At 28.1% G+C, this 72,089-nt stretch overlaps 2 protein-coding genes and 2 pseudogenes across 2 annotated transcripts; 3 read left to right on the forward strand and 1 right to left on the reverse strand.

The window, feature by feature from the left end:
• Positions 1-16,777: 16,777 nt before the first annotated feature.
• Positions 16,778-18,774, forward strand: LOC111311208 (uncharacterized). Its single transcript, XM_022910584.2, has 2 exons — positions 16,778-17,187; positions 17,850-18,774. Exons 1-2 carry the CDS (start codon positions 17,034-17,036, stop codon positions 18,704-18,706), a joined length of 1,011 nt encoding a protein of 336 aa, XP_022766319.2. The 5' UTR covers positions 16,778-17,033; the 3' UTR covers positions 18,707-18,774.
• A 7,290-nt stretch (positions 18,775-26,064) lies between these two features.
• Positions 26,065-27,347, reverse strand: LOC111310740 (peptidyl-prolyl cis-trans isomerase CYP40-like; annotated as a pseudogene).
• Positions 27,348-38,038: 10,691 nt separating this feature from the next.
• Positions 38,039-56,792, forward strand: LOC111310741 (receptor-like protein EIX1). Its single transcript, XM_089745503.1, has 6 exons — positions 38,039-38,109; positions 39,445-39,519; positions 39,769-39,830; positions 55,539-55,821; positions 56,125-56,672; positions 56,770-56,792. The coding sequence occupies exons 1-6, from the start codon at positions 38,039-38,041 to the stop codon at positions 56,790-56,792; spliced, it is 1,062 nt and encodes a 353-aa protein (XP_089601629.1).
• Positions 56,793-56,866: 74 nt separating this feature from the next.
• Positions 56,867-59,734, forward strand: LOC149520518 (uncharacterized; annotated as a pseudogene).
• The last annotated feature ends 12,355 nt before the right edge of the window (positions 59,735-72,089 follow it).

A 72,089-nucleotide genomic window follows, 5' to 3' on the forward strand; every position in this document is an offset into this window, starting at 1 on the left:
AAAGAGAAAAATATAGAGAGAAAATCACCAAAATACCCCTTCATCCCACTACCATCTCCGTCGGAGCTCCACCTTATTATCTCATTACCATTTCTTCATCTATACCAAAACACCATCAATACCAACCATGAATTTTAGCCTCAGATAGTGATCGAAAACCACTAAGCTACTCACATACTGCCATTGCCATAATCATCAACATGAGCTAACAAAATTAATCCCATCAAAAAACAGAAACGATCAAGGTTACAACAATTTCAAAAAAAAAAAAAACAACCAACGATCAATTCCAAAATCACCAACTTTCTGATACCACTAAGAGCTTGCCTCTATTCCTATTCAATGCAAATTGACAAAAGCGATCGTGTAAAGCTTGATAACAGAAGAACCACCATTAGTAGCCAGTAAACAAACCAAACCCACAACCACCCAACCATCGACACTCTCCCCAGCCAAAATTCATAGCCAATTGAATTATAACCTCCCCATTTGTCACCTTCTTAAACAATTAACAACAACTCATCTACAAGCAACATACAAACTAAACCCAAAAAGCTAATAAATCAACAGCCAACCCAATAACCTAAAAAAAGAACCCAGCTTTATCATCCTAACAAAAAAGCCCACATTAATAAATAGAGAACAAGGATAAGCCAATTATCAACCACACGTTGATAGTGGAAGCACCAATCCTCACCGATAGTTGATCATGTCATTATCATTATCGACCTCTCACCAAATAGCCATCTCCTATCAATAAAAATTTAGAAACAAAAGCCAACACAAAGAAATCAAAGCAAATCAAAAATAGAAAAGAAGAATACAACTAAAAATGGAAATGAGATTTTTCTTGATTTTCATTTAAAGCTTTTCTAAGGATTTTAGGTTATAAAGTATAGTGAAAATATAGCTAATAGCAAGGTGAAGAACATACCTGGGGATGGTAGCAATAGGAACGATAGAATAGAATAACTTAAGGTTTTGAATTCACGATTATCAAGACCCAATCTATAGAGTTGGAGGCATTTTCATGAAAAGCTAACAGCATCATAAAAAAGAGGAAACCAAGAGGAAGCAACTAGTGTAATTTGAGCCTCAACGACGATTGGTCAACAGAGAAAGACGACGACATGTGATGATGTTGCCATCAGAATCTAAAAACCAATTGGTGTTCTTGATTTTTTAGTTTCTGGGTAAAATCATTTAAAGAGAAAGAGCTAGAAAAGAAATGTGAGAGAGAGTGTGAAGAACTTGAAAAGTAGAGAGAAAGGCTCGAAATGAGGCTTTTGTAGTCTTCCAAAATAGCGCTGGTTTGGCATTAAAAGAAACCTTTTCCTCTAACCCACCAAGTAGATCCGTGCGTCAACCAACGGGCAAGCCAACTCGATCACAACCCACTCTACAAATCTACATCCTTTGAGTTGCCAAGCCAAGCGAAGTTCATTCTTATAGCCAAGCTCCTCCTTGAGTAGAGTTGAGCTAGATTTTTTTGGGTAATATTTTGTTTTATTTTTTTGGTGAAATTTTTTAAAAAATAAAAATAAAAATATTTTCAAAGAATGATGACAATTTTAGAATACCAATAAAATAATATTTCAAAAAAGAGTTTTAAGGAAAAGTGAAAAGTATCAATTTTTTTTAGAAAATAAAAATTTTTTAAAAATATATTCCAAAAGAAATGTTTTTAGGAAAAAGTTGAAAGTATCAATTTTTTCTTAAATAAAAGCATTAAATTTAAAAAAAAAATAAAAAATAAGAAAGGAAATCTTAGAAAAAAGTTAAAATATTAACTTTTCCTTAAAAATTTTTTAAATGTTAAATAATCCAATGAAGAAACCTCTATAAGATAAATAGTAGTTTTTTGTATACTCTTGAGGTGAGAAAAGTTTTTTAATTTTTTGCCAAAAGTATTGGAGTCAATTAAAAATAATTTTCAATAATAAATTATCTGGTAAGATTTTTAAAGTTCAATGGATAACACAAAATCAAGCTATTATAATCATTTGATAGGCATTATAGGGGCACTATAACCTTCTTCACATGTAATCGTACTCCCAGACCTTGTTTTGATTTTATAGATATTGAACCTGCCATTTAAAGGTACTTGAGTCAAACTTAGAATTTATCTTTAAAACGAGATATATTCAGTTAGGTGGTCAATCGCACCTAAAAAAAAGATTAATGGTGACTCATTAAGCAATATCTAGCTATAGGTTCATAGACCTATACACTGTGACATATAATAATATATATATATATATAGTGTTCTAACTTTTAGTAATTTTTTAAAAAAGTGGCATGGCTCTATCCTAGGTAAGCTTCCTATAGCTCTCAATATGTCAGGTTGTGATTTATTGATCTAAAGATTCTCAAATTAATCTTACATCATCGTCTATTATAGACTAATAAGGCACACCAATCCTTATCCATTATAGGCCATAAATAGAAAGGGTTTGATCTCAATAGAGGTGTTTTGCTAGCAAATACGAAGGTTATCACTTCATGAAAGTAGAGTTACTTCACTTTCTTTTAAAAAGGATAAAGCTCAAGTTTAGAGCTCATGCATGTAAATGCATATTAAAAAGTGTGCAAAGTAACATATGAATCAAAATAACATAAACAAATCATAAGTACAAAATAAAAACAAAGTAATAATTAACATGCAATTTATTTTATTTATTAACTTATATATTTTTTGAAAAACTAAAATAAAGGGAATTAAATTAAATATAAAATAGAACCAATTAAATCCAACAATTGTTAATAAAAAATGATTAAAATTTTTGGTCTGACTCTTAAAATGTCTCTGGTAGAGTCGCTAAGTTGTTATAATAGTTTTGAGACCACTAGACATAAAATTTTTAGGAATCGAGAAAAATAAAAGGAGTCACCACTTATCATTTTTTAGGGTGTGATGGGCCACCCAAAAGTTTATCTTTTTAATAATCTATAAAAATGAGTTTAAAGTTTATCAAAAATATAAATTTTGGTCTATAGAAAGCTAGGTTGGATTCAAGAGTCTGTTACTTGTGGGGAAAGATTAACAACCCTACAATGCCCATAAATTGGTACCATTTAATCATGCAATATTTTTGGTGTTGGATGAAAGGGTTTTGTTTTGAAATTTAATAAGAATTCCCTTTTTAAAAAATTAATTTTATTAAAATTTTTTATTTAGAAATATCGAGGAAATCTTTAAGTTAAAGAATTATATTAAAATTCTCCAACATCTAGACAGAACTTTAAAGATAACTCTTTTGACTAATATTTACCATGACATTCCTTGAAAATGAAAATAACATTCTTTGTAGAAGATAATTATTGGTAACTCTCCAACATCTAGGCAAAGTACCAAGAATTATTCCCTTTAGGATGTTATTTTTGTTTTATTCCATATTTTTTAATTAAGCACTTTTTTTATGTGAAGATGCCAATGATGGTTTTATCAAACAACAAACGATAACTAAAGGCATAAACATGTGAATTGAGTGCAATCAATAACAAATAGATGCATTAATAGATGTTATGCATGATGATGAAATGCAATTTTAAAATTGGGTTCTTAAATATACTAAGACCACCTGACTCCCTAACATTTAGGCAGAGTTTGGGTGTGACTATTTATATTTAAGATCCCATTTTATATATTTTTATTTGTTTAATCTTGATATTATTATGAGTTAAGGATTCATGCAAATAACTTAGTGAAATAAAATTTCTTAAATACATCATCTTCTAGGTGATATTTGGGAACAAATTACTTCACGAGAAGTTTTTATATAAATCTTTAAATTTTAAGATGGTTTTGGATGTGAACTTAAGTCGAGGTTTTTAGGGTTGGAATGACCTTTGGGTGATGATTTGGGGTTGCAAGTCAAATTTAGGTTTTGGGTTAAATTTAAGGTCTTGGTGGATATTTTTAAAGATTTAAGGTCTCATTTGAGGGTTTCGAGGTTTTAAGGTTTAGAGTTTTCAATTTTAAGGTTTCGAGGGTTTAGGATTTAGAAGTTTAAGGTTTTGATTTTAAGGTTTACGGTTTCGAAGTTTAGGACTTTGAATTTTAAGATTTTGAGTTTTGAAATTTTAGATTTTTAAGGCTTCGAGATTTAGGGTTTAGGGTTTTTGATTTTAAGGTTTTCAAATTTCAAGGTTTCAGGTTTTGAGGGTGTAAGTTTTGGGTTTTTTTTAGTTTAGGTTTTGAGGTTTTAAAATTTTGAGGTTTAAAGTTTGGATTTGTTATTTATAGGGTTTAGAGTCTCGAGGTTTAAGGTTTTGAATTTTGGGGTTTAGATTTTCGGGTCCGAAGGGTTTAGATTTTAGGCTCTTTGATTTCAAGATTTTGATTTCAGCTTTTAAGGTTTAAAAGTTTAGGGTTTTGGATTTTGGATTTAAGGTTTTGATTTTAGGGTTTCAAATTTATGGTTTTAAGGCTTTCAATTAAACAAAAAAAAAAACACGAACATCTTTACAAATCTCCAACATTTAGCTAGATTTCGAAGCAAGTTTGATTTTTATGATTCTCGAAAATTAGTTAAAATTTTTTCATATATTTTATTTTTTTTATGAAAATTTAGTATTATTATTATTTTTTATTTTTATTTTTATTTTTATAATTTCCCAACATATACGCAGAATTATTTTTAAAAGATGATTTTTATTCCCTCTATCAATTAGGCAGGAAAAATCATTTTTTATTATTATTCTATTTTCATTATATATTTTTTTAATAAGTACATTTTTTAGCATTATTTATTTTGGTTGTTATTCTTCTATATTTTCAATTTTAAAATTTTCAAAAGTTTTGAAATCATAATTATCAATATTTTATAAGGTTTATCATAAATTTTAATAAAATTATCAAAAAATTTAACCATATTTTTCATTGTTTATTTTTATTTATTTGTTATTATAAAATTTATATTTATTATTTTATTTTATTTTTTGTCATTATTATATTTGTTTTACATGTCTTGAATTAAAATATCATAACAACACACTAAAAAATAAAAAAATAAAAAAAAATATTGGAAAAAATAAAAATAACAAAAAGTACCAATTTTGCATCGATCAATGATGAGTTAACATTGTTTAATGGTGATCAGCATCGGTTAACAGTGGTTAATGCCCGATGATTCAGCAATATTTCAAAATTGATTCAGTTGGACTTGTTAACGGGGGATCGGGTCAACAAGTCGAATGCACGGACCTAATGTCGGATTCGGATCCATGTACGAATCCTCTTTGACTTGAAATGATGTCATTTTGATTTTTTTTGAAACTGTTATAAATATCAAACTTTTTTTTCTTATTTCATTTCAAACCCTTTATTTTACAAAAAAAAAAAACTTTTCTTCTTCAAAAAACCCAAAAACTCTCATAACCACCCAGTTTTTAACGAGAAAGCCACTGCCTTATCGCCAGTACCGTCACCAGCTGGCTTCCTTTCTCTACCAAAATTTCACCAATTGTTCTCTTCTCCTTCCTCTTTTTATTTTTGGCTTTTATTTTTCATGAATCTTGTCAAATCTCCCTATATTTGAGCTCAAAGGTCACGGCTTCTTATCTTTTTTTCACTGTATTCCATCATTTGATTTGACCAAGATTTCAATATGTTGTTCTCCTCTCCTTCCTCTCATTTTCCACTGTCATCGATCACCTAAAGGAAGTCGCAATGGTTGCCACCTTTTTTTTTTCTTTTCTTTTTCTCCCTCATTTTTTTTGGTACCACTGAATCTAACCCTCTATTTTCTTTTTAAAGTGTTACGCGGCATTGGGTTCTTGGGTAATGGGTCTTGGCTTAGGCTAGGTACTGAGGTAATGGCTGGTTTGTTATAAGGTGTTTTTTAGGAGCTTCAAGAGGCAAGTGGTTAGGTAGGATATTTGGGTCTCAAGGTAGATTGTTTGGGGTAGGTGGTTTAGTCTATTTTTTTTTAAAATTAATTAATATTTAATATTTTATTTAATATTTAATTATAAAAATAAATAATAAAATAACAATAATAATAAGGTAATAACTAAAAATAAAAATAAAAGTAAAAATAAAACAGTGGGCCTAGGCTAAAAAATAATGAACTTTGACTTTGAGCCTAAAAAATCAAAATCAAGCTTCAGCCCATAAAACTAGAGCCCGTAAATTTAAACCATTAAACTGAAAGCCCAATTCATCAAATCCTAGACAATTTTGGTGTCTACAATGATGATATTTTTAAATATTTAATCTAATCATATAATATTTAAATGGATATTTTTATGTAATAATATATTAACATAAAAAAGGAGATGAAAAATAAAATAACATATAAAGAACAAAGAGATGAAAAAGAAAATAACTTTGGCTTTAGGATTCTTAAATCTTAAAGAAGAACTATAGTTACTTTTTTTTTTTTTTTTGGAAAAGAATGAAATATTTATTATACATAAACTTTTGGTTTGAAAAACAAAGAGTACAAAAATTGTTCTAAAAAAATATGAAGATGCAACTCAAGTTTCAATTTTTAAGGATTTTATTTTGTTCTTTAATTTTTATTAGGTTAAAAATAGTAAAAAAAATTTAAGTCACAAAATTGCAAATCATGGGTCATGGCTACACATTGGCTGAAAATAGTTAATTTACCAAAATTCATTAAAACAAGCTAAAATCAACAAAAACAATTAGAATTATTCAATATCAAGTTCGATATAAAAAATAACCTCTAAATATACCATGATTTGATATAATTAAAATGTATCGATCAGTATGGTAAGTACTAAAACAATATTAAAGAATCACATTTTTTTTATGAAACTAATTCTATAATAGATAAAATGTACACAATGTTGGTGGCATGTTTTTAGGATCATAAGAACTAGGTTGCTTTGAATGTTGCATATGATTATAATTTAATGAAGCATTAATAAGGTGCATTGAATCTCCTACATAATTTATTATTATTATTAAAAAAAAAAAACAAAATTTAAGAAGAATTAAAAAAAATACTAAGTGTCAAGATCAAACTTTACTTTAGTATTACAGGTATTGATCTTTTAAGAAAGATGAAACCATTTGAACTAAATTTCAATTTTACATAACTTATTATTTGTTTTTTTTTATTTTTTTTATTATCGATTGTTGATTAGGCACATTTTTCGGACAAAAAAATAGAGAAAAGAATAAGCACAATTTGGTGCATTGGATCAGCTTAGGTAAGTGGGCCGTGGTCCATTTCACAATCAATTTAGGTGAAGCACATTTTTAACCACCAACTGCCGATTGACTACTTGATACACATGAAATTTCAAACTTTTGCTTGGCATTGAGAGGAAGAAAATAGAGAAAAAATTAATTTAATAATCAATTAATTTCATATATACATATATATACATTTATATATTTATGCCCTCTATTATCGAAGGGTCAGGTTTAGGTATAGGTATTAATAGATGTTTTCAATTAGGGTGAATGGAAGATATAAAGTAAAAGGATATTTATATATATTACAATAATAAATTCAAAGAGGTACTTTTTAAAAATTTTATTATTTAAATCATTAATATAAATCTTCTTAAAAAGAGTAACAACGGTTAAGTCAAGTTTAAATTATTATTATACAAATAAAGTATTTTATTTCTCTAATAATGGTGGTAAGGAATTGTAAATGGGCGAGTCTTTTTTTCTTTCTTTGATCATTAATGCAATTAAATAACTATAATAATTAATTTTGACGATCCAAGTAATTAAACTGAACTTGGTTTTGATAATGAAGTAAGCCCAGTTTACTATCATGTCTGAGCCCAAAGCTTTTTTACTGAGTGCCTCAAAAATAAAGAAAGAAAAATACGTATGAACTCAACCCATTTCTAAAACAATATTCTTAGCCACCATTTTCTTTTTAATCTGGTAATAACTAATTATAAATCGAGGCAAACAATTAAATCATAATAAAATGGCCAAAGAGAAAGCATAACAATTAATGTACTTATACTATTCCTCTATATTTATCCAAAAAGAAAAAAAAATGTTATTCTTCCATAAACTAATTTGGTGGAAGAAAAATCAAGTGACGTTTAATATTTATTACTTGTAAAAAAAAATATAGTTAAAACTAAAACAGAAGAATAAATAACGGGATGCAATCGTTTTGGTTTCAAAGTTTCAAAAACAATTTATTGGTCTCTATACTTCCAACATTGTAACGATATGATTTTTCTGTTCATTTTTTCGTTAATTTTTAGGTTAAGAATTAATTAGAATTTTATTAATTGTATATCTTACTCATAATTAGGGGTGTAAATGATATATTAGTACTTGCAAGTTACTTGGGTTTGATTTGAATAAAACTCAAATTCAATTCGATTATTATCGAGTCGAGTTCGAGCTCGAGTAGCTCGACTTATCGATTGAGTTGAATTCGAGTATTTTTATACTCGATTTGAGTAACTTGCAAGCTTAATTGAGTTTTTATATTTAATTTTTTTTATTATTTTAATTAATAAAATATCTTGAATTCGAGTTCGAGCTCGAGAACAAATAATCTAACTCTTATCAAATATAAAAATCGAGCTTATTTTAACATATTAATCGAGTTTAATTGAGTGAGTTTGAGTAACTTGATTTCGATCACGAATCGAGTTCGAGCTAAAAAAATAAAATTCAATCAAGTTTGAATCGAGTATCGAGCCTCGAGTTGAGAGCCAAGCTCGAGCTCGAAATTCTCACTGTATCACTCGATTCGATTCCATTACACTCCTACTCATGATTGACATGTTTCAATTGACTTGTAAAAAGGTTTTTTTTTTTTTTATTTCTTTTAACTTTCTCTCCACTTTATCAATATTTTTCTTTTATATTTTTATTTAATTATTTTCTTTCCCTTTTTTTATCCTTTCTCCACCAGTTAATCAAAGTTAACTAGCATAGGTCAACATTCTGGTCTTGCCAATTTTAAGCGTGTCGACTGGAGCCGAATTGGCCCTCTCTGCAACTATTTCATCCCAGGGAAAGAAATTGGCTAAGTGAAACTCAATCTCTCCCCCTTTTGTCTGGTCACTTTGGAAGGGGTCGATCTGCTTTAACTGGTCGCCATGGCATTGGTTGGACTGGATCCAGCCAATAGTGGTGCTGTCTGGCTCTTGGTTGATGGGGGAAAGGGTGAGAAGAGAAGAAGGAAGAAAAAAAAATTAAATATAAAAATAAAATATTTAAGAAAAAAATAAATTTTTTATCTTTCCAATATATTTATAAAATATAATAATTTAAAATAACTTAATTTTTTCTATAAAAATTATTTTTAGAAATAAATAAGTTTTTACATTTACATTTTTTATTTTACATAAAAAATTAACTAATTTAATCTATAATTTTAAAAATAATTAGTATTTATTTTATTCTAATATGATTTATTATTGAAATATATATTTCTTTTTTAAATAAAAAACATATTTTTAAAAAATTAAGATTAAATTAAAAATTCCTAAAAAAGTAATTGGTTTAATTTATAATATTGAAACCCATTAATATTTATTTTTTTATTATAGTATGATACATTAGTAAAATAGATTTTTTTCTTTCTTAAATAGAAAAAAAAATTTTAAGCAATTAAATTAAATAAAAGTTTTTAGCATAGCAATTATGTGTACATCATCAAACAAGTGTGTGACAAATGTGTAACATATTAGCTTAATTTATCATTACATTTAGTGTTCTTTAATAGTAGTTTTATCCAAAACACTTTTTGTTAAAATGCTTTTTCTTGTCTTCTATTCAATAAATTTTTTTAATTTTTTTATATTAAGTATTTATAAAAATTTTTTTTAGGAATTTTATAATATATGAATAACATAAGAACTATATATATATTTTTTCAAAACTTTAATCTCATTGCCCTAGTTTTTTTGTTTTATAATTTCAAAAAAATAATTATTAAGCTGATATATATATGGATATTAATTTATATTCTAAACATATGATTATTTAGCATATAAACATGGTAATGATTACAAAAAATTTTCATATGACAAAACTAGAAGGCCTAAGTCAAAAGAAAACGTGTAGGCTAGGAGGCATACCAAAGTGTTGTTGCTATTTGTTTAATCAAAGTAATAATAGTTTTTTTTATTCCTTTCCTTTTTATCTATTTTTCTTTTTTTATGTAATTAATTAAAATTAAATTTTTTATATTTGAAATTACCAAAAATTAAATGATTATCATTAAAATTTAAAATTTTACGAACAAATCATATACTATTGTTAATTATTTTATATATAATGATGATTTAATCTCAATGTGGGATAACTGTAGCATAATTTGGCTCCATATGAATTTGGTTGGTAGGCTGTCAAATAACAGTACATCTCTAACCGTTCCAACTTCCCACTATAGACAAATTGAAAAAAACAACATACACAAACAATTCCCTCAAAACCCTGAAGCCGAAGGTTGTTCCATCTGCCAAGCAACTAAGACCCTTTGTTTATTTATTTATTTTTCTTTTCGTTTTTCAGCACACCATTTGCTCAGCCGAAGCTGAAAGGCGGCATGGCATGATAATACAATATTCACCTACTTTGATTTGGATTAATGCTATTAGCAATATTCATTTATATATATATATATATATATAAGAAATTATCAAATATATTGATAGTAAAATTTTTAAATTCTTTAAATCAAATTAAGAGAGTGATACACATTTTTTAAAGTATATTTTTAAAAAATTTAATTAAAATAAAAATAAAAAATATATATAAATCTCTTAACACCACTTATGAAAATAATAATTTACACTAACAATGCATCAAATATTAATTTTATATATATTACATTTGATCATTAATTAAATTTTCTTTTATTTTAATTTTAAATTACATAATGAAAAGTAATTAATTTTTTACCCTTATATATAATCCAATTAAGATTTGCCCACTCAAACTTTTAATTTATGATTCTACTTTAATTGGACTATATCAAATGATTAATTATTTTTTTACAAAAAAAAAAAAAATCACCATAAGAATAAAAAAAATTATATATGTTGAAATTTAAATTTTAAACATGCTAAATATTAACTGAATTAAGTTAAATATTCAAGAATCAATTACTTTGCAAGTAGTTTTGGATTGCCACTTTGATTAAGCAACGAAATATAAATTATATTTTTGGAATTAGCTTAACAATTCAAACTTGTCTAAATGGTTGCTATTTTTCTAACAAAAGGGATTAAATTAAATGTATGATGTATGACTCCATTATCCCCTATTCCTTTTATTTGTCCATATACACGAAAAAAGAAACAAAAAAAAAAAAAAAAGAACCCACAGTCGATAGCTTTCTTTCTTGTCAAGAAATCGGTTTTGAGGTTTCCTGGTTACAACAATATTGGCATGATTTTATGTCAAATGAGAAGGATGGCTAAATGGGCCAAGGTAGTTTTTTCTAGACAAATAATAAACTCAATTCACTCTATGATGAGAATGGAGATAAGGCAAATTTGACAAAGTTCTAAAAATGATGATGACCCTTTCAAAACAGAACCATAAAGGTAGCTGAAGTGTCATTTTCACCCACCACTAGTTGATACTTAGGCGCTCAAAATTGGAGAATCAAGATTTCATTATTTTCCTTTTAAAATTGCGACTTTCAATTGTACCAAAGAAAAACCAACTAATTCGTACTTGACCATATTAAAAATGCAATTTTTTAGTCATAATATAATGGAGTTAGTTTTAATGAGCATGGAAAACAAGAAATTTATTTCAACAAAAGACATCCTTTTGGGTTACTTCACTTCACCATTGTGTTGGGTAACACGTCATGGGTATTCTAGTCTTAGAACCGCTGGATTGATTGCCTGTTTTTGTTTCTCATCTACGGCTGCTGCTGCAAGTATATGAAAAAAAAATAAAAATGAGGATTATATATTATATAATTATCGGCTGCATCCTTTCTTTACTAGAATTAATATAATTTTTTATGATAACAACCGACAACAAGTTGATTTGATTAGTAAAACCATTCGTATCATCTCCACAATAAGTAATTTTAGGTTTCGATTCTGACTGATATTTATTTAATTAGTATTATTTAATGAGGTTACAATGAACATTTGTATTATAATTTGAAATTGAAACTATCAATTTGATAGAATATTAAAATTTTAATTATAGTATCTAAGAATTAAATATTTAAAAGCATTAAAGTGTAACAACAATCTATTCATCATTGAATTTGATTTTATATAAAATACCACGTTGTGATGAGATGAACCCAGACAAATTATATAAGTTCCGAGTATAATTCTCTAGGGGCTGTGATTAACTTGTTCCTGATTTCAATTTTTCAATATGCACGAGATTTATTTATTTTCCAAGGTAGGTGGGCTAGGTTCTAGCAATTTTCCCCTCATTTTTTTTCCCTTTTATCCCATGGGCAAATATTTCATCCCCTTATATTTCAAAGTAGTGTTTGAAGGAAAAAAAAATTAAATGATGACCAACTACCATAGTAACAGAAAGAATTAACTGAGAATGACACGAAAGGCAAAGATGGGAAAAGCTATAGGAATTTACTTTTTGAGTGCAAACCAAAGGTTAAATAGAAAGGTATAGGGGATAGTACATATATTGTAGGAGTCAAAGTAGTTTGTTGAGGAATTTCAATTGGCTTAATTCCTCATTTCTCTTTAAATGCTAAAATGTGATGTGGTTGGGAAGATGATAGAGGGTTTGCTTGTATGGCTTTCGAGGAAAGGTGAGGGGAAAAGGTATATAATGGTTTTCAATACAAGGACGTTTGAAGAAAATGGATGTTTGGCTGTGCAAGTAACTGAAACGCTTTGCATTTACTGTTTGAAAGCTATTTCAAACCCTACTATTTATGCAGAAGCATACACACAAACACACATGGGAAACAAAGAAAAACGTATCATTATTCTTTAACAGTTTAATTTCTATAAAAACTGAAATGGTTGTTTTACTACCACGTCTCCTTCAATCAAGCGGATGTAATTTAATAGAAGTTATCACGAAATTTTGAAGTAACTCAATCACAACTATAAAATCTTACCATAAATAAATAAATTTTGTTTAAAATATTTAAAATTCTTAGACATCAAAACTCTTCTAATCAAGGGGTTTAATTGAATTGATGGATGGGTTGGCAAGGGGGAGAGTTTAGTATTTTATGCATAGCATTAAGCAATGATCTTTCTAATTAGGTGGCTTTAAATGTCATTAACATGGAGAGACTTCATGTATCATTTTGCAATCATTACTATTAGAAGTCATTCCTTCTTAAAGTTGCGTTTAGATTCACCGGTCAGTTAGCTTCATTAAATCAAGTCCATCAAGCTCTAGAGGCAGAAAAAAGATCACTGAAATGGTGATTTGTGCTCTGTCATATTTTATTTTATCATGCAATGCGGAATATAATTCATGTTTCAAGGTGCAAATGAACAAATAAATTCTGTCAGATTCTGGGAAAATTTTCAAAAATGTTATCTGAAATCAGATCCTTAATTATTGTGACATTTATTCCCTTTTCAATTTTTTTTTTCTGTTTTGAGAGGTATATTTGACTGTATTCACGATTCATTTCTGTTTCTCTAACTCTTTCTCTGGTGGGTATTTTGTACAATGTTTCAACTACCAAAGAGGATGAATTTCTCATTCTGTTCTGGTCACTTTCAAAATTTAGATATTAACACAACTTGGCCACTTTCTCATCACAAGTTTACTTGAAAAAGTTATCCTCCTCACATCCTTTAATTTGGACAGTTCATCTTAAACAATATTTGCAGTACTGGGACTAATATATAATTTGATGAACTTGGGTGGCAAGCTTCAAAATTTTTCTTGTTTATAATCTGCTCGGAAATGACAAAATTCAAGTAGCTAGGCAAGTGGTCCTGAATTAAATTCTCAGGAGTGGCGGTAATCGTGATTTGATTTATGACCTTTTTACATCTATATTGACAGCTGACACCACCATCGCTAGCTTCTTTCTGATCAAATTTTGAAGTAAAAGACTCAATCAACTCCTGGGAGAATGGGATATGTATTTTGAAGTAAAAGACTCGAATTATTTTGTAGAATATTTTCGAAATAACATCTTAGGGCAGCATATATTTAATTAAGGAGTGCATACTTGAAGTCAACCATAAGACCTGTTTTGAGGTTGTTTTTGATTAGCAAAAAATTGCAATCCACTCCAAACTTTTGTTCTCTGATTATTATACTGATTTGTACATGTAACCTGATCGACCGACCTGGCCTACCAACCCAAAAACTAATTCACAATAAAGCAGTCAAGAGATGATCCTGATAGTCATCAAATAAGGATCAAGAAAATCAAAGCTGACATGCGCGATAAGCCAATTTCTGGGATGAAACAGTTTGGATGGATCAATCAAGTGAACAATAATCCACACACCAATATTTTTTTTCTTCAGATTATAGGTATCATATAGCATGGACTAGATAAATTGGCACATCGACGTATTAGAATTAGACACCGAGTTTATACCTTCCAAGTTGATGATACATAGTTTACTTGATTCTGTACATGATGATGGTAACGGATAGGTTAGTTTAAGCACATTTAGATGAGATTTCAGATGTTTGATTTCGTGGGGTATAAAATCTCAATCAGTTAAGAAAACCATTTATATAATAGTTAATTTTCAGCATAATGTTTCAACGTTTGTATTTGACTTGCCATCTGCATGGAAGTATGGAAAAAGGCAGACGGTTTACCCATACTTTTCTTGATGCTGTCCTCGCACGGCATTTGCATTAGCCCTTAAGATTACATTTGCTGATCACAAAAAATTTTTCAGTTAAAGGTCTCCTTTCTTTCTCACAAAACAAAAACATTTATAGCCCAAAGTAAAAAATTTATCTGCTTTCTAATCTTCGCAAACATTATTAAGCTCAACTGTCATTCATGTCAATATTTTGCAACTACCATATTGTTGGCTACCACTGCTCTCCATCCATTGCTTTCAAACCGTGCACCATTGGAGAGACTGAACAAGCTTATTTCAGATGCTTGGTTTACTCTGTCATTGCTATAACAAGAAAGAAAAGCGTGCAATGGCAGGCATCTCATTATTTATCCAACGAAGCCCTTTCTTGAAGAAATTACTGCTTTTTACAATTGGGGAAAAAATATTGAAAACAAACCAAGAAGTTAGCTTCTCTTGTCTTATTATCATTCTTGTTTTTCTTTTATGACTTTGTTTGATTATCATTAAAATATTAAAGAATGTTGAACAAATCCAATAGTCTAATTCTAGACACAAGATACAATTAATTTGACAGCTAGCTTGACATGTTTAATAAAGTACTTGATGAAAATGGGATGGTTTTTCTCAGAAAAAGGCTGATTTAAAGTTGGCTAGCAGAGAGCATAGCATCTCCATTTAACCCTTTCTGGAAATCAGAATTAATCATGTCAAAACAAACAAATTAAATCGCTAAATTAGGAATCATCTGATTTAGACAGTGCATGTGCATGCTTTAAAATGCTAGCTAATCATAACATTATCTTGTTCCCAATTCTGGTATGACAACTTCGAATTTTACCAATTTTTTTGCCACTGATTCCAAGTTAATTATGAGTTTCCAAATGCAATGCAAATAAAAAAAAATGCTTCAAATAGGAAGCATGATGTGCCTAAAAGAGCAAAGATCAATAAATGGAACATTAATGTACACTATCACCTATATAGTAATTGATCTCTCCATTCTATAGGTCTACACATTGTTTGTTCTTGATAGTTGATACAGCTTATGTGGTCATTAAGGTCTTTCTTTGTGGCAATATCATCATTCGTTAGCATGCATGGAAAAAGCTTCTAATTATATATATATATATATATATATATGTGTATATATATATATATATTATTTTGTTTTTCTAAAATTTTGTATAATTTATATAATATGCACTTTTAACATGAGTTTAGAAACTAAGTTTGAAATCGATGTAATTCACACCTCGAGGTGTTCATAGAAGTGAAATTGTTTGTATAAAAGGAAACAGAAAAGGCTATACTTTTATGCTATAGGCTCATTAAAATTAAAATTGTCAGTGTTAATAATGTCAAGGGGCATCCATGCATTATTAGCATGACAAAGCAACCTTAGAAAACGAAATAAAAGCAGATTAAAGGTGATAATTCATGATCCCTTGTCAATGAATGCAACTAGGAAAGTGAGAAGTGTTTTGCACCAGGAGAGCTGTCCCTTTAATAAAAACTACTAGGTGCCCTAATCACCAGGCTTGATTTAACGTAATACCATGGCTTAAAATGGTAAGAGAGAGAGAAAAAAAAAAGAGGGGAAGAATTATTTGAAGAGATCAAGTAGTGGAAAAACTTACATGAAGTTATATAGATGAAGTTTGTAAAATTTTTTATTAGAAATTAATAAATAAAAACTTTAATAAAAAATTAAAACTGATATATTAATAGAGTTCAATATGAAGATCAATAATATATAAAAAAAAATTTATTAAAATAATATTTATAATTCAAATTTGATCGATATTTATTCAACGGTAAAAATTCTATTAATATTTTTACATAAAATGTCTACTTAATAAATATATCAAAACCTATTAAAATTTTTTCAAAATTTTCATTGTTGATTTATATGGTTAGATCTTTCAATCTATCAATTTTTATTTTTAATTTTAAATTTTTTTACTCATTTTTAATAAAAAGTTTCACAAGTCTTTTCCTCAACTAGCAATGCAATGAAGAAAATATAGTTGGGAAAATTTTGATAGAGTGGTTCATGGGCCAATAGCATCACAAGAAAGGGTCAGTGGTTCTACAGATACATAGGCTTAATGTGTCGTGTAAAACCAACAAAAGTGACTTCCCATCCACAACCCTAAACCAACCGCACTTTCTTATGCTCTCTTCATTTTCCTTTCTTCTCTAGCTCCTTATATATCTTCTCTCGCACTTCTTTTTGGCGTGCTTGAAGACAAACAATTTGCCGCCTTCATATATAGCTAGCTAGTAATTAACATAACTTCCACCGATTATCCATGGACGATTCAGGAGCTGCTTCTGTTGATGATGTAAAGACTTGTCCTAGAGGACACTGGAGGCCTGCTGAGGATGAAAAACTCAGGCAACTTGTTGAACAGTATGGTGCACAAAACTGGAACTCTATTGCAGAAAAGCTCCAAGGAAGATCAGGTATTATTATAAGACTTGCCAAATTAGCTCTATCCTCGTTCTCTCCTCTACTCTGATTAACTTTGATAATCTTCTGGGATCTAAAAGTATGATGTTCAAGAAAAGTGCTAAGCTCATAAATAATTCAGCTAATTCAAAACTTGATCTAAATCAGCAAAGATGTTTAGGCTTCCTCCATGAGTGAGTTGGTGTGGTCATATGGATTTTTTTTATTTTTTATTTTATTATTATTATTATTATTATTTATTTATTTATTTTTTTTTTGGCAAAGCAAGCTTTTATAAATCGTCATACAGAGAAGGGCTGTCAAGAACCCTTTTAACACCCTAGTTTTTAACACAGACATGGGTCATATGGGTTATTGATTATTATTTTAGATTTTATTTTTCTACACACATGACGATCAGATATTTCCCTTCTACCGACTTGATCAACTTTTTAATATTAATAGTATCTTAAGTTTTAATAAATATATTACAGGAGAAGATAATACATGATTAATTAATTTGCTTCATCATCTGCCATGAACTGGTGGTGATGATAAACAAAAGCACGATCGATCTCTTTCTCACTCCCTATAAATTTTCTCTTATGCTAATATACACATCCATGACCCAATTATATGAAGCATTTCCTAATTTTCTAAGTATCTGTTTTTACAGGGAAGAGCTGCAGATTGAGGTGGTTTAATCAACTTGACCCTAGAATCAACAGAAGGCCATTTACAGAAGAAGAAGAAGAAAGGCTCCTTGCTGCTCACCGTATTCATGGAAACAAATGGGCACTAATAGCTAGACTATTTCCCGGTAGAACCGATAATGCAGTGAAGAATCATTGGCATGTTATAATGGCTAGAAAACAAAGAGAACAATCCAAGCTATGTGGGAAGAGAAGTTTTCAAGACGGTTTTAGCGACTCTAAACTAAGTTCTACTGATTTTACTCCAAGGAAATTAGCAAGATGTCAAGAGGCTTTTAGCTCAAGAATTGGGTTTGGAGAAAGTAGGTTTTTTGAATTTCAAGACCCCTGTAAAGATAGGATTTTCCCAGTCTCATCCTCATCAACTACTTCTTCACCATCTTGGACTTTTGCTTCTTCAACAATCATGGCTTCAAACTATTCATCTTTAGCCGAATTATCAAGAAGATCATATGGAAAAGATTATTTATTGGCTTCTGGTTCCAGTTATTACTCCATGGACAGCTCAAAATTTTTAGATCAATCTCTCTATAAACATCATTCAAATGCTTCAGCATATTGTAGCGGCTTCAGAAATTCCAGTACATTTGGTATCCCAAACTACAGGAGGGTTGTTCCGAGTCCTTTTGGCTACCTTAAACTTGGTGATAGTTATGAAAGTAATAATGGTGTGATGAAAGAGTTGATGAGCTTTACTGATAATGCACCCAAGTTTGCAAATATTAGAGTGAGTAATTCCCAGCAGGGGCAAGAGGATGAATCCATCAAAGGGAAGGATGTTCCTTTCATAGATTTTCTTGGTGTTGGTATTTCTTCTTGATCATAAAAAACCATCTTATTTAACTATTTTTCCTACTATACATAACAGTTTTAGCTTTGGTTTTCCAATGCATCATTAATTTTTAGAATACATGTTGATAACATGCAAAAATTAAGCAGAAAAATATGCTTAATTGATTAGCCTTTTAGCAGTTAGAAAAAAAAAAAATCTTTCAATACACAATATTGTTTAGTAAGGAATGGGCAAGTTTTCAGATAATTCAGTGAGTTTATGAGTTTTTAATTTGTAGGACATGATTTTTGTTCTCCAGCAAGAATCCATTTTTTTGTCCTTTTGAATCCTTCGCAGATCTCTTGTTGTCGCATTAATTCTATTTTAATGCATCACAGTGCTGAAAAAACAATTATCATCATTAGAATTCTTTTCTTTCAGTATTCTTCATGAAGTATTTCAGGAAAAAAGGACTTGCAGTATCATAAGTTTTCCTTAAAGTGGAAAAGTGGTGGTGGGAATATGTCAATATATATGCAGCTCCAGCTGTATATATATATATATATATATATATATATATATATATATATATATATATATATATATATATATATATATATCTTTTATGTTTAATGGAATTCTCTATATTCTCCCCTAAACAGCTGGTTGCACCTGCTCTTTACGTCAATGAAAACAAAAAGAGAAAATCAGCTTCTCAATGTTGTCAGAGCTAAAGCTTTCTCGGGGAATTATGGGGAGGTGATTTAGAAGTTATTGACATGGGTAAAAAATCATTATTGTTGGAAGTTCATTTCAATATATACATACACTGCTGTCACTTGGAGTTGGAAGCACATGGGTTAATGATAATAGCTAAGAAAATGAAAAAAAAAAAAAAAAGCCAAAGGGAGAGGCAAATAGCACAAGCTTTTATATTGTAGCTTCATTATTATTATTATTATTATTATTATTATTATTGATCATTTGCATCTAGCGGGGGCAGATTGAAGGAGACATGCATCAGCATCAACATCAACTAGCCAGACACTATATATAAGAAACTATTGATCATTGCTAAGCAAAAAATGAAAAAGAAACTATTGATCAAAATTTTAGTAATTAGTAGTATTTACTCTAGAAAGATACCCATAGACAGAGATCTGAAGAATGTTTACATATGTAGAAGGGTTTTACTGCAGAATTAGATATATTAGATAATGTTTGTGGGTTGTAAAATTTCTAGATTTTTACCTGAATTACATACCCTATACATATTCCTGCATGATATGGGAGTTTAATCATATAGAGGACATTTTTGGCTATTAGCATTTCCCCATATTAATCAAGCTGGAAAAGCGTATGTTAATTGTTGGTAATTGTCTAAATATGATTTTATATTGCTTGTCAAAAGTTATTCAATGATTAAACTATTTTCGAGCAAGGGTTATTAAATTGGTTGCCATGCATAAATGCATTGCATGGTGTGTCTAATTTTTTGCCTTGCAATGGTTAATTTTCTCTTGTTCCAACTAGGATTAGTTCTATCATTAATTTGGATTTTTTTTTTTGTTTCTGTTGTCTCTTGTCTTTCAAAGAAAAAAAAATTGTATTTTGCTGGTGTTGACAAATCTTTTATTCTTTACCTGAAAAAGGAAAAAAAAAAAAACTCTTCTTTACCAAAATAAAAAAACTCTATAAGACTAACAATTAAAGAGCAAACATTTACCACAGATCCCTTTTCTGTACCAAAAGAATTTAATTTTGAGAGGGAAATTCTCCTAATTTAATTATAAAATAGCTAGGTAAAACCAATATATATTACTGACTCAGTAAATATAAATTTATCTTTTCATATATAAAACTTTGTTCAGCTTAATTCCATGACAAAACACTAAGATGAGCAAGTTTCTTAAACCGCCTCCTGGGAGGATGTAAAGGAGAAACCAAAGATTTATTTCTTTGGGAAAGCTAAATGCCTTTGTTCATTGATGGGATTGTGCAAAAGGAAATTTCTAAACTTCATAATATAAAGGTTAAAGTCTATTCATAAAAATTAAAAAAAAAAAGGGTCAAAGTCTAAATATTATTCCTCTACTATCTCAATCCTATTGTTTTAGTTCTTCTATTTCAATTTTAATGAATTTAGTCCATGCATGTATTTTTATTAAAAGTAATAAATTCAAGGACAATTTATAACAATATTAAGATTTTACCTTTAATGAATGTCATGAAAGTTTAGCGATTATCTGACATATTAAGGTGGATATATCTTTTTACTACCGGACACATTACTTTAAAAAATCTCATTTTTTAATTAAATAATAATTATTATTTTTGCATTCTTAAAAATTAATTTTTTAGTAAATTTTTATTGAAAACATATGGATTTTTTATACTAATATTCCCCGTGATAAAAAAAAGTTTGTTCGCATGCTAGGATAAGACTTTTAGTAGAGTTATTTGTATGAAATTCATAAAGTTTCCTGTTAAAAACAATAATATAAAAATTTAGTTTGATAATCAAATTATAAATTGATAAAATTTAATGAAAAATTAATAATATGTAAAAATATATATAAATATTGTTTATACTTAAAATTTGTCAATTATTTATTTAATAGTGAAAATTTTATCAAAATTTTTAGTAAAAATATCTATTTAAAATTTTATCAAAATTTTTTGAAATTTTGTTTAATTTTATACACTTAATCTATATAATATGTAATAAGATCTTTTAATTTATTGATTTAAATTTTTTTCAATGTTTTTAATAAAGAATTTCAGAAATTTCATATAAAACAATCTGCCCAAGTCTCGCCGAATTGTTAGGTCATCAACAAAAAGCCACTCAATAATTCATTTGAAAAGGTTTAACAATGTTGTCAATTATCCTTTAAACATTGAGTACAAAGGACCAAATTAATATAATTGAGACAGTAGAAGGATCAAGTTTATATTTTATGACCTAATTAAATTTTAATATGACAAAGCACATGATTAAGGATTAAATAAATTCGAGAATTTAGAAGTTAATTATTTAACAAGCACCTATAAATCATACTATTTAACATTTCCTTTAATTAACTAAGGCCCAGATTGTTAAAAATTTTTACTTTTTTGCTATTTGTTTTTATTTTCTATTAATTTTTTTATTTTTTAATCTTTTGTTAAAAAATTAAAAAGAACAAAAATACAAATCAAAAGAACCTAACTAAGAAAAATATTAATTAGTTGGGTATTGATTAGGGTATATAGTATTTAATGCATCTTGAATTTGATGAAATTAAAGTATTAAAAGAATTTTTTTTCTTTTGATATTGTCTTAACATATAAATCTCTAAATCCATAGCTAGACATGACAAGAAGAGTTATCATCAATCTTTTTATCTAGATGTGGTTGGTCACTTAATGAATCTATTTTTTAAAAAAACTTTTAAGTTTAACTAAGAGTTCCTAAAGAATAGGTTCTAGTTTATTAATTAAAAAAAGGTTCGGGAGTTTAGTAACATATGTGAAAAGTTATAGCACCCCTACATGCCCATCCAAAAGATGGTACAATTTTATTTTAAATTATCCTAAAGCTTATAGTTCTAATGGTCTTAATTTTGATATTTAAATATTGAAGATAATTCTTAAGATTTTTCTCTCAATCTGATAAAATTTTTAAAAGTACTTCCTCACTTCAAGAGTATTCAAGAATCCTATTTGTTTTTCTTGAAAATGCTCTGTCATTGGAAAAACTTAATCATTTATTTTTTTTTAAATTTTATTTTATTGAAAGTATATTTAATCCTTTCACCATTTGGACCAAAATTAGAAATATTTTTTTTACCTAAAAATATCTTAGATAATTATCCGTTTGTAATTATTAAGAATTTCATTCTCAAAATTTATTTTATATTTTACAAGTTTTGTTTCTAAATTTTCCACTATTTAAGTCTATTTAGAAAATTTTCTTTATATATTTCTAAATTTTCCACCATTAAGGCTAAATTTAGAATAAACTATTGTTAGTTTCTTAATCCTTAGAAAAAAAAAATAGTATGACAATTATTTTTGAAATATCCTCTAAATTCTTCTATCATTTGGGTTAAATTTAGAAAAAAAAAATTTTCACGTAAAAATCTTATGAAAATTCAACAATTTGTGATTTTTCTTAAGATTTCATTCTTGGATAATTGTCAAATATTTTTACCTAAATTTTTAATTTATATATATATTTTTTAAAAAAGAATACAATTACTTTTATTAAAATTTCATCTAAATTATTCTATCATTGGGTCAAATCTAAAGAAATTCTTCACCTAGAGATTTCTTAAAAAATTTATCATTTGAAAATTTTAAGATTCTTATCCTTGAATAATTGTTAATTCATTCCCAAAATATATTAAATTTATTTAAAATTTTTTATTTTTTAAAAAATAAATACTAATTATTGTTATTGAAATTTTATCTAAATTTTCTTTCATTTAAATCAAATTTAGAAAAAACTACTCTCCTAAAAATTTTCTAAAGTGGTCACCTTCGTATTCTCTCTAAATTTCATCACAGGGAGAATTTTATTAAATTACACAATGTAAATAAAATCTTAATTATATAAAATAAATTAAAATTACAAATTATTATTATTATTTTACCCACAAATCTTTAATTTTTAACACATTATAAATTTAAACATGCCATAAAGGAAAAATAAAATAAAAAAATAGCAATAACAACAAATTACCTAAATAACTTCAGTTAAATCCAAGATGGAGAAGAAATCCAGCACAGGGCCAACTTATCCAACAAAAGTTTAGGTGGTCAATGGGTCACGTGTCATGGTGGGGGCCTTGCCAATAGTTTTGCTTTTATTTTATCTTATACTTGGCTTTATGAAATCTAATGCTTCCTCGCGCCAAAGCCTATCTCATCTTTTATTCTTCCAACTATACTGTAACCTTCCAACAATGTCATAATGTTCCTCTGAAAATATCTAGGCCATTGCTTGCTTTTGATTCTTTCTATGGCTTCCCTCATATGTTCTTGATTCCAAGCCAAACAATGCCTTAAAACCTGCTTTCTCTCTTGATTATTTTTGCCTTCCTTTTTTCTCTTTAATTTGTGTGTCTCTTTTTTTTCCCCCTTATTATGCTCCATTTTTATGATTTTCTCTATTGATTGTTTTCTCTGTGTTTTTTTTTTTTTTTATATTGGAACTAATTTATAGATGAGAATCCAAATCCAAACAATATTTCAACTAGGATTAAATTCTTCAATGGGTCTATTTGATAGTTTATTAAGATTGAATTTTATTTTTTTAAAAAAATATTTTATCCAATGGAACAATCCTTCTTCAACCAAGTTTCTGCCTTTTTTTCACTAAAAAGATAAATAAACAATAAAATAAAATTTAAACTCTAAATAAAATGAGGTGTTTATAATTATCCCTTTTTGTATATTTTTTGTGAAACAAAAATTGTGTAAAAATATAGATATTCATTACGTCCAGGTGTAGCTTAGCAACCATTACTAAAATCTCAAAACTCCAAAGATTCACAACTTAAAGAATTCAAGAACTTTGTAATCCAATAATTAATAATGTAAGTTAAAACTTAAAAATTCACAATTTGAGTTTAAATAATCACCATTTTGAAATTCAAAGGTTCGTAATTCAAAGATTTACAAATTTCAAAGGTTCGCAAGGCTTTCAGATTCACAAAAATTTTCAATTTCGCAAGAATTTCATATTCACAACCAATTTTTAGATTCTCAAAGATTTCAAATTTGCAAAAAATTTCAAAATTTCAATTTTGCAAGAATTTTATATTTGCAAAAATTTTTAGATTCACAAAAATTTTCAAAATTTCAATTTTGCAAAAATTTCATATTTGTAAAAATTTTCAAGTTCGCAAGGATTTGAGATTCATAAGGATTTTCAGATTTGCAAGGATTTCAAATTTGCAAGAATTTTCAAATTCACAAAAAATTTCATATTGGCAAAAATTTTCAAAATTTAAAAGATTTCAAATTCATAAGAATTTTCAAAATTTCAATTTCACAAGAATTTTCAAATTTTTAATTTCACAAGAATTTGATTCTTAATATTTCAGTTTCGCAAGAGTTTGATTCTCAAAATTTTAGTTTCACAAGAATTTTGGTTATCAAGAACTCAGATTCTCATTTGAAAGATTCACCTCAAAGTTTTATTTAGAGATTTGCATTAAAATTACAAGGGTCACATCCAACATTTAAAGATTTTACATTCTAAAATTTTAGAGATTCATATCCAAAAGTTAAAGTTTTTTTTTTTAAAAAAAAACTTTAGGGATTCACTTCCAAGATTTTAAAGATTCTTATTCAAAAACTTTAATGTTTCATATCCAAAATTCCAAAGATTTACATTTACGTAATTTTAAAGTTTCACATCTAAAAATTCAAATATTCATATTCAAGTTCAAAGATTCACATTCAAGAAATTTTAGAATTTCACATCTAAATTCAAAGGTTCACATTCAAGAAATTTTAAAGTTTCATATCTAAAAATTCAAATATTCACATTTAAGTTCAAAGATTCACATTAAAGAAATTTTAGAGTTTCACATCTAAATTCAAATATTCATATTCAAATTCAAAGATTGACATTCAAGAAATTTTAGAGTTTCACATCTAAATTCAAATATTACATTAAAAAAATTTAGGGGTTCACATCCAACATTTAAAGATTCATATAAAAAAACTTTAAAATTCTCACTTAAAACTCAAAGATTCTCATTTGAAAATTCTTAGGGATTATGTCTGAAGGTTTTACAAATCCCTTTTAACATTGAAAGCACTCTTTTAAAAGGCTCCATAACTTTAAAATTCTAAATGTTTTTCTCATAAAATATTTTCCTCATTCAAGGATTCACAATCTTATCTTAAAGGACTTTCCTCAAAAAGTTTAAAATTTCTTCTCATGAAAATTTTCAATCTTTCATCAAACTCAAAATTTTGTATATAAAGAATGTCATGATAATGACACAAATGTTTTCTTAATGATACAAATACAACAATCTAGATTCTTACAATAATGTAGATGCCATACTCTAAACCATGATTCAAATGTTCATTGCATGATGCAAATGCATAGCCAAACCAAAGTTTTAAATATTCACCAAATTATGTACATATATTATTCAAATAACAATGCAAATGCAATGCATATAATATTGTTATATTATATTGGAGGTCCAACTTTGCTTGGTTTGTTATAACAATATTTAATATTTTATTGAATTGCTATATGTTTGAATTAAAAATTAAAGTCATATGTACAATTAATATAAAGTAATAATTTAAGAGAAAGTTGACTTTGTTAATTGTTAATTTTAAAAGAGTTGGGCAGTAATACGAACCTATTAGAAAGCTAAACTCTTATAGCTACTTTAGTTAACACAAACCTATTACAATTAAAAAGCATGTTACCATAAAACAATAATATTCAATGTTTAATCACCTCTAGATACGAAGAATAAAAGTAATTTCCTAACCTGACATGGTATTTAGGTAGCAAATTAGTGCTACCTAGGTTCCAAAATGTGCTAAAAAATTGATAGTCAATCAAACAAGGAAAAATGACACTTACAAAGCTATTTGTGTATATATGGGATTTTCTCTTTCTTAAACTTGAACTCTTCTCTACAAAGCCAAACATAATATACGCAAACCAACCATAGTGAATTGAGAATCATACCACTTTATTTATAAGTGAAAGATGATACCATGTACAGAAAAAAAATGTTGTCATCTTCATCAATCCTTTTTTTCTCTCAGCAAATATTTAAATAGCATAGAGCTTTCTTGTACTTTTTGAAAACCATCTTATAGTCTTATTTCTATTAAGAAAATTCATTAGCACAAATGAAACCTCAAATGAGAAACTAAAAAGAAATAAGAAAAAAAGAATACAAAGAATAAGCAAAAAATCCATGAAGTACCATCTTGAAATATCAAATGTAGCAAGAAGATTGTATAAGTACAATCCATTTGGCAATGAACCCATTACAGCATTAATAAACATGCATAAGTTTATTATCTTATAATGTTCATTTCTAAAAACTTTAATAAAAGCCACAATAGTCATCCAACAAGAGAGTTCATTAGGACTCTCATTAACATTAGCTGGCCAACCAACACAAATATCACCATCATTGAAAAAATTGGATATTTCATCATCTACCCCTTCTAGAATTTCTCCACAATTAGCAATTATAACATCAATAGTGGGACAATTAGCTTCGCTAGTTTTTACATGTTCGATTGAATGAACAACTCTTATTCCTTTGACAATCTTGCCAAATGCAATATGCTTCCCATCTAAATGAAAAGTGCAAGTTACAGTGATGAAAAATATAAACCCATTTATGTTAGGACCAGCATTTGCCATAGATAACATTCTTTTCCTTTCATGTCTCAATTGAAAATTTTCATCTTCAAATTTCAAACCATAAATTGACTCTTCTCCAATACCATCTTAGCATACTATCTCCACCATTGTACCATAAATTCTTTGATAACATTATATAACAATTTTACAATAGTTAGGTTAAGTTTATTCATAGTCATGGTAGATGATAACTTTGAAAGTGTTATGTATGATCATTGTAAAGAAACAATAGTCACCCTTTTTCAAGTGATTATCGACAACAAATTTGTTCCAAGAGGCCATCTAGTATAAAGTTAACTTTCTTTTTGCAAAGAAAAACATAAAAGACATCTAATTTAATAACCACTATAATTATGGTCAAGAGTTGACCCTTAATCAATTATTTGATACATTTATATTTGATTAAATATGATATCCAATTGAATAATGGATGTTATTCATGTATAAATATATATAAAAATAATATAATAATTTTATATATTTATATAAGATTAATGACATATAATTTTAGATTTTTGTTTTTGTTATGAACTCAATCATACATTAAAATATTAAATTACATATATGTTGTGATTAATAAGCCATGCATCTTATATACATTAATTGCTCAAATTAATTCAATCAATAATATGAATTTCAATTAAATCAATGATACAATATAATCAAATATAAAAATAAATGAATAAAACTAATTAATTCTCCATTATTAACATTTCAATCTCAACCAATTGCTCAAATTAAAATCCCTTTTTTTTTTAATTTGAAAAATTATATCAATCAATATCATAGCTAAATTAAATTTTTACTTAATATTATAAATAATTCAAATAATTAATAAACACTATAATTATGGTCATAAAAGATTTTGTTTAATGATTTAAGAATTTCTAAAGGAATTTGATATGTGGACAATCTCAAACCATTGCCACATGTCGTACATTTAATAAATATACATTCTTAATTTAATAAATATTTTTTTTTGAAAAAATTAATTACAACTATTCACTTTTAAATAACTAATATTCTTGCTTTCAATAAATAAATTACTATTAAATACATGAAATTACTATCAATCAAATTAAATTAACTTAATTAGACAAGAAAAAATTTTCTTTTCTTTTATACTATAAGTTTTTAATCGGTTACAAATAAAGACAATGTAAAATACACCATATACATATATATATATATGGTAATATGTAAATTTTTTGTGAAAGAATTCCAACAATGAAGGCTAGCATTTATTTGCTTTTGTTGGTATAGAAATAATTAAGTTTCAATTTTTCACCCAAAATCCTAGGGATTTTTTCTTTGCCATAAATAGTTTATGTTGCCTATAAATACCATCCTATGAAGGTGAATGTAGATATGAGTTTTAAACTTTACCAACTAACCTTTCATTTTTTATTTTCTATCAAATAATCAATAGGTGTTGAAACATTTTTCTTTTATTTTTTTAGCATAATTTAATCTTTGTTTTACTTTAATTTATCAGTTTATAGTATATTTTATAGTATACTTCCTTGGTTTTGCATATTTTACATTTTATTGATTTTTTATTATTAGTTTGTACATTCTTTTGATTTATTAAGTTATTAGATTATTTGTATTACTTTGGAGACTATAAATTTTTTTTTTTGCAGGTCCATTAGTATATCTTTTTTTGCATTAACTTATTTTAATACTTAGTAAGTTTGTTTTGTTATTAATATCTTTATATTAGTCGTATAGTAAATGATTTTATTTTTTAACTTTATTATCTCCTTTTCTTAATTTTTTTATGAATAAACGTTTATAAATAATATCTATGATGTCCCATATATAAGTAAAGTTGTATTTTGGAAGAAAATAATACTTAAAAGAATGTGCATTTTTTTAAATTTGGTATTTTTTTTTTCAAATTGAAAGTATATATGCATGATATTTAATTGTATATTTTTATATTTTATTTTATTTTTGTAATTTCTTTAATTAAGTCAAAGAGCATTACTATAGATGAAATACTATTTCAAGGTGGAATACTTTTTATATAATGTTCTTTAATTCAATAAGACTATATTTTAATTCATAAACTTTTTTATTAAAAATCTTACATAATCTGTGTCGGATTTTTTCTTCCTTTATTTTTATTTGTCATTTTTTAAGTACACATTGTTTACATATAAATATCTTCTATCCATTTTTGTGTAACCAAAAAAAAAAAAGGAAGAAAGGGAAAATTTTATATTTATCTTTTTATTTATTATTGTATTTAAAACATTATGTGAGAAAGTTTTTTATTATCTAAATTGACATTATTCATTAGAATTCAAAAGAGGTATTGAAAACCAAAACCAACCATTCATAATATAAACTGTCTTTAACATTATTTTTGTAGCCAAAAAAAAAAAAGAAGAGAGTAGTGAGGAACGGCAAAAGAAAGAAGAAAAAGAAAAGAAAAGTAAGTGAGACGAGAATGAGGAAGGAAACAGTCGGCAATAACAAGTTTAGCTACTTGACGAGAGATAGATGCGGTGAGAGGAAAAAAGAAAAAGACAAAGACAACGAAAGAAGGTAGGAGCCAAAATAAGGAGAGAATAAAGAGAGAAGGCATCAATGACAGAAGTAAAGAAATGGTGAAAAATTGCTTCATAGTTAGCGTTGTTTTGCCAATATAGCTACTGTTTAGGATTAGGCTTTTTCATTAGTTGGTCAAAACGATATAGTTTCGACAATTAAAAAGCACAAAAAGGTATAATTGCATTGTTAGCTCCTATCCAGGGGTTTTTTTTGCCAATATAGCTAGAGTTTAAGATTAGGCTTTTTTGTTAGTTGGTCCAAACGATGTACTTTTGAAAATAAGAAAAACAAAAAAAAGGTATAGTTGTATCCTTAATTCATATCCAACTCAGGTGCACCCTTCTTAACCCATCATATTTTGGATAAATCAAATAGTTTGTAAGGTGTAATTTTTCTGTTTATTTTTTATCTAAAATTTTATTTATGAGCATGATTTAATTTTATGAGATTATTTCAAAATATATATATACAAAAATAAAAAAAAAGTGTTTTATTCTATTTTCTTGAAGGAAATGTTTAAAAATTAGTAATATTATGTATTTTAATTATATGAAATCAAATTGTTATATAATTCTTATTTGTACATGTAAGAATATTATTATTCCCCAGCTTGGGTATTTAACCATCTAACATCTTGCATCTATCTAACATTCTTTGAATAAAACTTAACTACTGGGTTTATCTAATTAACTAGTGCACTTGAAATAATTTTTATGTGAGTGGATATTTTTATATTCTATAGTTAAATGGATTTGAGACTTTTGGGTTTTTGATAATAAATATTTATTTTTTGGGTCAATATAATTTTTAATATTTTGTATATATACAATTATTTTAAATTTTTTATATGGCTTTAATGTGTTTTTAAAAATTTTTTTACATATTTTTAAATATTTTTATGAAAAATTAAAATGTTATCAAGTATTCATATTAATTCTATCAATTTATATCTTTAAAATGAGGTAACATAAATTGAATCTTTCGACAAAAGAAAAAGGCAACCTATAAAAAAGATAAAGAGAAAGAAACTTTAAAAATAAATATTCTATTTGTAAAAATTTTGTAATTTAAAATAATTATTTTTAAGCTTTAGTAAATATAAAATTTATTAATTTATAATTTTAAAAATAAAAAAATATTATTGTTTCCTGTAAGCAAGGAAGATTTTACTAATTAAATCGGGAACCAATTGAATTATCAGGTACTTTATGGATTGATGCTTAAGAAAGAAAGGTGGTCTGGGACCTATTTATACAAAGAGAAAAAATCTACCTTTTTTCTCTATTGGTAATGAAAGATATAGGCAACAAGCGAAGACAAATGGTAGTGTGAAGTAAAAAAAAAAAAAAAGAACTGTGAAGTGACATCCTTCTCTTTCCATGGATTAAATTGATCTGTTCTTTGAACAATGAAACTCAAACCAGCCGCAGAATAACAACTGGCCTCTATTATTCAACTAATGAGAACATAATTAATTGCTAATTTCTCAATAAAATAATTAATTGCTGCTCTTTCATTGTTCAACTATTAAACTTCCACCAAACTCCACTAAAATGCTAGTATTCACATTCTACCTATCTGTTCTTTCAATTCAGTCACAATCGTTTTGATTTTATTTTATTATTTTTTTGGGAATTGTGCAGAAGAAGTTAGCCTGACAAGGAATATACATTTTTGAGCCACTAAACTGTATTTCAGATAGAACATAGGTGTCAATCCGAAGAAGTTATCCAAAAATAATAATAATAAAAAAAAATTAAAGATGTGAACGCAAAGAAACTCAGACATCCAAAAAAAACAAACGTGCACCTTTTGGCACCCGAATGGCCTGGTTTTGCTTTTGTTATTCGTCATCCCCTTTGACATTTTCAGGCTTCCAACATTAATCTTTGAATAATGAGTCACTGATTTCTTCAAACCACCTGAAATCATGGCTCACGTAAACCAATTTTACCTTAGGGCTTGAATCTGCCGTGTAAATTCAAACATAAGCACTTTTCTCACCAGGAAAACACCAGCGAGAAAAAGAGATAAACATCCTCTGGTCGGATAAAGCAGCTTCTCTAACATCATAAATGCAGAACAGTTTTTACACCCTAAAATAAAAATAGTTATACTACATTAATCACATAACCCATATGTAAGTTATGGTCCTCTTTCCATTCCGATTGTTCTTTTTTTCCAAATCTTTTGTAATTAGTGCTTCCATGGTTTTAAAAGAAAAGATACTGTTAAACTTTAAATCTCATCAAACATACCCTTGAAACCGATTGTCTTCATGGAAAGTCCTAAACTGGTGCTGCTAGCATGGAATCTATTGTTCAGATTCACTTCATGTCAAGCCATTGATTTCCCGGATCTCACTTCTGAGTGCTGACAATTGTTGCCTTGTTAGAACATTTTCAAAATATATATTGAAAGAATAAATGATAATTGATTAAGCATAATTATTTAATCAATGCAAGGAGAAATTAATGATTAAGAAATTATAAAATAGTTTTGGAATGAATCAAAATGAAAAACAAATTTTGATTTACGACACAAAAAGAAATGGATTGAAGAGACTTTCAATATGGGTAGTCAAATGTTCATGTATGGGATTCGAATGCCGCAAATTTTAAAAGAAATTTTCTTATTTTGTTTCAATTTTACATTATCACAATCGACTTTCCATCCAATGACAAAATGACTATCATGTTTAGAAATGAGGCAGTGGAATGTCAGACTAATATCAGTCGACTACCAAAGCTTTTAAATTAAGACAGCGAAATGCCTTTGATAGGAAAATCAACCACCCTAAACCTAAAATTTATCATCTAAAATTTAAAATTATTAATAGCAAATGATCTAAATAATTTTATAAATTTTTAAATTAATAAATTCATCCTTAAACATATGATTTTTATTAATTTATTTAAATTTAATTTAAATCAAATATAATTAAAAATAAAGTTTATGAGAAATTAAACTACTTAATATTTTAATTTTAAGTGTTAACAATAATTGACTAAAATATTTTTAGTAATTTTTTTTTATAAAATTTAATTTAAATGAATTTTTTATTATTAGATTTTTTATAATTAAACAAAAAAAGTACTAAAAGTGATTGACTAAACTTTTAATAAAATTTTAATTTAAATGGTTTTTTTATTCTCATTAAACTCTTTTTCATAAGTAAATGATTTTTTACATCAAATGAAAATACAAATAAAACGATATAAAAGCTTAATGTGCATAAGAATAAAACAATTATATAAAGTTTGTTTATTTAGTTGTTGTAAAAATAATTGTATATGTAATTTATGTTGATAAATAAATTTATTAAAAATTATCATAATTAAGTCATTTAAGCATAGTTGTCTTTTTTTTCTATTTTTTGCCTTTCAATTTTTTGTTTCAATATATTAGTTATATATGTATGATAATGATTATTTATATGTTTTATGAATTGATCATTTGATCATTTGATCATTTAATCATTGATAACATAATTTTTTGTTTTAATATAATAATTATTTATATGTTTTATAAGTTGATCATTTGATCATTGATAACATAATTAAATCTTTTTAGTCCATGAAATAAATTTTTTAATATATCATTCTTACACTTTAGTATTACCTTTATAATTATTTTTTTTGTATTTTTTTCTTTAAAATTTCATAATTGTTATTCCTATGAACGAAGCTAATATCAAATCAAATGCAAATCAATTGTACCCCTTAATAAAAAATTAGCATTATGTGACTTATTGAACACTTTAATTGGACTTTTCACATGTAAAAAATAGATAATTCAAGAGATGATAAAGCTGCAAGTAACTTAAGATTAGATCCCATCAAATTGTAACAAAAATTTTTCATCTTGATTGAAACTATAATTAATTTAATTTTCTCTAAATTTTTATCTTAATATGCTTATATATGATTAATTTATATCTCAATATTATTTAATCTTTCTAAGTTATATTAAATTGATTACTTTTTTGGTCATCTAAGTGGTTGAACGACCTAAAGTGAATTATTTAAAGTAAAAAAATTATCAAATGAAATAAACTTAATTGTTTTTGATGAATTCTTTTAAGGTGTGACAAAATTTAATGGAGTTATCTTTTGAATAATTTAATGCCAAAATTATATTCATTCATGAAAATTTATTTGTTAATACTGAAAATGAAACCATTATAAATTGTATAGGTTTTACATAACAAGTTTGTTATTCATAAAATTGAAATTTTCTTAATAAAACGTGACAAATACAAAGATTAATAATAAATTTTCTTCATAAAATGTAAAAATTTATTTGTTAATGCTGAAAATGAAACTATTATAAATTGTATAGGTATTACATAACAAGTTTGTTATTCATAAAATTGAAATTTTCTTAATAAAACATAACAAATACCAAGATTAAGAATTTATTTTATTTTTTAAAATTATGTATTTTAATATTTATATATATATAATAAAAATTTATGTATAATAAAATTTTTCAAATAAAAAAATTAAGTTTTCAATTGATAAAATGTACAATTATGTTCAATTGATGAAAGTATCAATGAAAATTTATCTTAAGTAGAAAAATGAGATGAAAGATTGATTAGTCATGTATAACTTTATTCTTTTCATATGATAAAGAAGGTTAATGTTATATTATGTTCAGTGACAAATATACAAATATATTGGTCTCAAATTTCTTTAGGATTAATATGGAACTTTTTTGTTTGGAAAAAAACATTGTATCCTTCATTTTCTCCTTTATGTCAATTGATAAATATTCATTGTTGTATTAAAATTTTTAAAGTTGTCATATTAGGCAATATTTTATCAAAAGAATTTAAATTCATTGAATTAATTATTGCTATTACATTTAATATAAAAATATTATTATAAATTATAATTTAACTAAACTTAAAAGTGATTTAAAGATATTCATCAGCAAAATTCCTTTGATAAATCTTTATTTAATTGTATATTTAGTATTTCAATCATTTTAAATTTTAAGTTTTCATAATTTCGAGTTGAATTTTAAATTTAGAATCAATGACCAATTAAGTTGAGTCAATTTTTATCATTTACTTTTTTCATAATGTATTCAATTATTCACTTATGTAACTGTGTAAATTTAACTTAATAATTGGTACATGATTTTTTATTTAAAAAGCTAAATTCAAATTGTTTAAAATCCAAGTAAAAAAATATATTCAATTACTTATAATTGCAATTTTATTTTAGAAATACTTTTAAAATTAATTAACTAATTCAACCACAAAGATAATAAAAATAAGATATTGAAAATTAAGAAAAAAAACTAAATAAGGAACTTTTAAATTATTACATAAAATGAATAAGAAATATTAGATTTTGATTAGGTTACAATTTCAATTCGAATTTTGATTATGTTCAATCATTTTGAGTTTTAAATAACTACTAAGTTGTTGATTTTTAAAATCAATTGAAATTGAGTTAAATTAGTTCATTTTTATAATTATGTATATTATATTATTTTTAATTAAATTAAAATGTAAAATGAGTAAAAATTTATTTATACTTAATTTAAGTTTTGAATTATTTCAAGTTTGAGTTAATTAATTTATGCTACTTTAGCCATACTTTTATGACATCAACATAAAATTTCAAAATAGAATGAGAACACAATGGAAATTTAAGTGCAAAAATCCTTATAGATACTAATAATAATTAAAAAAAAATCCTTATATTTAAGTTTTGCAGAGATTAAAGGATAAATCTTCTTTTGAAGATTTTAAAATTTGTATTAAGAAATATTAATCTAGATAAACAAGTTTATAATTATTTCTTTGTTGATTAAGTTACTATATGGGTTGAGGAAAACAATTTAAATATTTCATTTGAAAGAGATATTATAATTCATATTCATTCACAAAGACAACATGACGTTAAACATTATTTGAGTTGTTATAATCTCTTACAATATTCTTTATTCTTTTCAAATATAAAAGTTGATTGGTATCTAAATATAAAGAAAAAGGTCATTTTGAATAATGGTAACAACAAAAAAGCAATAATTAAAAATATATCACCTTTTTATTTAGTAGAAGAAAATTTGTATATAGAATATAAAGGTAATTATTATGAATTTAATATATTTTTAAAAAAATTATGGTTTGTTTAATTTTTATAAATTTTATTTAGTAAATTTGTTCTCATTACTTTGATCATATATATAACAAAATTTTTATCTAAAATTATATACTTAAAAGAAAGAAACATTATACAATTGTACTTTGCTAACAGGTATGAAAAATATATATACTAATAATTAAGTCAAATTATCAATAAAACTTATCTTAATATGTATTATTTGTCATGAACTAAAAAATTTGAAGAACATCTTAGAAATGTTGATTTAATGTACATTGTATATATTTATTTAATTTAGTTTTAATACTTGCATTACTATAAAAAGTTATTTTTTAATTTATTATTATGTGTTAAAGTACTGATAATAAATTAAAAGCATTTACTCATGTTTTTCAAATAATTTACGCTTAAACTTTTTCTTCTTTATTTCTTTATCTTATGAATTACATTCTCTAGCATATATTAGATATATATATATATATAAATCAATGATAACATAATAGTGTTTAATTAATAACTTAGTAATTAATTATTGAAAACTTAAATGTAATTAGTATAACTTAATATTAATCATCAATAACTTACTAATAAATTAATAACAATTAATAGTAAATGAATGATAATTTAGTAGAGTATAGTACTAAATCAAGAATAACTTAACAAAAAATAAGTGACAACTTAATAGTTAATTATTGATAATTTAGTAATAAATCAATGATAATTTAATAGTAAATTAGTGATAATTTAATATTAAATCAGTTGTAGTTTAATAGTAATTAAATATAGTAGTTATTCATTAAAAACTTAAAAATAAATCAATATAACTTAGTAGAAAATCATCGATAACATAATAGTTAATCAATGACAACTTAATAGTAAATCATGTATAATTTAATATAAAACAATAATAATTTTGTAGTAAATCATATATACTTTAGTGATAATTCAATAATAATTTTGAGATAAATAATTAAAAATTAAATAGTAAATCAATGATGACATAATAATAAATATATAAAATATAATAGTAAATCATTGATAATTTAATAATAAATTGATAATATACTAGTAAATAACTAATAATGTAATAGTAAATTACTGATAACTTAGTTTTAAACAAGTGATAATTTAGTAATAAATTGATAACTTAATAATAAATCAGTAATAACATAATAATACATTATTAATAATTTAATTATAAATCGGTGATAATTGAGTAATAAATTAGTTAATCATTGATTATATTTTAGTAAATCATTAGTAAATTAGTAGTAAATCAGTTATAACTTTATAATAACTCATCAATAACTTAATAGTAAATCACTAATAATAAGTGGCAAATCCCTCATAACTTAATAGCAAATCCTTCATAAAAAATTAATAGCAAATCATTCATAAATTGGTAGTATATCATTGATAGCTTAATAGTAAACAACTGATAATTTAATTGTTAATTATTGATAACTTTTATTATATTTAATTGTTAATTATTGATAACTTTTATTATATTTAAAGTTATCAGAGATTGAACCCTAGGTATTAGCAGAAATGAAGTCAAAACTTTCATTGTAGGGATTAAGATAAATCTACCATAAACATATTCTATAAAGAATTAGTGAAAAAAAATTATATAAATTTGAATAAAATAATAATTTTATTGTTTAAAAAGAAAATTATCTTATATTAGAACTGAACCCATGCTTTCCTATAGGAATCTATCGTTAAATATATGATAACACAGATTTTATCAATAGTTACAAAAAATATATTTTAAGTTATCAAACAATTACTTAAATTATGTCGAGAAATTACAAAAATTTTATGAAAGATTATCAAAATTGTATCAATAGTTACCAAAATTATATCATAAGTTACCAATAATGCATCGAAGATTATCAAAATTTTATCAAAAGTTATCAAATTTTACTTATATTATATCAAGATCAAAATTAATTATTAGTATTTAACATTATTATTATAATATAAAAAATTATTTTTTACAATAAATTTTTAGAGATAAGAATTACATATGCGTCATAAATTTGCAAAAACTAGTTATGGAATGAAAATACAAAGGAAAGTCATGTCTTCTAAAAAAATTTCAAAAGTAATAAAGATAATATGGTATAACGACCACCAGCAGAGTTGTCAGCTTAATCTCTAGCTCCCTTGTTCTTCCCTTGTGCCAATTTAAGGAGCTGGAGCATTCATTGTATTTGCCTCTCAAGCTTAATGATGAGTTAAGAGAACAACTAAGTAGGAAGATGAAGAGCAGAAGAGGTATTAAGGATAATGTTTCTTAGACATTTGCGTCAGCAAGCTGAGCGGATGTATCCTCTTAAAGTTCACCCTGAGGCAAATCGGTAGATATAAGCAACAGAACTAGTCAGGACGCAAGACCTAGCTAGGACCTACAACAAGCATGTACTATTAACACACACACGTTACAGAGCAGAATAGCAGATATAAATGATGGTCAGACAGATGCAAGCCCAGAGAGAATAAAATTAAAGGTAACTAAGCCTTGCAAATACCTTTTGTTTTGAGCTTTGATTTTCACTGCCAAGTTCACAACAGCGTCAAAGTATTCTGCTACCTTAACAAATTCTTCTTTGGATTCTGTTACCTTACAGCAGAGGAAAGTACCATCCCCTACTCCCTGCAGTTTCTTTGCAACTGGAAACTTATCTGATTGCATTGGCCAACTTCCCAATCTTCGCTATCTCTTTTTTGCCGGTCTCAATGTGATCAATGAATCAGTCCTTTCTCTATCATCTTTGTTCCAAAACTCCACCCAGACATGGTTTTAGGTCTTGGATCTAGTGATCAGATTGTAAAAGTGGACCAACATATATATATATATATATATATATATATCCCCACCCATGTCCACCCCACAAATCTTTGGAGACATGTAATTTGGGAGGTAATTAAAATCCCAACCTAACATATTTAACTTTGTGAAATAACAACTTATCATATCAGGAACCATTCAAACCTCACCCTGGCCTTTTAATTTTCCAAATCGAAGTTAGATATCCCTTCACTGCTTTAAGAATATTTATGCCTTGGATTTGTGAGGTAGTAAATGACCTTATCATTGGAGAGCCAAGGAAAATACATGAGTTTTGAAATGGTTTATGTTCTTCATCCAACCATCAGCTCTTAACATAGTGTAGACACCCATTTGTGTCTGGACCTAATCAAGACTAATTTTCTTTGGCGTATTATTATTAATATTAGCATTATTATATTATATCATAGTATAATATATTATATTATATTAATACTATTGTATTTTTATCATTATTAGTATATTATATCATATTATTATTATTATTATTATTTACGTTTTTTCTTTTCTTTCTTTTTTGTTTGAATCTGCCAAGGTATAAGAAAATCTGAATTTGACCAGAATCATAGGTCTTTAATGCAAAGTCAACTGGTGTAAGTACTAGAAATGATTGGGATCAAATCAGAGACCTTGAATCACACTCAGACATAATCAATCTCCAGGATTTAAGCTTGGATTGATTCTGCTCATTTCCTAAAAATTCTCCTAAGATTGCCTATAAATTATATGAAAAATCAAAGAATAGGAAACATAAATTTTGAGAGAAAAAGGGTCTAGAAAAGTTTTGGCAATAGGAATTCTTGCAATTCTGGTATTAGGATTTGGGGTTTGATTGCAATTTCAGGCGGGAATTTAGGCTTCTAGAGTTAGGTTTAAGGTTTCAAAAGGTTTCAGGGAAGATTTGGAGTTTGCTGGAAAGGTTTGAAGATTTTCTGGATTTTTTTAGATATTTTTGGGTTTTTCTAGGTTTTTTTTTTGGGTTTGGGAAGACTATTTGAAATTTTTGATGGAATTTTTTGTCAAGGTTGAATTTTTTGGCAAGATTCTGGTGATTTTTTCAAAAATCGATAGATTTTTCAGTTTTTGGTTAAACTTTTCGATGACTTTTCTAGAAACTGATAGGTTACCTAATTTTTGGTTAAAGTTTTTAATGGTGTTCTTGACTAAGTTTTAGAGAGAAGGCAAAGAGAAATCGACTAGAGAGAGGGCAAGAGGCTTCTGAGCGTAAAGGTACTGAATCTGACTTATATATTGTCTCTACACAATGTTGTTTTGGGTGACTTAGGATCCGCGTGAACTCGAGTTAGGATTCACGTGCCGACTCACTTTAACCCAACCCAAATCGCAAGGTTTTCTTTTTCTTTTTTTATTTTATTTTTAGATTTAATTTAATTTAATTTTTTTTTTGTTTTATAATTTTGTTGATTTTAATATTTTTTTAATATTAAATAATAAAAAATAAATAAATAAACATTTTCTTTTGGGAAGAATAGAAGAAGTTAAAAAAAAAACATTTTCAATAAAAAATATAATAAATCTTTTCAAATAAAAATCTTTCAAAATAAATTCATGAATTCTACCAAACTATTGGAGAATATTCGTGGATCTAATTTTTAAAATGGAATCCACCAAACCATTGAAAAATTCCATAAATTCATCTTTTTGCAAAAAAATAAAAAAAAAAATTCATTCTCTAAACTATTGGAAAATTACTTCCTAAACTAAGTCCTACCAAACTATTAGGAGATTTTATTAGTTTTTTTAGGATGAAATCTTTTAATAAATCCAATAATGGAGCCTTTTCAGAATGAGACACTAGTCTCCATAAACACTCATAAAGTGAGAAAATTATCTTAAATTGCTACCAAACTATTGGGATAATTTTAAGATATATTTTCAATATTAAATTATCTGATAAATCACAAATATGATCAAGGCTTGGATAATCTGAATCTAGCTGGTACTATTCTTTGGATGGGCATTATGAGGGTGCTATGACTTTCCCCATACGTAATTGTACTTTTAAACCTAAACTCTAATTTCATGGATCAGATTTGATCAAGTAGCCAATCATACCTTAATAAGAAAGATTGATGATGACTCTTCTAAACCATATCTAGCGGTAGGTCTATGAACCTGTATGTTACGCTAGTTTGACGACTCCACTAGGGACTCGAAAGTCAGGCTAGCAAAGGATTTCTTATCATCCAAGCCTCGCTTAATAAATTTAAAATTACTTTATTCATTTTCATTGCTTGTATTTGCTATTTTCTTTTTTTATTGTGTATACTTGCTTAATTATTCATTTGTCTTTCTTTTTATTCATTGCTTATATTTGCTTAATTATTCATTGTATATATACATGTCATTTATTTACGTATGCATAACATAAGCTTTTTACCATGGCTTTACCTTTAAGAGGGAATGAAGTACCTATGCCCTCATGAGATTTCATGGCTCCACATGGGCCTACAAAATACTTTCACTCAAATTAAATCATTTTCACTTGTAGCCTATGATAGGCGAGGATCAAAATGCTTTACTAGTCTATGATGGATCATGATGTAAGGAACAATTTGGGAACCTTTTAGAATTAACCCAAACCATATATAGCCAACCTTATGAGCCCAACCATAGATAGAATCTTATCCTCCTACCTTTTGTAATCAATCCAAAATTTAAAGCCATATTGTTATTTGCTATATGGTGTTTATTCTATGTTTTATTGAAGTGACTAACTAATTTTTTTATCTTTTTTTATTTATTTTCCTTTTGTGCATATTCATAAACATACTTACAAATAGCATAGTGTTTTTGCCCCAAAAACTATTTCAACAAAAGCTTTTATGGACTCTATAAAGCATCAAGTTTGCACCTCATCTACACTGTTCAAATGTGACTCTCCCATAGATATAAAGATAGAATCAGACAAGAAGTAGCAAGAAAAAAGAGATTGTTTACCACTTAGTTATATCTCTACATTACCAAAGGAAGTTTACTTGCTCCTCAAACATAATGACTTGAAAAGCCTAGTAACTATATGGATCAACATGACTTCTTTAAGGCAGGAAGCTTTTTGTTAGAAGTTTAAGCATATTGCATATCTCTTGTCAGTGGATGTTGATAACTCACTCATTAAGATGATGAAACAATTCTGGGATCCTTCCTACCATTGTTTCATCTTTAATAAGGTTGATTTGGTGCCAACTATAGAGGAGTACTTAAAGTAAGTGGGCATGCATCTACTATATCCAGACAAAATATATACAAAAAAGCACAAATAAAGGAATCACAAGAAATTAGGCTAGATTTTAAGAGTGGGAAAAGAGATCATAGATTCTTACATTCAAGAAAAAAAAAGCATAAGGATATCCCTTGGGAGGTTCTCTGAGATTTCATTGTTAAGCATCAAGATAATGATCAGGGGATGAATGTATTTGCTCTAGCCATATATGGGTTGGTCATTTTCCCTAAGGAGTTAGGCTACATTGAGATAAAAGTGGTTGATCTTTTTGAACAGATTGAAAAAAAATGTAATCCTTTTTCAACTATCTTAGTAGAAACCATCAGATCTCTGGACTTTTGTAGATAAAATGACAAGGCAAGATTCATAGGTTGCATACCATTACTATATCTGTAAATGAAAAGCCATTTCGAATGCAAAAAGAGTGCCTTCTTCAAGCTTTATTTCTACACCCAAAATCTAATTAGGGAGTTATGTAAAGCATTTGGCCAAAAGTATAGACTCAGAAGGAGTGAAAATATTTATTGCAAGAGCTCACAGTTGATCAAGTGAAATGGTTAGCTCAGTGGATGAATAGGGAACCTATGTTATATCAATGTGAAGATGAAACAAGTGTTTCATTTTTAGGTCTATGAGGGTCAACGAGTTATGCACCGTTGATGGTAATGAGACAACATAGAGCTGAAAAATATACTCCTAGGACTTATAAGCTCAGCCAATTTGATTGTTCATACGGGGAGCCCAAAACTTTTTAAAAAATTGATAGCATGATCAAGGCTTAAAAAAAGTCCAAAAGGGTAAACCCTAGACTATTTACTGATAAGGCCACTCAGAAGTTTCTAAATTAGAGAACCAAAAGAGGGTAAAATGTGGTACCTACACCTATAGACCAATGCCAGTTGATGGACCATGAGTCAGATGATATGCCTTTAGAATTAGAATCTACAAGGAAAGAATATGAAGTAGAAAAAGAAAATTAAAACAGGAAATTTTAAAGCTTCAGAGAGAAAAAGACCAATGGCAAAATAAAGCAAAAAAACTAGAAATCCAAGGATTGCTAAAAAATATAGCAAGGCCTAAAAAGTTATCAGAGAACGGGATGATGCCCTTAAAGAATTGAAGGAACTATGCCAATAGCATAAGAGGTTGCACATATAGGTGCAGGCTAAAGAAATAAATAACATAGATCTAGCTCATGAGAATGAAGACTTGAAAAAAGAATGTGCATAAATAGAAAATGATTATGAAGAAGTTCAGCAGGAAAATGAAATGCTTTTAGACTAAATTTTGACCCTAACACTAAAGTTGAATAAACAAAAAGATCATGTCAAAACCCTCACAGAAAAGCATAAAGAATTATCCTATCAGGTGTGGTATAGTAAGAGAAAAGGGTTAGAAAGACAAAGATACATAAAACACCTTACAGCTCAGATAGGCAAAATAGTGATTAAGGTAGGTGAAATGGTGGAAGAGGCTGAGCCATTAAGAGCTTCAATTACACTAGCAGGGGAGCATGGACAGAGATTGTTGAACTTCATTGAGGAGGCTAAAGATCAGTATGGGCAAGTTAAGCACTTTTATAGAGGGATAGTATTAGATTTGATATAAAATAGACTCTTATGAAATAAATGAAAGTTCACTTTTGTTAAATTTTTAAGGGGTAAATATTTTTTTTCTTTTTTTTTCCATGCATTGCATCACATTCATTCATTCATTCATTATCATGCATCATTATTGATTTTTAATTATGGTACTAAGGTGCAACAATAGCTACACACTCATACAATACCCAGGCTAAAGCCAAGAAGATGGAGCAAGACAATGCAAATCATCTTGAGAGGATAGAAAAGGCTCAAAAGGTACTTAAAAAAAAAGTGAGCAAAATTTTGAAAGCTATGGAAAAGGCAAACAGAAGAAAGGCAGTAGAGGAAGATACCTTACCCATAGCTATTGAATCGACATATCCTCTAGGTTTCAGCCTATAATAGACTCAATTACCCTAATCTTCCAACCTCAACAAATAACTTTTCCAAAGTACAACTACTCAGAAATGACTTATACACCCGATCATGAGAACGTTCAAAGTTATGACAATCTTTTTTTCATTAAAAATACAGCTGAGCCCATTCAACTCATTCCATGGATAAGGTAAAAGAGAAAGAGAAGTTACAGGTAGTTGTACCCTTAAAAAATGCTAAAACTGATTAGGCCATGAACAAGCTTAAAGAAAGATTGAGGGCTGTAAAAAGAATTGATTTTTATAGATTTATGGATGCAGTGGAGCTTTGCCTAGTACCAAACATGGTGATGTCACCCAAATTCAAAATACTAGAGTTTGAAAAGTATAATGGTATTAAATGCCTTATCATGCATATCATAATGTATTTTCGTAAGATAGCATCACATACTAGTAATGAAAAGTTGCTTATGCACGTCTTTCAAGATAACTTAATTGGGTTTGTAGCAAAATGGTATGTTCGTTAGACAGAACCCGTATAAAGATGCGAAAAGATTTGATCTGGTTTTTCATCAATCAATATCGCCATGTTATTGACATGGCCCCTAATCACTTTTCCTTGTAAGGAATGAAAAAGAAAGCATTTAAATCCTACAAGCAATATGCCCAAAGGTGGTGAGTCATAGCTACTCAAGTATAACCTCCGTTGATGAAAAAAAAAACTACAGTGCTATTTGTGAGCACTTTAAAGTGTCATACTATGAAAGAATGATAGAAAATACAACAAAAAACTTTGTTGACATGGTGATTTTAGGAAAAATCATAAAAAATACCATAAAAAATGGCAAACTTGAAGAAAAGGGAATTTTTTAAAAGAACGTATTAAAAGGAGAGTGAAATTCAAGCCATGAGTCTTGAAGGGTAGCAATTTAAAAATTACTCTCAACCTACGTATCTTACATACCACCACACTGTGAGTCATACTTCTATTTCCCCTTACCAACCAACTACACAACCTTCTTATCCATTATCACCAAGATCCCTTGTTCACCTAGTCAGCATTATAAGTAATGCCAGAGAATCATGGATAAGGGAAATACCTACATTTGATCCTATACCTACAAGCTATATAAAACTATACCAAGATCTTTATAAAAACTACCTCATTGCCCTACTTGAACCTCTTTATCCCAAATGGTACAATGCCATCACTCATTGTGACTACCATTATGGAGTAACAAGCCATTTTACTAAAAATTACCTTTCTTTAAAATAAAAAGTGCAACATCTAATTAAAGAAGAGCTGATAATTTTTTATACTAGTGAGAGCTCAGTACCCAACATTAGTGGGAATCCCTTGCCCAATCATACAGTCAATGCCCTGGATAAGGATAAAAGGCATATAAAAAAAAGGGTAAAAGAGATTAAAATGTCATTTAAGCAATTGTATGACACCTTTTATGAAGTTAGATTAATACAACTAATAGCCCCACACACTTGTATAGGAAGATTCATCCCTAATCAAAAGTGTAAGTATCATAGTAAAGCCCTAGGGCATTCTATTAAAAAATGTCGACAGTTTCACCAAAATGTACAGAAGTTAATGAACTCTTATCAAATAGAATTATATGAGAAGTTAGGAGCCTTGAAAGATATTAGGGTGGCTATGACAGACAGGTGGGTACCAAAACCTATCACCATATGTTGTAGTGAGAAGTTACAATCAATTGGGAACAGGTTTGTTCCTAAACCAATAACTTTTAAAGTCTCATGCATGTTCCTTTACAAAGATGATAAAACTGTGCCATGAAAGTGTGATTATAAGGTAAAAACCTAAGGGTAAAGAAAGGTTATGCCGAAATTTGAATCACCAATATAATAGGTGTAAGAGGCATAACTAAAAGTTAAAGATGTTATACTCTAGAAACCTTGAAGAACATAAAAAAAGGGAAAGAGAAGCAAGTTAAACCAAAAAAAGTCTCAGAGAAAGAAACCTTAAATTTTGTGTCAGAAAAAAAAAACTTGTGAATTTTTAAAGTTGGTAAAGCATAGCGAATACTCTGTGGTGGAGCAATTGAATAAAATGCCAACCAGAATTTCTTTGCTTTTACTTCTCTTGAATTCTGAACCACATCGTAACACCTTGTTAAAAGTACTGAATCAAGATTATGTAGCCCATAATGTGTTTGTATAGTATGTGAATCACTTGGCGGGGAACCTAATAGTACTATATCACATCTCTTTTAGTGATGATAAGATTTCACCTGAAGGTAAGAGCACAAGGCATTGCATATCACCATTAAATGTAAAGGCCATATAGTAGCAAAGGTTTTTATTGATAATAGATCACCTATTAATGTCATGCCTGTGTTTATTTTAGCCAAGCTGCATTTTGATATATCTTATATTGAAAGCAGTCAAATAGTGGTCTAAGCATTTAATCGAGCTAGATAAGAAGTCTTGGAGGATGTTGAGTTGCCTATATAGATTGGGTCGTGTGTCTTCAACATAAAATTTTAGGTTATAAATTTCTCCACATCATATAGTTGCTTATTGAGAAAGCTATAGGTCCACAAGTAGGCACTGTCCCCTCCTCACTGCATCAAAACATCAAATTCAATATGAAAAGACAATTGGTGATTGTAGCTAAGAAGAAAGACTTATTGGTAACCCAACCTATAAATACCCTATATATGGAAGCAGTAGAGGAATCATTGGAATGTTTTTATCGATCTTTTAAACCTGTTAATGCAGTGGGTGAAAGACTCAAATTCAATCAGATTGTGATTAATCAGATGATTAACAAGGGTTGGAGTATTAGGTTTAGCTTCGGTAGAAGCCTTTAAGGGATAAGAAAGCTTCTTAAGATTGAAGATTACAGTTATAAATCAAGATTGGGTTATGAGATAGAAAAAATGTAAAAAAATAGTAGAAGGGCAAAAAATAGACCAATGATATTTCCTCATTTAAATGAAACTTTCGTTCCTATAGGATACATACACCCAAGAACTAAGGAAAACACAAAAAAAGAACCAAAATGAGAGAAAGCTTTTGCCAAGCTGTCCATTCATATGGTGGATAATGAAAGTCAAATTGACGAATCATTGGTTTACCCTTGCCTACCTAGTTATGAATTGAAGAATTTAAGGGTTATCTAGATGCTTGTTTTTTTTTTTTCTAATGTAATCACATCTCCTAATTGCTTATGCTCAAAAGCATTAGGATGAACTCTTATGTTTGGGCCATTTATTTTTCATTATTTCAATAAAAGTAGGAGCATGCATTTTATCCATTTCTTTTACTCCATTCATTATCCCATCAAAAGTTCCTTACCAATATCTCCTATTCCATTAACTTTCAAGTCTCTAAAGGAATGAAGGTAATCATGACAATGAGTCGGGATTTAATTTTAAAAATTCGATTAATATTGGTGAACTTGATATTGAAGAAGACTCTAAGAAATATACTTTGTCTCTAAATTTAATGAGGCTAATTGAGCAGAAGATAAGTCCATTGAGCCTTATTAAAAAGTTGTTGAACTGATTAATTTAGCTGATGTTAAAAACAAAAAAAAAGTCAAGATTGACATTTTACTTTCAACAGTTGATCGGCAACGGTTAAAAAATTTGCTTAAAAAATTTATGGATGTGTTTGCCTGGTCCTACTAAGATATGCTTGGGCTTAACACTAAAATAGTAGAGCACGGGCTACCTTTGAAGTCTAAATGCAAATCGGTGTAGTGAAAGTTGAAAAGGATAAAGTAAAAAATTTTATTGAAAATCAAAGAGGAAGTACAAAAACATTTTGATGGAGGCTTTCTACAAGTGGCCAAATACCCTAAAAGGGTGGCTAATATAGTACCTATCTCCAAGAATGATGAAAATGTATGAATATGTGTAGACTATCGAGATCTGAATAAAGCTAGTCTGAAAGATAATTTTCCTTTGCCTTACATAGATACACTAGTGGACAATATGGCCTGACATTCATTGTTCTCTTTTATGAATGGATTCTTTGATTATAATCAGATAAAGATGGCTTAAGATGATATAGAAAAAAATACATTTATCACTATGTGGGGAACTTTCTGCTATAATGTCATGCCTTTTGGACTAAAAAATGCTAGGATAACCTATCAAAAGGCTATTGTAACATTCTTTTGTGACATGATGCATAAAGAGATTGAAGTGTATGTGTATGATATAATCACCCAATCCTGAAGGGAAGAGGAGCATGTAGTCAATCTCAAAAAAATTCTTGAGAGGTTGAAAAAGTTTTAGCTCAAACTAAATCTGGCCAAATGTACATTTGGAGCCAGGTCAGGGAAGCTATTAGGATTTATAGTCAGTGAAAGAGTAATAAAAGTTGACTTGGATAAAATTCGAGCCATTCAGAATTTATCCCCTCCAAGAACACAAAAAGAGATTTGAGGTTTCTTAAGCAGATTGAATTATATTTCTCGATTCATTTCTCAACTCGTTTTTAAATGTGATCCCATTTTTAAACTCTTTTAGAAGAATAATCTCAGTGAGTGTAATGAAGAATGTTAAAAAGCTTTTGATAAGGTTAAACAATACCTATCAAATCCTCCAATATTAGCACCACTTATTCCAAAAAAACCATTAATTTTGTACATAGGGGTACATGAGAAATCAATGGGATGTGTATTGGGTCAACAAGATGAATCTGGCAAGAATGAGAGAGGTATTTATTACTTAAGTAAAAAATTCACAGAGTACGAGTCCAAGTATTCATCATTATAGAAAATGTGTTACGCTTTGGCTTGGATAGCTAAAAGACTCAGACAGCATATGCTTTACCATACAACTTAGCTCATAACTAAACTAGATCCCATCAAATACATCTTCGAAAAGCCATCACTATAAAAAAGAATCGTAAGATGGCAAATGATGTTCTTGGAATATGACATAGTGTATGTGAGATAAAAAGCAATCAAAGAAAGTGTCATTACTAAATTTTTGGTAGATAGAGCCGCTGATAATTATGAACCTATAAAGCTTGATTTTCTAAATGAAGAATTAATGACCATATTAGGGTTAGAAGAAGATAATGGCGAGAGAGAGATATGAAAAATGTATTTCGATGGGGCTGCCAATGCCATGGGACATTGAATTGGAGCAATTTTAATATTTTTAACAGAACATTACTATCCTGTTACACCAAGATTGAACTTCAATTGCACCAATAATGTAACTGAATATGAGGCTTGTGTTATGGGACTACATGCTACTTTGGACAAAAAAATCAAAACGTTAAAGGTATTTGGAGATTCAGCTCTAGTCATTTATCAACAAAAAGGTGAGTGGAAGATAAGGGATTCAAAACTCATCCTTTATCATAAATACATCTCAGAGTTGTGCAAACAATTCAAGGCAATTCATTTTGAACACTTGCCTCATGAAAAAAATCAAATTGCAGATGCTTTAGCTACCTTGGCCATAATGGTACAAATTAATGATACTGTTAAAATTTAGCTTATGAAACTAGATATCAAGGACATGCCGGTACATTGTGCTAGCTTGAAAGAGGAAGAGGATGGCAATCTCTGGTATCATGACATTACGTAATATCTAAGGAATCAATGATACCCAAATCAAGCAACAGAAAGTGATAAGAGAATCTTGAGAAGGTTGGCTATAGGATTCTTTTTAGATGGGAAATTTTGTACAAATGAGACAAAAACCAAGTATTATTACATTGCGTAGGTGCTTTTGAGGCTAAGAAGATTATTGAAAAAGTTCATAATGGTGTATGTGAAGCACATGCAAATAGGCATATGATGGCAAGACAGGTTATGCAAGTCAGGTACTACTGGTTGATAAAAGATTGCATTGATTATGCTAAAAAATATCACAAATGCCAAATTTATGCTGATAAGATCCATGCTCCGCCCAGGGCTTTACATGTTATAGTGCCATCTTGGCCACTTTCTATATAAGAAATAGATGTCATTAGTCTTATTACCTCAAAGGCCTTAAATGGGAATAGATTCATTTTTGTGATGATCGATTATTTCATTAAATAGATCAAAAAAGCTTCTTTCACAACTATGACTAGATCAGTGATCTGTAAATTCATCAAAAAATAGATAATCTATAGATATGAGCTACCAGAAAGGATCATCTCAGACAATGCAAAGAATTTGAATAGCAAGATGATGCCAAAAACATGTGCTTAGTTTAAGATCAAATATCATAATTTAGCTCCATATTGTCCAAAAATGAATGGGACAATAAAAGCTGTAAATAAAAACATCAAAAGAATCTTAAAGAAGATGACTGAAACATACAAGGATTGACACGAGAAATTACCTTTTGCTCTACATGTATATCAAACTTTCATGTGCATTTCTACTGAGGTAATTCTTTTTTCTTTGGTTTATGGAATGGAGGTTGTATTACCAATAGAAGTAAAGATCCCATTTTTAAGAATCCTAAGAGAAGTGAGATTAGAAAAAGTTGAATGGATTTGGGAGTGCTATGAGCAATTAAACTTTATTGAGGAAAAGAGACTGATGACACTTTACCACGGCCAGTTGTACCAAAAAAAATGATAAGAGCTCATGACAAAAAGGTCCAATTTCATCAATTTCGAGAAAGAGAGTTGGTATTGAAAAGAATCTTTTCAAACCAACACGATAACAAAGAAAAATGGACTCCAAATTGAGAAGAACCATATGTTGTAAAAAGAGCTTTTTCGAGAAGAGCCCTAATCTTGTTAGAAATGGATAGGGATGAACTTTCTAATATTGTTAATTCTGATGCCATGAAGAAGTACTTTGTTTAAAAAAAAAACAAAACAAAACAAAAAATATATATATATAAACATAAAAACAAAAAAAAAAGAGAAGAAAATTTCAAGTTGAAAACCTGAAGGGCAGCTTGAAACAAAAAGGAAAAAGTTTAGCAAAGCGAATGAATGTAGCATCACTTGAAAAGCATGCCAGAGACAGTGAATTTCAAAGAGCTCTGAGGTGTTGGGGCATCGTATTTTGGTTGAGTTTTTGAAGAAATCCAAGATTTGTTGTCATGATTACCTAATCATTTATCTTGGTGCATTGTTACCCCAAATAGCCATCCTTATTACTCTCTTTTTATTTCTATGCCATCATTTGTCTAAATAAATAATATTCGTCCTACTTTCCACTTTTAATATATTTCCTTATGCCTTGCCATAAATAGAAGAAATGCATAACTTACATCTCATATTTTGAAATTGAGATAATGATTAATAATTAAACAAAGTCATAAGAAATTATGTGTTACTTTGAGAAGATTGAAAGAGACAAAGACTAAGGATGAGTGCCTCCCATTAAGAGAAAATAAATGATCGTAAAAGGTTCCCCTTGGGATAAAGAAAAATACTTATTTAGGGATAGTTTCCTTGCCAGAAAGACATGGAAATAGAATATGCAGATAAAAGTTGTGGAAACCTTAGTACCATAATGGATGTTCTATTTACATTCTAGATAGAGTATACATTTATATCATTGCATGATTTTACATCATAGGTTTTGATTTTAGCTTATACTCACGGCATTGTCCCGATCATTCATTTACGACTTTGACTCAGTCTTGGTCACTCTCAGACTCGTCGTATCATCCCAATTATTCGATTTCGGCTTAGGTTAGATCACTTTCAAACTCGCGACATCATCTCGATCATTTATTTATGACCTCGACTAGGTCTTGGTCACTCTCAGACTCATGACATCATCCCAATCATTCGATCTTGACTCAGGTTAGATCATTCTCAGACTCATGGTATCATCTCGGTAATTCATTTACGACCTCGACTCAATCTTGGTTGTTATCAGACTCGCGACATCATCCCAGTCATTCATTCATAACTTTGACTCAGTCTTGGTCACTCTAGAACTTACAGCATCGTCATAATCATTTGATCTTGGCTCAAGTCAGATCTTTCTCAGACTCACGGCATCATCTTGATCATTCATTTACGACTTGGACTCGATCTTGGTCACTTTCAAACTTGTGGCATTATCTCAATCATTTGATATCAGCTCAAGTTAATCATTCTCGGACTCGTGGCATCATCTTAGTCATTCGTTTATGACCTCAACTCGATCTTGGTCACTCTCGAACTCATGGCATCATCCCAATCATTCGATCTCAGCTTAGGTTAGATCATTCTTGGACTCGCGGCATCGTCCCGGTCATTCATTTATAACCTTACTCAATCTTGGTCACTCTCAGACTCGCAGCATCATCCTAGTTATTCGATCTTGGCTCATGTCAAATCATTCTCAAACTCGCGGCATCATCCCAGTCATTTTTAGACTCACAGTTTACTCTCGATTAGTTTTACTTGTTGATTTGACTTGAGCAACCTGGGTGTCTAGGTTTTTGCATCATCCCTGTCTAACAGTTATATGTAAAAAGAGGTAGCTGTAGACACCCATTTGTATCCGGGCCTAATCAAAACTAATTTTTTTGGCGTATTATTATTACTATTAGCATTATTATATTATATTAAAGTCTAATATATTATATCATATTAATACTATTGTATTTTTATCATTATTAGATATTATATCATATTATTATTATTATTATTATTATTATTATTATTATTATTATTATTACTATTATTATTATTTACGTTTTTTCTTTTCTTTCCTTTTTGTTCGAATCTACCATGGGATAGGGAAATATGAATTTGACCAGAATCATAGGTCTTTAATGCAAAGTCAACTGGTGTAAGTACTGGAATTAATTAGGATTAAATTAGAGACCCAGGATCACACTCGGATAGAATCAATCTCCAAGATTTAAGCTTGGATTGATTCTGCCTATTTCCTAAAAATCCTCCTAAGATTGCTTATAAATTAGATGAAAAATCATAAAACAAGATACAGAAATTTTGAGAGAAAATGGGTCTAGAAAAATTTTGACAGTAGGAATTTCTAGAATTTTAGTATTGGGATTTGGGGTTTTATTTGCATTTTCGGGCGTGAATTTAGGCTTTTGGAGTTAAGTTTAAGGTTTCAAAATGTTTCGAGAAAGATTTGGAGCTTTTTTGGGAAGGTTTGAGGATTTTCTCGAATTTTTTTTGAATTTTTTAGGTTTTTTTTGGGTTTGGAAAGAATATTTGAATTTTTTGATGAAATTTTCTGACGAAATTGAATTTTTCAATGGAATTCCATTGATTTTTCAAGAATCAGGTAAATTTTTTAGTTTTCGGTTGAACTTTTTGGTGACTTTTTCAGAAACTAATAAGTTACCCAATTTTTGATTGAAGTTTTCGGTGTTATTGTTGGTTGAGTTTTAGAGAGAAGACAGAGATAAATCAGCTAAAGAGAGAAAGTGCAAGAGGCTTTTGAGCAAGAAAGTGCCGAATTTGACTTATATATTGTTTCTACATGACATCATTTTGGGTGAGTTAAGATCCACGAGAACCTGTGTCAGGATCTGTGCGCTACCCCGCTTCAACCTAACCTAAATCGCAAGGTTTCTTTCTTCTTTTTTTTTTATTTTATTTTTAGATTTCATTTTATTTTATTTCTTTTCTTATTATCTTATTAGTTTTATAATTTTGCCAGTTTTCATAGTTTTTTAATATTAAACAATAAAATAAATAAATAAATCTTTTCTTTCAACAAGTACAAAAGAAGTTAAAAAAAAAATCTTTTCAATGAAAAATAATAAAAAATCTTTTCACATAAAAATCTTTCAAAATAAATTCATGAATTCTATCAAACTAATAGAGAATTTTCATGAATCTAATTTTTAAAATAGAATCCACCAAACTATTGGAAAATTTTATAAATTCGTCTTTTTGCAAAAAAATAAAAAAAAATAATTTTTATTTTCTAAACTATTGGAGAATTGCTTCCTAAACTAAATTTTACCAAATTATTGAGAGACTTTACTAATTTTTCAGGACAAAATCTTTTAATAAATTTGATGATGGAACCTTTTCAAAGTGAGACACTAATCTCCATGAATACTCATAAGGTGAGAAAATTATCTTAAATTACTACCAAACTATTGGGATAATTTTAAGATATATTTTTAATATTAAATTATTTGATAAATTACAAATATGATTAAGGCTTGGATAATCTGAAATCTAGTTGGTACCATTCTTTGGATGGATATTGTGAGGGTGCTATAACTTTTTTCACGCGTAATCGTACTCCTGAACCTAAACTCTAATTTTGTGGATCAGATTTGATTAGGTGATTAATCACATCTTAACAAAAAATATTGATGATGATTATTCTAAACCATGTTTAACAGTAAGTTTATAGATTTATACATTATGATACATAGCCAAGGAAAATGCTATGGGAGAACAAATTTGGGTTTTATGCAGGCATGAGGCTAATAAAGATTTCGAGAATTACTATTTATTTTAGTCAAATATTATTTGATACAGGAACGAATTGGAGAACAAATTAATCATTTTTTGCTTTTATTGTACCATGCCTTTTTCCAATTTTCTGTATAACAAAACTCTGTAGAACAAATACAGATTAAATTCCATTGTCTCTTATCAGAAACTAAATTCTCCTTTCTTTCACTCAAACAAATAGAAAACTTGTCAGCTATTTTCCGTACATTCTGTGTGATTCATTGTGTTCTGTTCTGTGGTAAGTAGTTATTGTTGGCTATATTGGATTTTCACAATGTCAGAAATCAATTCAAAAACTAATTGAAACTTCATGGTTCCTTCCTTTGAACGGCCAGGAATGAGAAAACTGCAAATGCAAGAATGCAAACTAAGAAAAGAACATAATATGTTAATGGCATCTATCAACATGTATAGCAATCTGACTCTGTCTATCGTCTTTTGATGGGGCATGGAAAGTGCCATTGACGATTAGAATAGCAAGAATTGTCTGAAAATACATCTGCATTATAAAAAGGATTACTAGTTTAAGTTGAACAAGAAACAGGTAATAGAAATTCACACTGATGCCTCAAGCACCAATTTAAATATTGTCTTACAGGATTTGACTTTGCCTCTAAACTATTTTGTTAAGTCATTGCTGAAGTAATCCGTAACAACTGGCACAGTAGTTTCCACATTCAAGATATGAATCAGTGTACTACTTCAAATTATTCAATCTGAAATCTCAACTGGAACATAATGGAAAATGATACTTCATATATCTTTATTTTTATCATTCAACTATAGACGTTCAATTAAATAAAAATTGTTTAGAAAACAATTAGATATGGATTAAGCATTAAGTTATTCGAAAACATGTGAAACACAAAGAATGCTGCTTATATTCTTAGCTCATCAAGGGACCACGATGAGCCAATTTCAATCTCATTCCAATTTATTAGGGCTTTAGCAGAAAAACTATCACTGTCTCACAGCTTTAAACTTCCAATGAAATTGTACGGCCCTTATTCCAGTCTTTAGATATAGGATTTGATTAACTTGAAACTAAGAAGTACCTCTCCCTGAAAAGGCCTTGTCCAATGTTGCATCAGTTGCCCCTTCAATCAAAATTCTAAAGTAACAATTCAACAGGGTTTTCATCTGTCAGTTCAATTGCTGTCCCTATAAGTATTGTATGGACCTCAAACAGATCAAAATCAACATAGCCCTTCTTTCCTCTCTTCCATATCTTACAAGAAGTTACTTTGTGTAACTTACAACTTAGCCATATGAGATTCATAAAATTCATCATGACCCTTTTTCTCTTCCTACTCTTTTTTTTTCTCCAAACTTTTTGCAGCCAATGCTTGTCATGAAGAAGAAAAAGAAGCATTGATAAGCTTCAAATCTCATATTACAGACCCTTCAAATCGTTTATCTTCGTGGAAAGGCCAGAACTGCTGCAGCTGGTATGGAATCCGTCGTTCAGACTCGCTTCATGTCACAGCCATTGACCTCCGAAATCCCAATCCAGACAGCCTTATCTTGGACTTGAATTCCCAACCTGTTTCCACATCTGACTTCCCTTCTACTGATCTTACCGGCACCATCCCTTCTTCTCTTTTCTCCCTTACTCTTATCAGGTACCTTGACCTCAGTTTCAACAACTTCATGCTCTCAAGGATTCCAAAAGGATTATCAAATCTTACTGGACTCACTTACTTCAATCTCTATGTTCAATGATTCTATTACAACACAATTTGCTAACCTTACCTCCCTCACAGAGCTAGACCTTTCATGTTCCTTTAGCGTTGTGGACTTCTCATCCGTTTCCTCTAGTTTGTCTTTAAAATGACAATTCATTAAGGTTCTCTTTACACATACATAAACCTAGGCATTCTCTCTGCATCAAATTTGAATTGGTTAAAAGGGCTGAATAATCTCAGAAAACTGAAACTCAGTGGTGTTGATCTATCAGAAGCATCTCGGTCAACCCTATGGGCTAAATCTATATCTAATCTTTTCATGCTGAGGTTGCTTGACCTGTCAAATTGCGGGATTTCTGGTGAGGTTCCAGTTGAGCAGCTTTTTAACCTCTCCCGTCTCTCTCATTTGTTCATGGACTTCAACTTTATAGCATCCAAAATCCCAAGTAAGTTGGCCAATCTCACCTCTCTCTCAGTCCTTGACCTCACCAGATCGAATCTACAAGGCCATATCCCTTACCTTCCTCAACTAAAGGACCTTTATGTGGGAAGCAACTCTGATCGTATGGTTGATCTCCATTCCATGCTCGCAGTCCCCTGGCCTCAATTAGAATCTATTGACATGTCTTCTACCCAAGTTATTGGATCTATCCCACCCTCTATAGCCAACATCACCTCGTTAGATGATTTCATAGCGTACAATTCTTTGATTCAGGGCCAGATACCTGCCTCCATGATGAACCTTTCAAGCTTAGAACAATTGTTTCTAGACATGAACAGTTTTACTGGTGAGATTTCACCTTCAATATCCAATTTAAAAAGCCTGCATTATCTGTCTTTGATTCAGAACTCTTTTAAAGGATCCATACCTGACACGATTTGCAGCATCTCCTCTCTCCACACTCTAGCTTTAGCAGAAAACTCTTTTATTGGAAATTTACCAGATTGCATTGGCCAGCTCCATGATCTCAGCTACCTCGAAGTTAGCTTCAACATGATGAATGGAACAATCCCCTCCCTGTCCTTGTCGTTCCAAAACTCGACCCCATATATGGTAGGTCTTGGATTTAGTGGGCTAACCGTGTAAGTAGACCAACTATCATTTCCACCAACGTTCCAGCCAGAAATCTTGTGCCTAGATTCTTGTAATTTAGGAGGCAAAATCCCAGATTTCATATCAAATCTGACCAAACTAACATTCTTAAGTTTGTCAAATAACAGCTTATCAGGAACAATTCCCTCTTGGCTGTTCAATCTTCCCAATTTAGGTTACTTAGATATCTCCTTTAACAGTCTACAAGGCGTTATCCCACCTAACATTAAGCTAAAGTTATTTTTCATACAGACAACACTTATTTTAAGAAACAATCAACTCCATGGGTCCATCCCTCGGCGGATTGAGAACATCGAAGCCTTGGATTTATCCGTAAATAATTTCACAGGCTACATTCATACACAGGTTGGACTTGGAAACATTAGATACTTGGCATCTCCAGCAATAAACTTTATGGTAATATCCCATCCTCCGTCTGTCAAGCAAATAGTGAGCTTATGCTGCTTGATCTTTCCAACAACAACTTTGCAGGAACAATTCCAACCAGCTTAGGAAATTGCACATCTCTAATATATCTGAACCTTGGAGGGAACAACCTTAGCGGGGTATTCCAAGGAAACTGCAAGGTGCGAAAAAGTTGAGTTTCTTAGATATAAGGAGCAATCATTTTGATGGTCCTTTCCCTTCTGTTATTTATGAACTTCAAAGAATAATGGTTCTCAATATGGGAAATAACAAATTAAGAGGAAAGATCCCCCAATTCATTGGAGACCTTAAAGACCTCCGAATTCTTGTCTTGGAATTCAATGGTTCATTACCGCAAGAGATAAATGCATTAGAAAATCTACAATTTATTGGCTTTTCCAATAATCAACTGTCTGGTCCTATCCCGGACAAGTTATGTGGTTTAAAGACAATCATAAACCGACCAACAGATGCATATCTTCTCGGGTTTATCATCTCAGAACTGTATGCTGGTGTTGAAGTGAAACTGGTTGCCAAGGGATTGTTACAGCAGACTAAAGTGGTCCGAACATACAATAATGGGATGGATCTTTCATGTAACAATCTAACCGGAAGCCTTCCATCTGAATTAGGCCTTTTACAAGGGCTTTATGCCCTTAATCTCTCCCATAACACCCTGTCTGCTAACATCACATCCAGCATTGGAAACATGAGCCTCTTGGAGTCACTTGACCTCAGTTACAATAATCTAAGCGGAGAGATCCCGATAGCATTGACTTTGTCGGATTCGCTCTCCACTTTAAGCCTGTCATACAACAATCTAAGTGGGAAAATTCCAACAGGGCCACATTTTGACACATTGAGCAGAGATGGATTAGCATACATTGGGAACAAATTCTTATGTGGAGCTTCTGATGGTGTTGATTGTGACAGCAAGGTTTCCGTAACTCCGGAATCATATGATGTGGGAGATGATACAGGACAGAAGAAATTGTTGTATGCGATGGTGATTGCAGGCTATGTAGTTGGATTTTGGGGACTTTTTGGGCTTCTTTATTTGTTGAATGAGAAATGGAGGAAGAGTTACTGGGCAGCTGTTGATCAAATTGTAGCTCGAATCATCCGATGCAGTAAAATGAGATGACTTTCACCAGTTAATTATCGTGCGGAGGTAAGGACTTATTATCCTTTCTTGAACTATAAACTTATGATTTTGTCTTCTTTTCTTTTACTCTTCTTTGTTTGTTAAAATGTTAATGTTACAGTGCATTAAGTCATAGTGAAATATTAATGTAATATCTTAATTTAAAAATTTTTAAATATGATATTTAAATTATGAATTTATAAAATTAATATAATTTTCATCTGTGATGTGATAACTCTAAATAATAATAAAATACATACAAAAAATACTCTAAATATTATATTAATTAATATATTCGTAATTCAAGTAATACATTAGAGATATTTAGAGTTAAAATACCATTTTAAATATTTTATTATAGTTCAAGAATTATTAATAACATTAACCTTTGTTAAATTAGTGCACAATTAACCTTTGTTGAATTAGTGCACAATTAATCCATTTCCAAAGATTATTGTACTTCTTTGATAAATAGGAAATTGCCAATCCTTCTAATTGTTTCAAAACTTTCCATATTTTATTTGAAAAAATTATTTCATCCACTATAAATAGAATTTTTAAACTCTATACAAACAGATTAATGAAAGGATACGTATTCTTAAAGTATATTAAGTTTCTTTTCTAATGAAATCAAAACTTAAAAGTCTTAGACAAATTGTGATGTGTGGCTTTAAATTTCATTAGTTCCCCATTGTTACTGTTATGATAATTTTCTATGAAAAGAAAATTAATGAATTTTTTTATTCTTTGTATCCAACAAGAATTTACAGTTATCCAACTAAATTAGAAGATGATGATTTAAATTCGAATCACATTTTTGAAAAATAAAATAGACATCTTTCGATATTAAGTACTTTTATTGCAATCTAAATTGACTAGGAGCCCAACTCTCCTAGGAGGACAATTCAAAGTGAAGTCAGCGTAATGTGAGGGATAGGCAGGCGAACACTAAAGGACTGTTTTGTTACGTGGTGAGACTAGAATTTAAAACACAAACAGATCCTCTCTGTGCTGAGGTGAAAGCCATGAGGTTTGGTCATGAAATGGCAAATGATCTTGGTTTTGACGCAGTGATTGTGGAAAGCGACTCCTCGTTGGCTGTCTCAGAAATTAAGAAGGCAGATATTACATTTTGGGACAGTGGAGGTCTGACCTTTGGATATTTTGGATGTGGCTTCCTTGTGTGATTCTGTCATTTTCATCATGCTAACTAGGAGAGAAGCTAATAAATTAGCTCATATGTTAGGAAGGATTCATTTTGAAGTTTATGCATGTCGGGTCTGGGAAGGTAAAGGTTGTTACCAGGCTGGATTTGTATTCTTGATAACCTTTAGCTATTAATGAAAGCATCAATTTGTTTACTGATTTACTAACCAAGAAAGTTTAAAAAAAAAAAAAGTAAGATTAGAGTTCGATTCCATCTTGTGCATCATCTTATCCCTATCCCTTGGATAAAAAAAGCATCATTTCATTAACAAGTAATAATAACATACAAGTAGATAATATATTTAGGGTATATTTTGTGTATAAGATTATGAAAAGATATAATAATATAATATTATGATTAGTATTGGATTAAATGATATTATACTATTTTATGTTTGATGTATATAAGAATTATGATAGAATAATTTATTTATTGATCAAAATTATTGTTTTTCAAAGTTTATGCAATTTAATTATTGACGTAATTTTTTAGGATATAATAAGACATATAAATTCAATCTCATAAATTAAAAATAATCCTCACTATTTTAGAAGGACTGAATCATCCTATGCCAAGAGGATAATTAATTATCTTTACAATCTTATATATATTTTTTAGATACAAACCAAATATAGTATAAAATGATTATTATCTTATTCTATCAATAATCTTATAGATCAAACATGACCTTTAAATATACATATTTTGTTTACCATGAAAACATCTTGAAAAAAAAAAAAAAAAGAAATATGGTAGGTTAAGAGATTTGAACCCAAATTTACTAAAATGTCAACTGAGCTAAAATTTGAATTTCAATAAATATTTTAAAAAAAACATAAATTATTTTATAAGTTGATAAAAACAACACACCAATACCCAACTAAAGTCTCCTCACAACTTCCCAATCCCAACTCACCATTTTTTTTTAGGGGAAAATTAAATAAAAAAGGTTATAATAAAAATATTTACAAAAAAGTCTAATAAAAAATATTTATTGAAAAGGAAATAACAACTTTTGAAAACTTTTTAAATTAATATCAAACTAATTAAAATTTTAATTTTAATTGTCATTAAACAAAGAGAGACTAAAAGCATCTTCATTTTTGTTTCTACCATATCTGTCTAGAGCCTTCTTGTTTTTCTTCTATCTTCCCTCCTTTTTTTTTTCTTCCCTTTATGTTGAGCTATTTCCCTTTTTTTATTCTTCTCTTTTTGTTGAGCTAATTCCTTTTATTTTTTTCCCTTTCTGTTGAAAATATTTGCCTTAAATTGTCACCATTTTTTTTCCTTTTCTTTCAACTCCTCATCAAAATTTAAATCATGAAATCCCCTCCTCCTCTCCCTTCCCATTTGGAGTTGTCAATGCTATTCTACCAAATTGATTAAGCTTTTTAAAGTAAGTTTATATTTCTTGATTTTTTTTATCACTCTAATTTAAGTTTTGTATTGTTTAGGTTTTTGTTTGAATCTTTTGTTATTTAGGGTTTTGTTTTAATTTGTTGCAATTTTAAGGTTTGTTAGGTTTAATATGTTGTTATTTGGGTTTCTATTTAATTTATTGTTATTATTCTTATTTCTATAATTTTGATGTTGTTAAGAAAATAAAATTTTGGGATATGTAATGATTTTTTTTATGATGTAGGAACAGATATAGAATATATACATAGTGCTTATAAGATATGTACATAGTACATTAGGAATGCATACATTATATTTATAGAATATGTACATGTGCATCTTATCATAATATCAAAATCTAAATTGATTTATTTCTATATTTATAATTGTATAAAGTTAGAAAATTGACTTTTAGAGGTGCAAATTGTGTTTTAGGTAACAAAATGTAAATTTAAATTGTAACTTTTTAAGTTTGTACTTGATGAGTAAAATCTTATGTGATATAAGGTAGGTAGGTATTGATAATTTATAGGATTGTAAGAATTTATATGGATGTGTACATAATGCTTATATAATATGTACATAGTGATCTTTGATATGTATACTGTCCTTTTGGGATATATACATAGTAGTTATAGAATATATATATATCTAGATATAAGTATATCTACATCTCATTATAATGTCAAAATTTTAATTGATCTAGTTCTATATTTATAATTGTATAAAGTTTAATTGAGGGTTTTAGAGGTAAAACTTGTGTTTAGGGTAAAAAATTTAAATGTAAATTATAACTATTTAAGTTTGTGGTTGATGAATAAAATCTTATCTAATATAAAATAGACAAGTATTGGTACTTTATAGGGTTGTATGAACTTATATAAGATGTGTACATAGTGTTTATACATTATGTATATAGTGCTCATTTGATATGTACACTACGCTTTTAGGATATGTACATAGTAGCTATATGATATGTACATCTTGATATAAGTATATACATCTCATCATAATGTCTATATCATAATTGATCAAGTGTTTTGCTTTTATTAATTGGAATTTTGACATTAACTTTATTGTTTTGTTTATGATAAAACTTATCAAACTTTGCTTATATTGTTTTGTGGAAATATTTACTTGCTTTTTTGCATAGAAATAATGTGAGAGAGTTATTCAAGTAAGCATTTTAGAAGTAAAAAGAATGGCCTTAAGGTAAAATTTTTTAATATTAAGTAAATTTATTATCATGTAGATTATTTATATTTATATTTCATTAATAATTTTGTACATATACATAATGAATTGTAGTATGGGGTATAATTAAAAATAAAGTGTAGCCCTAACAAATTTGTGAAACTTTTAAATGATGTTGTTATGGGAAATTTGACAAAAGAAAATGTTGTGACAAAAATAAGTTTAATAGTTTGATAAATATGACATGCATAACTTTTTGTCACTCTTTATATGCATGATTTATCAATCAGTTTAATGCGATAAGTTTGGTTTTAAGGTGATTAGGACAAATGATGTCAATAAAAAAATCATATGTCGTTTTAATGTTAGGCATGCCATATGATAGTTTGGAAGTAAAGTAATGACAATAGTAGTGAATAAGTTAATAGTTAGAGTGAAAGTCCTTTTTAATGTTATATCATTGAAGGTAATGGAGAGTAATTTACATAATATTGAAGACATTGACGATGGGAAAAGACTTTTTACCTTATTTGTTGTGGAAACTATTTTAACTCTTACAAGTAGAATTGAAGTGAATGTCAAACTTTTGTCATTAATTTATGATACAAAACATATTGCTTAATACAAATTTGGTTTTTTGCACTTTAATAATTGATAAAAGGAATAAAAAGTTACAATGGGCAACAAGATTTGACATGCATTATTGGTTTATTAACCTTCTTTTAGTTATAGAATATAACTTTTTACTCGTAATTAAATATGTTTTGACTTATATATGTTAATCTTTGTTTACCATTATTAATTTTATGCCATGATTCTTTCTTTATTGGATGTTTTGTTTAGATTGAATAATACTTAGTGAATATAATGTTCCAAATTTACCACTTCAAATTAAGGAATGGGATGATGTGGCCATCACAATCCGAGTAAAGTTTAAAAAAGATTTGGGAGTATGTTTAAGAAAGGTAAACTATCCCTATATGCATACTTTCTTAGGTATGTTAGTTATGTAAGATTATATCCAATTAAATTAACACTAATTAAATATTTATTGTAATGTATGTAGGTTGTAAATGACATTAAACCCTATATGGCTAAGTCTTTTGACGAGAGTATTAATCTAAATGTGAAGATGGTATATTAGAATTTCAAAAGCAATATTGAAATGTAATGAATTTTTTGTAACATAAATTTTATATATCTTATATGTAGGTTATTTATGAAAAAAAATCAAGGGATGTGAAAGGAAGATAAATGATATGTACAAAAAAGTCCTTAAATTTAACAATGAAAATTTTATTAATATAATGACCTTGGTAAATAAATCATCATAAGATTCTTCTGTATTCAAATTTGATCCATCTGTATCAAAAAGTAATATATGAAAATTCACCCTTCTATCAAACCTCGAGTTGAAATTATTTTGTCTAAGCCTGTTATCTATTATCTCTACCACTCATGATATGTATAATTAAAATATTCAATTCAGTAATAAAGAAGTGAAATATGTCAAGGATATACTCGAACATCAAAAACAACCAACCAACGATATACCCTTTGTTCATCCTACTCTAAAAATTTCACATTTAGTTAAAGCATTTTCAAATTTTCGATTATCATAGTTGGTGAACTGACCACTTATTTCCTTAAAAGGGTAAAAAAAGTAGTTGCAAATTATGCCTAGAATAAAATCTAGATATAAGGTAAGCAAATATCTAATTCAACTGTAATTTTTTTGTTTTATTAGTTTCCTATTTCAACATAAATATTTTGTAATATTTTTCAAAAGATATTATTTATTATATATAATTTGATCATTATCTTATGTTTGTATATGTAAGGAACTTTGTGATATTTGTGGTTAGTCAATCATAAGAGCAAATTTAATGACCCTATTAAGATAGATTGGGTCAATAGTGAAGTACTTGAAATTTATTCAATGTAGAAATGATTTTAGAGCTATCATACAAATAGTTATAACTGAAGATATGTTTCAAAATAATAGATAGTGGATATGTATATTTGTGTTATTAACACGACAAAAATCTACGTAGGTAGAAAATATGCTAGAATTCTTATTGTTTTAACTTCATAATTTATAGCAAATTTACATTCTTTTTATGGGAACTCTACATTTGGTTTTTGCATTCTGAAATGTCTTTGTTTAGGGTATTACTACCACTTTTGTTTCTCAAAATTTTCTTTTAGTGGAACATACTTAATTATTTTTTCAAAAGAAAAACTCATGATGATATCACATCTCATTTTTCTTATTTCCTAGAAAGAGTACTATTAAATATTGATATCAATGAAGTAAATTAGATAAGTAAATATCTTTTGAGTTGAAAAATTTATGGGTAGTGATAACTACATATTCTGATTTGTGTTATGTATCTTCTTAAACCATATATGTTTACTCCCTTTATAAAAATAATTATTGGATTGTATATTATGTTAACATTATAGCTCATAAAATTCAAATTCTTGGCAATTGAAACATATCATTTAGAGGTGATCATGTTGGGTTTCTTAAGCAACTTGTATTTAAGTCTCTTCTTCAATTTTCAATTCATAGTCCGTTTATAATAAACATTTTGGGTTTAGGGTTAAGAATAAACATTTCAATTGTGTTACAGATTAAAGTTTACTCAGTTTTATTACATGTTTGAAATCATGAAGTTACAAATGATATGGCACAGTACAAAGAACATAATGTCCTATTTGATTGGCATTCAAATGTAGATTAAGGGCTATCTAGTGATTTATATTTTTCGTTTTTCTATCACAACTTGAATTTTCTTTTTATAATAGTTCATTAAGGTAATGACAACCTTAAAGGTTAATCATATAGTGCAAATGATTGTGGAGCTTTCTTAATTAAGCACCTTTAAGCATTCAATTACAAGACCAACCCACTGCTCATCCGTAAAACTTTGTTTTATTAAAATATCATTGGCTATGATTAAAACATAACATTACTTAATTAAAAGATTCAAATGTGCCATTCAATATGTTCAATGCAAAAGGATGCAAAAAAGTATAATTTAAAGTTTGATATGAATTTGATTTTAAATTTTCGTAATGTTGAATAGCACAGGATTGTACAGCTTGTTTTAATTTTGTCATAGGAAATTTATTATGTAGATAAATATAGCTTTATGTAATTTATTTATTTTAGGGGTCTAGGTTTAAAGTTTGAAATGTTTGCGATGTATATGAAGACATTCAAAACTTTATGTAATGGTAATTACACTTAGTAAATATTTTATGTTGCAATTTTAAAAAAAAAAAGGTTACATAGATTAACTTGCATTTTGTGAATCAATGCTTCAATTTTTTTTAGTGCAATGGTAGTTTTTTAGGTAAAAAGACAACTTGAAATTACAAATTGAACAAAGCATTAATGGCTTTTAATTCTATTTTTAAAGTAGTTGAATGTTTTTGTTTTTATTTCAATCCCAGCACATAGTCAAGTACGACCTAGGAAATAAACCAAATTATAGGCATTCCTTAAACCTTAAACCATATTGAAGACATAAAATATCAAAAGTAACTAAACTTAAAATATATACCCTAGGCAATAAGTTAGTTCTCTTCAAAATATACAAAAATAAAAGTTAAATTCAAAATCATTAAACCTAATAATTGTACAACCATAACAAAATATGAATAGTGACAAACTTATATCATGTTAAGTTGAGTTTAGAGATCTACATGATGCATGATTGTGACTTAGTTATTTACATTTTGAACATCAAATTACTGTATTAAAATAAATTATAATTCAATGCATTTTACTCTTAGTGGTCAAATGCTCTTTTGATGACAGAAGGCAACAAAGAACAATTGATATGTGTGTTATTTAAGCTGTTAAATTCAAACTTATTATGAGTCTCAATTAGAACCATCATGACAAGGATTGTTTTTATATTTAGTTTACTATAATAAAACAAATTGTGATTCAATGCATTTCACTCTTAGTGGTCAATACCCTTTTGGTGATAGAAAACAACAAAGAACATTCGATATGTGTGTTATTTAAGCTATGAAATTCAAACTTATTATAAGTTTCAATTGGAGCCATCATGACCAGGATTGTTTCCACGTTTAGTTTCAATGATGGCAGACGCATGAGGATAAAGAATTTCACACATTTTGTCACTCAAGATATATGCATTCTCAAGTAATCAAATTCATAGTCATGTTTTTGTTGTCATTACTGACTTTAACGATGGAATCAAACATAAAATATTTAAAAACTTACCTTTTGTAATGTTCTCTACTAACTTTTCCTCCATGTTGTGTCCAATTCCATTTTTTCATGACTTCCCATCAAACTTCGCTTTATATATTTTTTGTGCCAATTTATTTCTAGGTAAATTCATGAGTATATATAAAATATCATATTTCCTCACTAAGTAGGAGTTGAAAGGCTAGTAACATTGCTAGTTACATGATCTAATGAGGTTGTACAAATTTTGACATCATTTAATGTTTTGATTGATTATCTAAAACTTATTTTGTCAGTTGCTTTCAATACATACCCAAATGTCGTAATGCAACATTGTAATCTTCTTCAAGTCTTATATACAGTATAACATCTAACAATTTTAGGGCTTCTTCCTTCACTTTTTTCCTACATATTAATTAGTTAACCTCATTATTAAAATTCTTGTTAAGATGTTTATAACAATATGCATGACAATCCCGACCATAAATCTCCCCTACACTTATGATATATTCTAACTCTTATAAAAAATAATAGTTACTTGAACATGTTTAATGACTTTAGACTTTAAAAGCTTTAAAAACCACATTAAATTCTCTAAATGTTCAAAATTAGTTATTGTATAAGCAATAGAATAAAGTTGATTATCTGCATCAATGATTGATGCAAACAATAAAGTTCTCTTGAAAGGTGCATTTAAATGGCAACCATCAATAAAAATCAATCATCGACACTTATTCATAAACCTTATTATTAAACTTTCATATGCTACAAATGCTTACTTAAAATTATTACTTATATCAAATGTCTACTCTACCATAATTTGTGGATACATCTCTTTTAATTGTTAACATAACCATAGAATTAATTTATATGAATCCTATGACTAAGCTTTTTCATTTGCTCTTTGTAAAATCATGCTTGGTGGTAAGTCATTGATAATCCACATTCATATTCAAATGTAGCCTAAATTGAATGGGGATTGGTGTCTAATTGCATCTTTAATTTGTCATAAACTATGGGCTTATGGCAACAACAAATTTTGATTTAGAGATCAATTTACATTCAATTGCATTTTGTGCTGAGTGATTATGGGCATCGACAATTGTTCTAACAATCATAAAGTCTATACATCACATTTTTTAAGCTATTAAATGCCAAGGATAACTATGTGTTTTACAATCAACATTAATAAAATTTTTTCTATTCTTTCAAAATTTATAAGTAAAATCATTTGCAACAGTAAATTGGTAAAGGACCAGCCAAATGGCATTTGTATCATTGAAAATCTGACAACTACCAAAAATCTCATTTTTTTTCAAATTCTACTCATAAATTGAGTTTTATTGGTAGTAGTACATTGAATAACAATCAATGACCCTAAGTTCAGTACAACTTCTCCAGGAGGATATCTATTATCTTCATTTAAAGTGACACCATTACACATCAACGAAAATAAACAATAAAACACAAGTGAATTAGCTACTTTTTTATTTATAAGCAAAATATATATTTACTTTCAATGTTGAAGGATGTTAAATTAAAACATTATTACTCAATTACCTTGTAGGTTCTTCACATGCAAGCATAGAATTTTTTACAATTTCATTTATAGATTTTATGACTTGAATTAGAATTATATACAAATCTGGGAATCGATCATTAAAATGGAGCAAATCTTTCAAACTAGCATCATTAACCAAAACAATGAGTTTTGTTTTGTTAAAATCTAATGTATGCTTGTACACTTTTCCCATAACATTCTTCCTTATTTTTTCTCTAACCTCTTGCACTAATTTCAGGAATGTATTACTTTCAATCACTATAACATCAACTATTTTTCTTCTCATATAATCTATGGAGTTATTATTAATGACAAGCTCATCATCAATATGACAATAACAATATAATCTTTTAATATCATTTAAAAGTCATTTTCAATTGTCAATACATGAATATTACTTTCTTATAACATTTATGGCTCATTAATGGTTAATATACATTAAGTATAAATATTGTGCATTATAGTTTTATATGAATTAATTATATATGCACACAATAGTTTGCAACCATATATGTCAAATTTTAAAATATGTATGTCTTAAAAATATATGTACATTATAGAAGAAGTGTAAATATATATACATTATAATTATAGTAAAACATAAATTATACATTGAGCATAATATATATTTATGTTGCTTATAAATATATGTACATTATATATATAGTAACTTTCAACCATACACACAAAACTATAAGATATGTATGTCTTACAATATATAAACATTGTATTTATAACATATATAAATGTCTCATAACAATATGTACATTAATAATATATATATATGATTGATTGAACTTAAAAAAATTGAAGATATAAGGGAAAGGATTAAATATAAAGAATAAGGGAAAAAGATGAAGAAATTAAATATATAAAAGATTCATGGATTACCTGTATAATCTCAAAATTAGTTTTTAAAATGGATACAGCAGCTCGAGTTTTATATTGAGAATGTGTGTTAGGAGCTTCATGGAAAAGGAAGTGAAGACTTTACCCACATGAAGAAAAGAAAAAAGTGAAGGAAAGCTAGGAGTTTTATCATTGAGAGGGAGAAAAAAAGTGAAAACTTGATGAAAAAGAAAAGCTTAAAACTTTTCATAAACTTGGCACCAAAATTTGGTGGTAGAAAGAAAAACTTTATTTTCTCATAACATTAATAAGATAAAAAGTTTAATTTCAAATTCCTTAATATTAATTTTATAAATTTTCAAAAATTGTTTTTTTTTTTAGTAAATACTTTTTTCATTAGATCTTTTTGTTACCCCTTACCTTTTTTTCTAATTCCACCATTTTTTCCATTTCCAAGTTCAAACTTAAAAAATGTTGATAATACGATGATGATGATGGCAATCAATGCTACCTTACTTCAACTTCTTAACTTGAAAAATTTTCATATTATAGCCAAAGATGAATAGATTATTTTATCTGATGGTCAGAATGCAAATGTTGATTTATTACCTAATTAAGGATTAAGGCTTTTCCCAATGCCTTGCTGCTAGGATGCTCTATCAGCCACTATAGTCCAATAGTATAGTTTCATTGCTAGTTTTATCTCTGGCTGTGCTCTCTTTCTACCTTTCTCTTTAGCAAACTTAACTTTGGCTTGCTGATGTCAAAATCCCTTTTTAAATTTTTTTTTTATTTTATTAGTAGGTAAAATAAATAAATAATTACTTATTATTGAGTTTTAATTGGTGCAATGACTTGATAATATCATGTCAATTATTAAATATTATGTGACATTATCATATCATTTAAATTGTTAAGTGATATTAATAATATAAATATTTTTAAAAAATTGGTATAACAATTTTATGTAATACATGGTCGCCAACATATTATTGTAATACCAACAAGTTATTAACGACTAACCTTTTAATGAAAAAAAAATTTTACTTAAATTTTTTTGATTAATTAACCAATAATATAATTTATCTTTTGCTATTATTTAATTTAGGTTGTAAGATGTTAAATAACATGGTACTTCTATTTGGTTTTGAGTTTTCTTAAAGGCCATCAGAAATGGCGACGATGATGAGGACAATTTGTGTGGCAGCTCCAATGATACCTATAATTGTAGATGCTAGTATATCCTAATACAACTTAGGCTCTATTCATGTTAGTTGTTACTTTTATTAGTTACTATATTTATTATTTCTCTTAGACATAAAGAAAAGTTTAGGCTCAACTGGTCATTACTCATTAAGTCATTACTACATGTTTAATAAAATACATTTCCAAATCTCACTAATCCTTTATTAATTTTATTATTTTAAGATACTGGTTATGGCAATGCTCTCAATGTTCAGAGGACTAACAAGGATTTGATTGTAGCAAGTGCTGTTGGCTACTTTCTTGAGGTTAAAAAACTAAAAATAACTTAGATTATTAAAGATATTAATGCATTAGTTTGGTATGAAAAAGGCTTAATTTTGATTTTACTGTCTTGAGTGCCTATTTTAATCATTTTGTGTTAAAATTCTTTAATGCCTATTTCACATTTTTCAAAAAATAATATTATTTATAAAGTCTCTTTGATACTTAGGGTTTTGTAAGAGAGTTTCTTGAGTCTTGGCAATTTCCAAGAGTTTATAGTCTTAATTTTTTTTTGAAATGAAAGTGTATTTTCATATAGTAATAAGTGGTTAGTTTGATTGTTAAAGTAGTTAGTTTTGTTTTTTGGGGTGGAATAGAAATGGTAAAAAAGTTGGAGTTTATGTGGTCCAAGCTTATGTTCATAGAAGAAAAAAAGGAAAGCATTGAAATGGCAAACTTGCTAGAGGAAAACGATCTTTCGAAAGAGTTTTAGCTAGTAGGAAAGTTATTGACGACACGAGTCTTCAATAAGGGGCATTGATCAACATGTTACAAATGATCTAAAAGCTATCCAAAAAATGATAGTGACTGTCTTTAAGACAAATTTGTTTGTATTTAAATTCAAGACAAAAAATGACAAACATAAAGATTTTTATAGATTTCCATAGACTTTTAAAAAAAATCTCAACATGTTTAAATAGTATAATAGGGACCTACGACTAGCAGACTACATTTTTGACAAGGCAGAATTATGGGTAAGGGTTTATAAACTGACATTGAAACTATTGAATAAGGATATGGCAAAAAAGATTGACAAAAAGATCAACTTTTTTAAAGGAGTTGACAATAATAGTCTATTCTCATTAAGCAGACTATTTTTGTGAATTAAAGTAGAGATAGATATTATGAAGCCACTAAGAAAATTCGTTTCAATTATGAGAAAAAATCAAAATTATGGAATGTGGGGAAAGTTAAAGTACGAAAGGATGCCAAATTTTTGTTACGTATGTGAAAAGTTGGGTTATACTGATATAAAGTGTGATCATGCAATAGATAAGGATAACAATGGAAAAAGTAAGCAATATGAAGACTGGTTGAAGGCTTTCTCAATAAATAAAAAAGGAAATTTTGCAACAACAGAATAAATATACACTTGGAACAATGACAAACAATGACAAACAATTACAAAAAAGAGAAAAGCTGTATAGGAATCAAATAACAAGCCAACAGGGATAAAAGAAATAGAAGCTTAACAGATCAAAAAGAAAAAGAGTTATGGATGATGCAACGAATGAAAAAAGGAAAAATATTTAAGGAAAGTAATCAATACATAATGATAATGTGGGGATTGAGAAGACATATGGGAGAGATTCAAAGGATATGGCAAATAATCAAGCGATTGCAGCATAGTAATTTAAAGGAAGAAAAATGGGGTCAACTATTTATGGGCCAAATTTACAAAATGAAAAAACAATAAATCTATATATATCATATTACATGGAAAATGGAAACAATAAGAGTGCCAATAATGATGTTGGAAAAATGGAATTCAATAATGAATATATTTCTAAAGTGGCATATGACATGGAAATCAACTAGAACAATGGGACAATTAATGCTCAAGTTAAAAACAAA

The sequence above is a fragment of the Durio zibethinus genome, chromosome 1, assembly GCF_047325235.1.
Source record: "Durio zibethinus cultivar Kanyao isolate XHJ-2024 chromosome 1, ASM4732523v1, whole genome shotgun sequence".
NCBI classification, from domain to species: Eukaryota; Viridiplantae; Streptophyta; class Magnoliopsida; order Malvales; family Malvaceae; genus Durio; species Durio zibethinus.

What these genes read in the sequence shown, in the direction of transcription:
- LOC111311208 (XM_022910584.2), top strand. Translation starts at nt 17,034, where the DNA reads ATGGACGATTCAGGAGCTGCTTCTGTTGATGATGTAAAGACTTGTCCT. An exon ending in AAAGCTCCAAGGAAGATCAG is followed by an intron (nt 17,188 to 17,849) that starts GTATTATTATAA and finishes CTGTTTTTACAG; the next exon opens with GGAAGAGCTGCAGATTGAGG.
- LOC111310741 (XM_089745503.1), top strand. Translation starts at nt 38,039, where the DNA reads ATGTTTCTTAGACATTTGCGTCAGCAAGCTGAGCGGATGTATCCTCTT. An exon ending in TTCTCCCTTACTCTTATCAG is followed by an intron (nt 55,822 to 56,124) that starts GTACCTTGACCT and finishes GAATAATCTCAG; the next exon opens with AAAACTGAAACTCAGTGGTG. An exon ending in AGACATGAACAGTTTTACTG is followed by an intron (nt 56,673 to 56,769) that starts GTGAGATTTCAC and finishes CACGATTTGCAG; the next exon opens with CATCTCCTCTCTCCACACTC.